The sequence below is a fragment of the Trachypithecus francoisi genome, unplaced genomic scaffold (genome assembly GCF_009764315.1).
Source record: "Trachypithecus francoisi isolate TF-2019V2 unplaced genomic scaffold, Tfra_2.0 Lachesis_group10, whole genome shotgun sequence".
Classification (NCBI taxonomy): domain Eukaryota; kingdom Metazoa; phylum Chordata; class Mammalia; order Primates; family Cercopithecidae; genus Trachypithecus; species Trachypithecus francoisi.
In genome coordinates this window covers 44061310-44132943 of record NW_022681455.1, presented here as the reverse complement: position 1 = coordinate 44132943, position 71634 = coordinate 44061310, and the positions used below count along the sequence as shown (strand labels likewise).

Sequence of the window (71634 nt, the reverse complement as noted above, 5' to 3'; positions counted from 1 at the left end):
TATGTAAGACTTGAAGCCCACTGTCTGCTAGAAGCCTGGTGCCCCCTGACACGCCTACGGAGCATAAAGAGTTATCCTGACAAGAAAGAACCTGAATGTACCCACTACTCCAGGGACTATCCCAATTTTATGTGCCTTCCCTGTGGCCCAATTCTGTTCCCCTCCTGGACGTAGTGTATACACCTGCCCATAGCATACATGGATGTCCCATGTATGGCCTTGGACCAGTTATTTCAGTTCACAGATCTCATCTCCTGACTCAGTTGGAAGCCCCTGTCTCCTCCCCAGCTCACGACCCATATAGGACGGCAAAAAGTTAATCTCAGGTGAGAAATCACAATTCCTGGAACCTAGAGAGAAGCTGAGCCTATGGGACTGGATTGGCAAACAAGCCACTTCCCCCTGGGCCCAGCATTCTGGTTCTTCTGGGACATGTATGTGAATGTGTATGTCTGGAGCCCACGTGTGCCACAGAAGAGTCCCACGACTCCTCTGTGTCCTCCGTGTGGGGGCCCAAACCCTCGGAGGTCTGTGATGACAGTAAGGACAGCCCCCTGAGCTCTTTACCATATTTCAAATATTTACCTGGAAACCCTACCTTTTCTCTCGTTCAGTCGCAGCCTCTAACTCAAATGTCAAACCTCTGGCTTTAGCTGGCATTTTCTCAGTGCAATAACACTGGAAACACTGATTATCTCAGGAACAGTCATCCCTCATTAATAAAATGGAGAAATAGATCAGTGCATAATAAACGTGGCGTATTTGATAGACAAAACACAGAACTCAGGCAGGGACACTAATCCTGGAAGTCCTGGGGCTGAGTTGGGTGGAAGCTCCAGATCAAGGACTCTGGAGGATTCTGACTCAGAACTCAGAGTCCTGGAAGCTGAGTTGCCTGAACAGAGGTCTGCACCTTGCTGTCAGTCTTGAGACCACATGAGACACTTTGTTGTCTAAAAGAAAGGTGAAGCTGGGCCTGGGTGGCCTATGGGGAGCTCCCATGGAACCAGCCTGCTGTCCTTGCCTTTTGCTGCTCCCCATTCCTGGAAGCCAAAGGCAGAGCCATGCACTCAGCCTGGTATGAAAATCAGGGAGTGAAATAGATAGCAGTGTCCTCATCCAGCCCCTCTCTCTGCCTCACGTCACTTGTGAGCAGGACCAGTGGCCTGTCCCCTGGGCAGGGCCATGAGGGTACATCTGGAATTCCTATAGCATGAGCTCTAACCCAGCAAATTGACCGGAAGCCCCCACACCCATCCCAGCATAGCCCTTCTGAACCTTCTCTGAGAGCAAGCCGTCCCCCAGATATGCGTCTACCATGTGGAGGCTGGGAGGGTAGTCCAGTCACTGTGGTTTGGAAGAAAGAGTCTAGAACCTTAGGCTTTAATCTGGACCTTGTCTCTAATAACCTCTGTTGCCATTATGCTCTGTCTCGATTTCACCATCTGTAAAATGAAAATGACAGACTCCTGGGCTTCTTACCAGTCTCACTTGCTAACTGACCTTGGACAAGTTACTTGACTGCTTTGAAACTCAAGTTCCTTTGACTATAAAATGGGGATGTGAATCTATGCCCTGCCTTCCTCACCGGGCAGGGCGAGGAACAAATGCTATGGTGTCTGCTAAAATGGTTTGAAATCAGAGGCTCCTCATGACTACAGGAGGGTACTATTATGTTCAAGGACATCTAGTTCACCCTACCTGGGCCAGGCCCTGGGGCCAGAAAACAAAGATGTGGCCCTTTCCTTAGCCACCTTCTGGTCTGCTAGGGACGTGGAAATGACCAGCACCCCATTCCGACAAGGCGGGAGAGCTGAACCCATAGGAGCCGAAAAGATTCAGTAGTGGGAGAGAACCCTGACTCCTCTAGGAGGAAGCTTCCTGGAGGGGTGGATCACCACAAGGAAATGAGGCTTTTTTTTTCTTTTCTTTCTTTCTTTTTTTTTTTTTTTTTTGAGACGGAGTTTCACAATTGTTGCCCAGGCTGGAATGCAATGGCACTATCTCAGCTCACTGCAACCTCCGCCTCCCAGGTTCAAGTGATTCTCCTGCCTCAGCCTCCCAAGTAGCTAGAATTACAGGCGCCTGCCACCACGCCCAGCTAATTTTTTTTGTATTTTTAGTAGAGACAGGGTTTCACTATGTTGGCCAGGCTGGTCTCGAACTCTGAACCTCGTGATCTGCCCACCTCAGCCTCCCAAAGTGTTGGGATTACAGCCGTGAGCCACTGTGCCTAGCCCAGGAGGCTTTTTAAAGTAAGCCCCATGGGATCACTTAGAGAGGGCACGAGCTGCTCCTGACCCACACCAAACCCTCCAAGTCTCTCTACAGGGCTTTCTCATTAGAACACATCCTCTCATTTGATACTGAAGATAGCCCAGTTAGTCAGTTAGTCGGCAGAGGGGTCCCCCAGCCAAGAAGGCACAGCGGTGAGTTCCAGACATGGGCTTTTCCCTGACATGCAGGCTCAAGAGGCCAGGCGCAGCCCCTCTCAGCACCCCCTCCGCCATGCCTGCTACCCTCCCCGTTTCTCTCCTCACCCCTCCCCTGCTCCTCTACCTGAAGGAAACACAAATGCAGATGGCTCTTTTGATGTCTCTGGGGATCAAAGGTTTGGCTTTGGAAGAAAGATGTGCTGCTTGAAAGCCACCCAGAGCCTGGCCTGCACAAAAGCCCTTTCCTGTGAGCCCCTCCCGCCCGGCCCTGGGCACCCGCACCTGACCGACCTCCTACTACCGCCCCGCAACTCTCCCCACGATGTGCACACGGCACACAGCAGGGCCGGTGCTCACGCTCACCTGAAGCACATTCCTCCTCGCTTTTGTTGGATAATTTGTCTGTGAAACATGTCTCCGCTGGGTGAGGCACTGCTATGTCTCAGAATAATGAGAGAGAGAGAAAGACGAAGAAAGAGAGAAAATGACAGAGGCAGCACATGAGACGGAGAAACGCTCCAAGAAAGAGAAACAGGTGGACAGAGGGAGAGAGGATGAACAGACAGGGGACACTCACAGGCGCACAGAGGAGACGCAGGAGAAAAACCCAGCCATGAGAGGAGCAGAGAGAAGCAGAGAAGGGAACAGGCAAAGACAAGACGGTGAAGAGGAGATGGATGAGGCATCAAAGGGAAGGAGTTCTTAAAAGACAGGCCAGAAATGAAGAGGGAAGAATGAGATAGAAAAAGAGGGAAACAGATGTAGAGACTAGAAAGGAAGGCTTTCTGAGCTGGGTGCACACAGGGAAGCCGGGTCTCTTGTCGGGGGCGGGCAGGGGGCAGTTCCTGCCATGGCTCTGGGTACCCCTACCCTGCCACTGACAGAGTCCCGGGGGTGGGACCCAGACTCCCCACAGCCCACTCTCTCATTGCTAGCTCCCCCCACCACCTTGAGGTTCTTTCCTCCCGCTCTGAGGCCCCACGCCTCCCAACCCAGATAAGACTGCCAGGCGACCTCCAGACAAGGTGGCTGGACAGGGAGCGCCTGGAGTTAGCAGACCTGGAGGAGGGAAGGATCCATGGCAGCTTAGTCAGGAACCCCTGTGTCCCTCTCCACCGAGGAGTGAAGTCTGTGCCCTTCCCCTCGCTTAGCCCTGAAAACCTTCTGGGCTGGAAACCAGGGGGTTGGGGGCAGGGCAGGAAGACCGGTTCCTTCCATGCAAGCTCTCTAAGGCACCTTACTGCTACTGTGTCCTGAGACATCACAACCAATTTCTTCCACCGAGCCCCACGTACCTCTTGCCTGGCCCTTCACTGTCTCTAGGGTGGAAAGACCTAGACTTCCTGAAGCCAGGGTCCCTGTGTCCTCTGTTCCCACCCTCTCGCCGACTGGCTAGGTGGCCTTTAGCCCATCACTTCTTCCCTCTGAGCCTCGTTTTCCTTATCTGTGAAATGGGAAATAAGCACAGTGCCTGCCCCAGAGGCTGGTGTGAGGATTCGATAAGGTTAAGGTGACCATGTGCCTAACACAGCACCTAGTATGGGCAAAGGAGCAGCTGAGGAGGTCCCCATCCCAGCCATGGCCATAGCCATAGCAGTGGTAATGCCAGTGGCTGGCATGGGATGAGAATTCTGGCCCTGCCCAATTCACGGGGACAGTATGAGGCTTATAAAAGCTAAAGGATGGTAATCTCAGCACTTTGGGAGGCTGAGGCGGGTGGATCACCTGAGGTCAGGAGTTCGAGACCAGCCTGGCCAACATGATGAAACCCCGTCTCTAGTAAAAACACAAAAATTAGCTGGGCATGGTGGTGAGCACCTGTAATCCCAGCTACTCGGGAGGCTGAGGCAGAAGAATCGCTTGAACCCAGGGGGCAGAGGTTACAGCGACCCTCCCAAGATCATGCCACTGCACTCCAGCCTGGGCGACAGAGCTAGATTCCATCTCAAAAAACAAAACAAAACAAAACAAACAAACAAAAACAACAACAAAGCTAAAGGATGGGGAAGGCATCCCCGCCAGCAATGCTAAGGCTCAATGCAGACTCCTCCAGTCAGGCCCAGCCTGGGCCCCAGCCATCAGGGCGGCTTCTCCACCAGGCTCAGCCCCAGCCCATGATACTCCCAGGAGCCCACAAAATATTCTGAGTCATTTTAAAATCAGAGGGAAGAAACGATCTTCTAAGTCAAAAGAAATGTTTTCATATGTAATGTGAATATATTTACCTTTATCCCAACACAACTGTAAAATGTAATTTTTTACTTTTTTAATGGAAAAAAGGGTCCATGATGACAAAAAATGCTTATGGCCCACCAAGTCCTAATGTGGTCCTGTCAGCCACTTCTGCTTGCCAGGGAGGAGCAGGACAAAATGCACTCTTGGTGGCTTTAATAGACATAGCCCTGACCAGGGTGTAAAGTCATCCTGGGATGTGGCGCCAGGGGATGGCAGGAAGGAGAGACGGGGGTGATGGCAGCAGAGACACAAAAAATAAGAGATTTTGAGGCCCTGCCCTTAGTTAGGCCTGAGGCCAAAGGGCACATAGTGCCATACCTTAGAGATCCCTAATTTGAGAGAGAAGCATATTCTCTCCTTTGGGGAGCCCCTAATCTGAGGTGAGAGATGCAGCCTGTCCTGAGGGAACCCCAGTTCTGAGAGGGGAACACAGCCCTGCTTTCAGGGACTCCCAGTCTGAAAGACAGAGAGATATAGCCCTGCTTCTGTGAGCCCACATCTCAAAGAAAAGACAAAATATAAAACTAAAACAAAGCAAGCAACTGGTGGTGGGAGGGTGGAATACATCAATGCTGTAGTGTAAGTAGCTGTATGGCCAACAAAGAAACCTAGAGAGTTTCTTCATCGCTGGCGGTGAGAAGGAGACATCTCAGCAGAGACGGAGCCCTCTGACCATGGGCAAAAAGAGACATGGGGACAAGCAGCAGGCAGGGACATGCGGCAGAAGGGGATGCTTGCTCTGCCATCAGGGCAAGGATTTGAATGAAGAAGGGGGGATGGTGAATCTGGGCATGGCGGGATCTTGATGCCCATCCCTGCCCCTGGATGCCATGCCCACACCTGTGAACTCCAAAGACCATCGCTGTCCCTGGGGCTTCTCTGTCAGAGCAGCACAGGCACACAAGAGTCACTCCTGGTGCGGTCAGGTAACCGCACGCCTCAGGTGCCCCCCAGCCAGGCACCCTGCAGAATGAAATTACCGTATTGGAAATAGCAAAGTAAACACCAATAGGTAAAGTGCAAATTAAAGCCGTTCCTCCCAGATACCTTATTTTTAGACCTAAGCTCAGCAGCCGCGCCCTCCTGGGCAAAAGCCACAGGAGAAGAGCAGGGCACCTGCCCTGTGCCCGCCTGTGCCAAGAACACTGGGCTTCTTTCTGGCAGGAGTAGGGGCAAGGACCCACCTGCAGCCTGGCCACCCCCAACACCTGGCCTCTCAGTAGGGCAAGGTGGGGACCATCCATGTGATCCAGGCTTCAACTGCACAAGAGCCTTGGGGCCAGTGAAGGTTTGACTTAGTATGAGGGAAGATATCTATAAGGAGTGGGAACAGTGGGAGGGGACCATGTAGAGCTAGAAATCGGTACAAGGGATACAGGGTGCATGCAACTGGTGTTAGGATTGAGATACTGCAATGGGGCCGGGCGCAGTGGCTCATGCCTGTAATCCCAGCACTGTGGGAGGCGGAAGCGGGCAGATCTCTTGAGGTCAGGAGTTGGAGAAACTACAGTGATAACAAGAGCTTACCATTGTCTAGCAACTCCTCTTCCACGTGCTCCCAGGCTTAGCTTACTTCAACTTCACAAGAGGCCCTTGAATCATCTCCATTTTACAGATAGGGACACTGGTACAGAGTAGTTTTGAAACTACACTGCTACTGAGTATCCTGTCAGGGATTTGAACCCCACAGTCTGTCCTCTTCACCATCACACTCTGTTGCCCCTCCAGAGGCTTCTCCTGGCGGTGTAGAAGTCTGACTGAGTGGCCCTGTGCCTGCCCGTCTGGCACTTTCTTGTCTCCAGTGGTTTCCTACCCACACACGTGGGGGAAGCCAGCCTTCACGTAGGGAAGGACCAAGCATCAGGCCGGTGGACCAGGGAGAGAACCCCCTCAGGGGAGGGGGTCCACACTCCACAGGCTCACAGCCTTCCCCAGGCCTGACCACCACCATCCCCAGCCCAGGCTGCACAGCCCACATCTGCAGGCTGAGGCCATGGGACAGAGCGCACCTCTGAGTAAAGCCGGCCCAGCTAGGGCGGATCCTGACCTTGGCCTCATTGGCATGGTGCTCTAACCACGGAACACAAGGCCACGGATGGTTAGCCACAGGTTTATTAGCAGAGGGAAGATGCCGGGCCAGGGCCAGGAAACCACACTTTGCCCAATTTGCTCATCCCACCAGACCTGGGAAGGCTGTCACCATCTTGGTGGCGAGGAGCCAGGAACAGAAGCTGTGGGCTTGGCAAGAGGGCAGATGGGAAGGAGAAATGGCCACATCTTGTAAGGAAGAAAAAAGCCTCTCCAAAGCCTCATGCTCTCAGCCAATCTGTGGCATGTCCGAGAGAAGTTTCCAGTTGGAAGCCAAGGGACACCAATGTCCTTACCCTTCACAAATATCCCCTGCCACAGGGCAAACACCACACACTAAAAATAGCCTCTGTCCCGAATGGGTTGACTGGAAGTGCTGGCCAGAGGGCAGGCAGGCCTAGGGTCTGGGTTCAGCCTGACTCTGGCTGGACAAACACCTGTGAGGGTCCTCGCCTCCATTGCTGGGATGGCCAGGGGTGTCCCTTACCTATTTGGTGAGGGGGGTGGGAGAGGACTCAAGCAGTTAATGATCAGAGGGCCTGGGTTCTACCATTACCAGCTGTGCAACCTCAGAGAGGCCACTTACTCCCATTAGGGCTCAGTTTCTCCATCTGCACAGTGGGGACAGCAGTCCTGCCCGGTCAGAGAACAGGAACCGTGTAAAGAATGCCACAGTTACCACCTTGCATCAGAGCCTGCAGGGAGAAGACTGCCCTGCAGAGTCCGTGTGTTTTCTATGGCTCAGTTTGGGGCTAAGCGCTCACCTGTATCTATTCTTTTAACCTCATGATGACCCTATGAGGGAGGTACTAGTACTAGCTCTGTTTTAAGTTGAGGAAACTGAGGCACAAAGAGGTTTGGGTACCTGCTCAAGGTCACACCTAATGAGCAGCTGGAGTGGAACTCGAACCCAGGCAGTCTGGCTCCACGGTTTTAACCACACAAGACACCACATGACAAATGTGTCATCGTAAGAGTGAAAATGGAAAGGGGTGGCCTGTGTCATCCCTGCTGCTCCCAGGAACCCAACCATCCATGAAGACACTCTGTTAGAAGCCAGAGTGCAAGAAGAAGAGGCAGGCAACCCCTCCTGTCCCCCCATCTCTGCTCCTCCCTGGGGAGGCCAGGCAGAGCTGGGAAAGCCACTGCTGAACCGGCGGGATAACCAACGTGTGAAACGTGCCCGGGTCACAGCACCTACGTGGGGTGGGGGTAGCGGGCTGCCAGCCATGTGGTCCCCAGCCCACACACTGTCTGGCCGCCCAGGGGGTGGGATGGGGGGCCCATAAATAGCAGGTCTCTCACCGGTGTTGGGAATAGAAACCCAATCCAAACAGTGTGGTGAGTCGGGGCTTTCCAGACTGGCCACAACCCCCAGGGGCCTGGAGGCAACTCGAGGGCCCCCTTCTCCTCCCATGTCTCCTAAAGGATCAGGCCACCTTCAGGAGAAAGCCCAGCTGGCCCCAAGCCCCAATCCCAATCCCCAATCCCAGAATCCTTCCTAGCTCAGGAAGGAATGCTGAGAGGTGATAGGAATACAACAGGTGATGTTTATTGAGCACGTATTAGGTGCCTGGCACCGTTATAAGTGCTTTACATGAACCCTCCCAGTTAAATTCACCACAGTTCTATGAAATGGGCCTATAATTCTGCCCATTTTACAGAGAAGGAAATCGGGGCACAGAGGGACAACGTCACATGACTGAGGTCACACAGTTAGACAGTGGTGGAGGTAGGATTTGAACCCAGACCCCGGCTGCTGAGTGTGCCTCCCTCTCCTGGGCCTGGGGGACACAGGTCAGTCTCACTAGGTCCTGCCCTTGAGACCATCTTGGTGTGGGGGAGCCCCAACATCCAAGGAAAATACAATAGCAGCTCAAAGTGCATATGCTGAAGGCCCACCAGATGGGGCTGGGGCTCTGAAAATTCTTGGGCAAGTCTGCCATGTGGAACTTGTATCTTATCCCCTCACAGCAGAGTCTACAGGAGCAAGGGGTCCCAGGAGTCCCCCTCAAGGCTCACCTGCTGCATGGCCAGCTCAGACCCTCCAAAGTGAGACCTCTTTTCTGAGTCCCTTCGGTTCTGCAATAAGGAGTGAAGGGAGTGGGGGCAGGAGTCCCAAGGGCTGTCAAGGAGGATACACAGAATCCAAGGGAAATGAGACCTGTGTGTCCCACCTGCTGCCACCCACTAGAAGGGGCCCTTCTAGGATTTGGGCCAGAGAGGAAGTTCATGGTCAACTATTGATGCCTTTTTGAGATATGACCAGGCTCAGATGACACCTCTTGCTGTACAGACCCCACCAGACTTGTGACTTTGTGTGTTTACCTGTTCCTGGTAGCTGCCCCTCCCTCAGAGTCCTCCTCAGGACACTCGTGAGCGCTGATTTGCTGGCCTGGTAAAAGCCTTCATTTCTCTTCTCCTTCCAGGATGCGTTGCCAGTGGCCAAAAAAGACATGGAGAAACCTGGACAACTGTCTAATGTCTCTGGGTTCTTGGAATGAGGAAGCCTGTATATACATGAGATGGGGGCAGGTGACAGCGTGTGGTTCTGACAGCACAAGTACAGGTGGTCCATCGCAACCCTGGGGAGAAGTGGGTTGGATGGGGAAAACCGGACCCCTGCCACAGCCCCCAGGCATTTCCAGAGGAGGGGCCCTGGGCAGGCACCAGGCATGGCAGGGAAGAAGGGAGGTCAGCATCTGGGGCAGGCAGGGGAGGGAGGCTTTCTCAGAACTGGGTTTGAGGAAGGAGATGTGGCCTGGCAGGTCTCCCTCAAACCAAATGCCCAACTCACGCTCCCACCACCCCGAGGCTGGCTCTCGACTCTGTTGGCCCCAGAAATTGTCTCTCTTCCGCAAGAGGCAATTTAGGGAAGAGAGGAAATTTCTCCCTTTCCCAATCCCACATTGTCAGAAGGAGGATGAGCGAGGGGAAGGGAGGCAGAGGCCCTGCCTCAGACTCCAAGTGCCTCTGGCTTTAGTTTTCTGTTGTAAGGCCTCCCGGGCCAGGTTGGACTGGTGGTGACAGGGAGAGCTGGAAATTGCATCCCTCTTCCTGTTCTCTGTGTGCCTGGCACACAGTAGATGCTCAATAAGTATGATCTGAGTGCACAAGTGTTCAGAGGATCCAGTAGGCTGTTTGGGGAAATGGCCAGAGTCTGCCAAGTTCCTTTGGACTTGAAACTCAGGCCAAGAGAAAAAGGAAGTTGCTTCCCCCAGGCTTCAAAGTCAAGAAGAGGGAAATGAGAGTGAGACAGCCAAGGATGAAGCCCCCCAAAGAAAGAGGCTGCACAGAGAGCCCGAGGCGGCCTTTTCATGGCCTGGCTGAGCTGAACTGGGGCACATGAGGCAGGTGCCTGGAGCCAAACTCCTGAAGGTGGCTGTGCTTCTCAGTTCCCTCAGGCTGTGAGAAAAAGCAAGTGTGCACAGAGCTGCAGATCCCAGGGCTCTGCAGGGCCTTGCCAGTCACCCTCCCCCAGCCCCCGGATGCCTGCTGATTAGCGCTTTGGAGCTCAAGTCTTGGCACTGCTCAATCATTCAGTGCATATTTATTGAGCAACCTGTCACACTGATCTGGGACCTGATCTAGCAATGCACAAGAGGCAAAGTAGCTGCCCTAGTGGGGCTTACATTTTAATGAAGTAATACAGGCATGCATGAGCGTGCACGTGCATACACACACACACACACACACACACACACAAATGCTACACAGAGTGAAGAGAACAGAGAGTGAAGAACCAGCTGAGTGGCTCAGGAGGTGACACCGGGCCAGAGACCTGAAGCAAGTAAGGCCAGAGTCACACAGGCATCTGGGGAAGAGCCTTCCAGGCAGACAACAGCCAACGCAAGGGCCTAGAGGCAGGAGCAAGTGTGGGATTTTTTTTTTTTATACTTTAAGTTCTAGGGTACATGTGCACAACGTGCAGGTTTGTTACATATGTATACATGTGCCATGTTGGTGTGCTGCACCCATTAACTTGTCATTTTTATTAGGTATTTCTCCTAATGCTATCCCTCCCCCCTCCCCACAGCCCACGACAGGCCCCTGTGTGTGATGTTCCCCTTCCTGTGTCCAAGTGATCTCATTGTTCAATTCCCACCTATGAGTGAGAACATGCGGCATTTGGTTTTCTGTCCTTGCAATAGTTTGCTCAGAATGATGGTTTCCAGCTTCATCCATGTCCCTACAAAGGACGTGAACTCATCCTTTTTTTTTTTTGAGACGGAGTCTCGCTCTGTTGCCCAGGCTGGAGTGCAGTGGTGCGATCTCGGCTCACTGCAAGCTCTGCCTCCCAGGTTCATGCCATTCTCCTGCCTCAGCCTCCTGAGTAGCTGGGACTACAGGTGATCACCATTACGCCCGGCTAATTTTTTTGTCTTTTTAGTAGAGACGGAGTTTCACTGTGTTAGCCAGGATGGTCTCGATCTCCTGACCTCGTGATCTGCTCATCTAGGCCTCTTTACAGGCATGAGCCACCGCGCCGGCCAACTCATCCTTTTTTATGGCTGTATGGTATTTCATGGTGTATATGTGCCACATTTTCTTAATCCAGTCTATCATGGATGGACATTTGAATTGGATCCACTTCTTTGCTATTGTGAATAGTGCCACAATAAACATATGTGTGCATGTGTCTATAGTAGCATGATTTATAATTCTTTAGGTATATACCCAGTGATGGGATTGCTGGGTCAAATGGTATTTCTAGTTCTAGATTCTTGAGGAATTGCCACACTGTCTTCCACAATGGTTGAACTAGTTTACACTCCCACCAACACTAAAAGTGTTCCTATTTCTCCACACCACAATGAGATACCATCTCACGCCAGTTAGAGTGGCGATCATTAAAAAGTCAGGAAACAATAGGTGCTGGAGAGGATGTGGAGAAAGAGTGTAGGATGTTTTACAGACAGCAGAGAGGCAGCCTCGGAGCCGGAGTGGGGCTAAGTGAGGAGAGGGTGGCAGAAGACAAGATCAGGGCTTGGGAAACCAGATTGGGCAAAGGTGTGGGGGCCTGTGAGAGGCCTTGGGCTTTTTTTTTTTTTTTTAATTATACTTTAAGTTCTAGGGTACATGTGCATAACGTGCAGGTTTGTTACATATGTATACTTATACCATGTTGGTGTGCTGCACCCATCAACTCGTCAGCACCCATCAATTCATCATTTATATCATGTATAACTCCCCAATGCAATCCCTCCCTCCTCCCCCCTCCCCATGATAGGCCCCAGTGTGTGATGTTCCCCTTCCCGAGTCCAAGTGATCTCATTGTTCAGTTCCCACCTATGAGTGAGAACATGCAGTGTTTGGTTTTCTGTTCTTGTGATAGTTTGCTAAGAATGATGGTTTCCAGCTGCATCCATGTCCCCACAAAGGACGCAAACTCATCCTTTTTTACGGCTGCATAGTATTCCATGGTGTATATGTGCCACATTTTCTTAATCCAGTCTGTCACAGATGGACATTTGGGTTGATTCCAAGTCTTTGCTATTGTGAATAGTGCCGCAATAAACATACGTGTGCATGTGTCTTTGTAGTAGAATAATTTATAATCCTTTGGGTATATACCCAGTAGTGGGATGGCTGGGTCATCATTTAGTTCTAGATCCTTGAGGAATTGCCATACTGTTTTCCATAATGGTTGAACTAGTTTACAATCCCACCAACAGTGTAAAAGTGTTCCTATTTCTCCACATCCTCTCCAACACCTGTTGTTTCCTGACTTCTTATGATTGCCAATCTAACTGGTGTGAGATGGTATCTCATTGTGGTTTTGATTTGCATTTCTCTGATGGCGAGTGATGATGAGCATTTTTTCATGTGTCTGTTGGCTGTATGAATATCTTCTTTTGAGAAATGTCTGTTCATATCCTTTCCCCACTTTTTGATGGGGTGTTTGTTTTTTTCTTGTATATTTGTTTGAGTTCTTTGTAGATTCTGGATATTAGCCCTTTGTCAGATGAGTAGGTTGCAAAAATTTTCTCCCATTCTGTAGGTTGCCTGTTCACTCTGATGGTAGTTTCTTTTGCTGTGCAGAAGCTCTTTAGTTTAATTAGATCCCATTTGTCAATTTTGGCTTTTGCTGCCGTTGCTTTTGCTGCCACGAGGTCAGGAGATCGAGGCCTTGGGCTTTTACCCGGAGTGAGCAGCAGCCACTACAGAGCCTGGAAGGAGGGCAGACCATGTCCCACCAGGCTCATTCTACTGTGCGAGCAGTAGACTGAGGAGGCAGGAAAACCAGACGGGAACTGTGGGACTTAGGGGCTGAAACTTGGGCTCTCTGAGCTTGAGTCCTCACATGTGAAAAGAAGACCTCTAAGCAGCAGCCTCACAGACTTGTTGAGAGTTTTCAGTAAGATGGTTCCTATTAAGAGGCCACCTGAAATATGGCGATGACTCAACGTATGGTAGGGATAACGTGTTATTTTTGTTATCCTTAGCATAGGGTCCCCTCCAGAATCACCTCCAATGGGTGGCCTTTCTGCCCCTGCTTGAATTCCCTGGGTCATGGGAAGATCTCCAGGGAAGTCTATGCTTTTTGCAGAAGCCAATTGTGTGGGGCCTGCAATTTTCTCCAATATTTTCTCTTATGCCCAGGCAGGAAGTCCCCAAGGGGAACACTAAGGGGCCATAACTAGGGTTTGCTACTTGCTCAGGCAGCTGCTGCCAGGCCATGGGTCTCTACTTATGGCCCTGGTCAGAGGCTGACACTGGATGATGGTGACCCAGGGCTCACCTAGAGCAGTACTTCCTCTGCACAGCAGGGTGGATGGCAGAGCCACTCAGGGGGGCAGGGAAGAGATGGCAGGTGCGGGGTATCTAGAAGGGGTGGGCTGGGGGATATGTGGGTGTCACATTGTCATAGCTTCTCTTTCCTGATGCTAGCATCCTTGGGAAGATCCAGGGAAGTCTGTGCTGGCTGGAACTGCCACTTATTTACCTCTGTGCTTCAGGCAGCCTGAGAAAGCTGGCTCTTCTCACCGGTCCTTTAAATCATAGATGGAGTCACTGTCTGTCTTAATCAGTTTGTGCTGCTATAACAGATTCCTGAGACTGGGTAATTTATAAAGAAGAATAATTTATTAGCTCATGGTTCTGGAGGCTGGCAAGTCCAATAGTATGGCACTGGCGTCTGGTGAGGGCCTTCTTACCGCATCATCCCATGGCCAAAGGAAGAAAGGCAAGAGAGGGCAAAAGCAAGAGAAAGCAAGAGGGAGCTGAACTTGCTTTTATAACAAGCCCACTCCCACAATAAGGGACTCACTCCCACAGTAACAACAGTAACCCTTTCATGAGGTGGAGCCCTCATGACCTAAGCACCTCCCATTAGCCCCCACCTCCCAGCACTGTTGCATTAGGGATTAAGTTTCCCACACATGAACCTTGGGGGGACACGTTCAAGCCATAGTACTGTCCTGTGCAAATATACAAGGCTTTGTGCCTGACTGGGCCTTCCAGACCCCCAGAGTGATCCTGGCCGTGGATCAGGAGAAGCCTGTGGCTAGAGGAGGAAAACCTATGACTACCAAGCACCTGCCATGTACCAGGCACGGGGCAGGGGCTTTGCTCATTCATTCCTCTCAGTAGCTTTCTATGGGGGATACTGTTGGTGCTGCCCCCAGATCTCTCTATCATCCTGGGTACCCTCTCTCACCTTCTGTGGCTTCCCCTTCTGTTCATTCTTCCTTGAGTAATTGCCCCCAGGCTATAGGAGCTGCTTTGCCTGCAGATCTGGAAGTACTTGGAAGTTATAGCCTCCAAAGTGACCCTTAGCCAATGACTGGAGTGCAGGAGAGCGAGGTCTCAGCTCCCTTGCTTGGGATGGAGACATCCCTGAGGTGTAACTAATACTCTGGAGTCCTCCCACAGAACCAGGCTGGAGCTATCAACTTCACTTGAAATCAGATCCTTTTTGTCCTTTTCCTTTCCCATCTTGCTTCCCCCAATCCCTCTCCAGTTTCCCTGGGAAACTCATAAATCACTTAGCTATGAGTCCTCATCTCCGGGTCTGCCTCTGGAGAACTCAACATAAGGCACCTTCTGAGGTGATAGTACTAGGAGCAGTGGTAGCAGTAGTAACAATAATAATAATAGTGAGTATTTATTGGGTACCTACTATGTGCAAAATAATATCAAGTGTTTTACAGTGTTAACTTACTTAATCCTCACAACAACCCAATGAAGTAGTTACTCCCTTTATCCCCACTTCATGGATGAAGAAACTGAGGTACAGGGAGGATAAGTCAGTTGCCATAGAGATACTATTGTTATCCTCATGCAGATAAGAGGCAGAGTCAGGATTCTCACCTGGTATCCCCTCTGAAAAGGCAAGAGTAACACACATACACACACACGTATACACGCATACATGTATACATACATGTGTATACACACGTGTGTACACACACATACACATTCTGATGATGTGGCTTGCAGGGCTCGTGGGCTAAGCCACAGAAGACACTGTGCCTGGCATCAGGTAGGCATTTGGAGAGTGTCCCATGAGATGGCCTGGCTGCAGACTCAAGGCAGGCCACCCCACCAACCCATGCTTTGTTTGTCCTTACGGGTTCATCAAGTTAAGGTCAGTCTCAGGGATGTTTCTTGTCCAGTCTCAACGATCTCACTCTCTCAAATTCAAGGGTACTGGGCACAGGGTGGCCCAGTAGGGCGGCCCTTGGGTTTCTAGGTCCTTGGCCATTACTTGGCACATCCTGCACTCATAAAAAGTCTGCTGAATAAATACATGAATTAGTTCAGGCCTAAAGGTGGGGCTACAAACTAATCCGGCTCCTCCAAACCAGATTTTTTGGTGAGGAAAGCCAAATATGCACATCCATATGCATATCACATTGAATCAACAAAAAGTACTGTTCCCGGTAACTTCTGAACAAACAAAACCATAATCAAACCCAGAACCATGATTGAGCACTAGGGCTCCCACCCCAGGCCACTCACTTTGCCAGATGCCACAGGGACCTCCACACATACAGGCTAGAAACCCTGACCTCTAGCAATGTAGTCTACCTGCGCCAGGGTCTGGAGAAGGACAGAGGAGCATCCTGGCCATCGGGACCCCAGGAGAAGGAGTGTCCAATGAAGGCAGGCTACATTTTAAGTTCTCAACTGAACAGCCAAGTGCCCTGTGTGAGCCAGCTCTGCTCTACTCCTGACGCCCTTCTGCCTCTCCCTGGCCCCTGCCCCAGCTCAGCTGGTCACTCTGGGCCACAGAGGCTCCCAAGGAGATCTTCTGTCACTTCAGACACCCTCGTCCTGAGGCCTTTCAATGCCAGAATCAGGAAGGAGGCAGACCCAGCCAAGCCCACCCGGCAGAGCCAGTGGCAGCGCGTCAGGATCCCCGCAGCTGCCTCCCGTCGTCTCCCAAAGGGCCTTCCCCTGTGCATGCTGGCCGCCCTCCTTGTCTGGTGGAGGATGTCAATGTCCCCTTTGTCACAAGCCCCTTTCAGAAGGGAAGCTATTCAGCCAGAGCAGCAAACTTTGGGACGATTCATTACCAGACCAGGCAGCAGCCGGCTGGCTGACTCCCTCCCCTCCCTTGCCCCATCCTTCCCTGGGGCTGGGGTGTGTGTAGGGGTGGCAAGTGAGGAGCCAGCCTGGGTGGGAGCCAGGAGCTGCATCCCAAAAGGAGCCAAGGAGTTCCACTCCTCCTCTCAGAGCTTCCTACAGGGATGAGAAACAAGCAGGGCAGGACTGACGGGGCTTCACAGCTTCTAGTGGTGTTCCTGCCACGCAATGTCCCCTGGGAAGTGTGCCAGCCAAGGCTATGGGCAGAGATGCTGGGTGAGGCCTGCTGTGCAGAGATGGGCAGATCATTTCCTCAGAGCTGCAGATGCCTGGAAGGGTCTTGCTCACCATCACTCTGATCCCGGCTGCCAGAGCAGCTGATGGAGACCAGCAGCCCTGTGCCCAGCACAGTGCCAGGCACACAATGGACCATCTACAGATGCCACTGAATAACAGGCCAGATGGCCTCCCCCCACTTAGGACACTGGCCCCAAGGAGAGTAACTGGGGCCAGGGCCTCCAGGACTGGAGGAATCTGTGCTCCCACTCCCAGCCTGAAGCAGCCTCTTGCACCCTTCCTAGCATGGCCCTCACTGAGCCCCTGCACCCCACTGGCCCCAGCCTGTACTTCTCTCTCTCTTTCTCCTTCTCCTCACTCTTTGCTCCTCATTTCTCCCTCTTATTCCCTATTTCTTCTGCCTCTTCTCCCTTCTATTCAGTCAACACACATTTTCTGTACTGTGCTGGGCCCTGGGAGCACAGAAGCAATAAGATACAGCCTCTGCCCCCAGGCAGGTGAGTGGCAGGCAGTCACTGTAGGCTGAAGAGTCCCAGTGGAGGTATGTGCCAGGAGTCCAGAGTCCCCATCCTGTCCGGAGGGAAGAAGGCTCCCTGGAGGAGGGGCTGTTGAGATGAAGTTTGGAAAATGTGTGGGGGTTACCAAATGAGAAGCGGAGGGTGGTCCGTGACATTGTCACTAGAGGGAGCAGCATGGGCAAAGGCCCAAGACAAGTCATAGCAGGACACAAGGCGGGGTCGGGGTGAGGGAGGCTCCAGCCTGGGGTCCAGTATAGCTGAAGTGGGGTTACACTGGGGTCCTTTTCACCTCCACTCACTCTCTACCCTGCACCATGACCCACTTTTCTCTCCCTTTCCCCTGAATTGCAGCAGAATAGCCACTGGTCAGGCACTGACAAGACGGGATAGGGGAGGCTGGAGAAGGTGCCTGGCTCCACCCTCTGCAGGGGGTGCTGCAAGTTCCTCTGCCCAGCATCTCCCCCTCTCCAGCAGCATCTGGTGGGAACAGCCCAGTCCCCTGCATCTGTGGTTCTGGCAGGACTGCCAACTGCTGTGTCCCAGCTCCTGGCCATGGGGGTAGGCCTGGGATCGGAGATGGCCAATCACAGCCTCCAGTCCCCTTGGCCAGAAAGATGGCCCCAGGATGGGCTTATGATCCCAGGCCTGCTGATCACAGCCCTTCTCTGGGTTTTATATATGACCACCAGGGAAGAGAGTGGCTCTGTGAACATCAGTAAAGGACAGTAACAGGGTTATAGTGAAAATAAGTGGGAAACGACACTTGTCATGTAAAGTGTTTCGTTCAACACCTCCTCCCAATAGTAAGTGCTCAATTAATGTTACCTTTTGTTTCTATTTTCTTTCCTTTCCTGACCACAAAGAAAAGTGCTGCAGAAGTGGTTACATACACTCAGGCACACCCCGCACACCCCAGAGAGCCCAGGCTGGTCCAGGCCCCTTCTGGTACATGGGGGACACAGAGCCTGAAAAGGGGCGGTGACTTGTTCCCTAAGTCTCCTGACTCCTGGACTGGTACTCACAGTGATAGGTGCTGCACAGTGGTAGGTGGTATTCCACACCCTGGGGCTTTTTCCGGTGCCAACTTCAATGCGGAGGACCCTTTAGCCCTCAGCCAGCTGAGGCTTTGTCATGGCCAAGCTAGGACAGCTTGGCCTGAAACCACAGTAAAGCCTCAGCTCCCAGCCACTCCACCTGCATGGACAGCGGCTGAGCAAGGACCCCCTGGGCGCCTCCACCACTCAGCCCTCCTCCGCAGGCCTCTCCCTACCCATTTCCCCTCCCCCGGCTTCTCAGATTTCTCCTGTGTTCCTGTTCTGCCACAGCTGGGCACAGGAGCCACCACGGGCTGCCACGGACCACACCGGGCCTCTGGGGTCACTCTGCCCAAACCACCGCATGTTTCAGAGTAACCTCTGCTGTTCCCGTGGGAGTGGGACAACCAGGAAAAGGCCTCAAAAACCAACCTGGAAGGTTTTTCAAACAAAAGAGTGTGATTTCCTTCAGGGGAGGGAAGGAAAAAGGGGAAAAAAAAAATATCCCCCACAGCCCTCCTTGGCTCCAACGGCCTCAGTCGCTGTCTTGGGTGCATTTAGTGGTTTGGCAACTGTGGGCGTATTTTAAAATCTGCTGTCCAGGCAGAGAGACAAAGGAGGCTGGGTTGGGGCCAGGGGAGACCTCAGAGGACAGGGGTATTCATCTTGTTAAAAATAATCCACCCCGGTGCTATTTCTATTGAGCTTGGCAAACAGAGCTGTGTGATTTTCCCTTTTTTCGGCCATGCTTCGCTTGAACCATCTGATAAAAATAGTCGATAACAAGCTCAAAAAAAAAACCTGGGCTATTTTTACATGTAAGCCCCACTTGGAGTGAGCCCGGAGTGGGGTGGCCAGGGAACAGGGAGGTGGCCAAGAAGTGGGGGAAGCCTGGGGTAGTTGGGTGGGGCAGGCCTGGGACAACAGAGGACCAGGGAAGGGAAGAGACCAGGAAATGGAGGTGATGCTTTTGCCTGTGTCCACAGCTCAGGGTCAACAAACAGGAGCCGGTCTCTCCTGACCCACCATGGACCTCGCAGTTTCCCAGGCCCTGCTGGCCCCTGCCCCGACCTTCGGTGCTGTTCCCACCACCCTCCCCAGCGCCTGCTCACCCGGAGGCTCCGCGGGAGGCTGGGCCTCGTAGGAAGCAAGCACTGGGCATACTTCGGGACTGGGTTAGCAGTGCCAGACGCTACAGACAGGGAGAAGAGTCTTCAGGGGAATACCTGGGACCCCAGGCATGCAGGGGGGCAGGTACTGGAAAGATGGGGGTATCGGCTGCCCCAGCCAGACAATGGGCCATCCAGGTGGCATCAGCCAGTACATGGTTTCCTGCAGCTAGATCATAACTCTGAGTGTGGTGGCCACACACTCAGCCCGTGAAGGAGCCCCGCTTCGCTGTGTGGGTGAGCAGTGGCTGTGCACACACCTGTCCAGTAGTGTACTCCCTGAGGCCAGCAGCCTTGGGCAACTCCTGGCTGGTTCCCACCATGCCTGTTACTGATCCATGACAGAATCACTGCTTAGGGCAGGGAGACCCTACTGAATGAATACATAGCTGCGTGGGGGGCAGAGGTGGGAGCCACAGGCAGGGGCTGCTCATACCAGGAGAGGTGCCTGGGCAGAGGGGGCAGCTGGCCCTCAGGAGTGGGGCTGGGAGACCAAAGTCAGGGGCAGCCTCCATGGCCAGAAGGCACAGGCCTCCTTCCCTTTGAGCTAGAGATCAGACCGGCACCCAGCTCACACACCAACCTCTGCTGGAGCTCTGTGAGGTCTGGCCGGGGCCTGCAGGACTATTGGATGAAATTTTCACAACTTAGGCCCTTGGGCTCATGAGTCTGGGGATTTCTTATAGGCAGAAATGGAGCTTTCCCCATCAGACTCCCTAAGGGCAGGGTGGGTCTCCCTACAGTCATCCCCTTCCCCATGCCCACAGGTACAGCCTGCCTGGAAGTGGAAGCCCAGCACAGACACCCTGGGGACATCTGGGACTCACCTCACACCCCCATCTCTGCTTGTGCCACCACGTGACCTCACCCTGCTCAAGACAGATTCCACAGTAGGGAACTTAGAAAGGCATGTTCTCATTCCCCACAGAAACCTTGACAGGTTAGTAGAGCAATCCATTAACAGGAAAAAGATGGTGAAACTGATCCAGGGATGGAAGCCACAGAGCATGCCAGAGGCTCCTCCCCCAGGTTGGCCGCGGGCTCCCTGCAGCCCAGGCAGCCTAGAGACATGCCCAGCTCCTCTCTAACTCCTGTGGCCCTAAGCTGGTCACAGCCCTCAGGCCTCTCCTAGGCAACCAAGCAGACATAAATGCACTAAGGAGCAAGCTCCCCAAGGCCACCAAGTGGTGTCCGAAGCATTTGGAACGCTTGCTTGTCGGAGCGCTTGCTTTTCAGAGCACTGGACAGGGAGTCAAGAGTCCTAGGCAGGCTTTGCAGCAAATCGAAAGTCATTTCCTCTCTCTCTCTCTGGCCTCACTTTCCCTAATAAATGTTCTTTGTGGGAGAAACATTTTTAACCCCAGGCCCTGGCTCACAACAGGCCTCAGTATTTCAGCTAAATAGATGGAAGAGTGAGACAATGCAGGGATGCAGCCGGGCTGGACCAAGCCCCTTCTGGGCCTATCACTTAAAGCTTCTAGGTTGATGTCCCCCAGGGAAGGCACATGTTCCCAGTTGCCCCAGAGCCATCCCTTGCCTCTAGAATAGCCATGGCCTGTCCACAGCCAGGAGGGCCAGTTCTGCAGGCACTGCAGCCACCAGCACCTGCCTGAGACTAGTGTTTCTTTCTCAGCGCTCCACCCTCTCTGAGGTTTGTTTCCTATCATTACCTCTGCCAGTCACTCCTGAGGGTCACATGCTTGCCAGGGAGCACAGTGGGCTATGGGCCTCCCTGCTGTCCCTTCCTTCTTCATTGTTCCTGGGCACTGTTGACTTTACAGGAGCAGCTGGAAACCCATGATGAGGGGGGCTGGTGCTGGGCCCAGGACTGGTGGGGCCGGTTTCTCAGATGAAACTTCAATGCAGGTAAAAGGCAAACAAATAAACAGGAGGCCAAAGGGCACCTCTCCCCAGGGGCATGGGCATGGAATGTGGGCAGTGGGGACAGCGCCCAACTGAGCCCCAAGACATCGGGGGCTTAAACACATTTTAAACCTCTAGTCCCCCTGAACCAGCTTAGATCTCCTCAGTTTTTGTGGGTTCAGTTTATTCCACTTGGAATATGTGGTCCCAGTATAATAGGTTCCTGTGCGTCAGAAATTACTGAGAGCTGTCATTGAGTGAGCATCAAGTGTGCTAGGCACTGTGCTTATGTCTCAGGTAAGCATGGTAAAAATACCACCAGGTAAGGATTATTACCAACCTTGTTTTCCAGATGAAAAAACGGAGGCTCAGAGAGGTTAAGTAACTCACCCAAGGCACACAGCTAGAGAGTGGCAGGGTGGGAGCTGAAGACTTTCCATCCAGTCCTTCTCTCATGACCCCTGCTACAACCCTATCCAAACTTCCACCATCTCTCGCCTGGGCTGCTACAGGGTGTCCTTGCTGGCCTCCTGTGTTCACCCTCGCCTTGTTCCCTACAGTGAATTCACACAGCAACCAGAGAGAGCCTGTTAAAGTGTAGGTCAGGCCGGCGCGGTGGCTCACGCTTGTAATCCCAGCACTTTGGGAGGCCGAGACTGGCGGATTACGAGGTCAGGAGATCAAGACCATCCTGGCTAACACAGTGAAACCCCGTCTCTACTAAAAATACAAAAAAACTAGCCAGGTGTAGTGGCGGGCGCCTGTAGTCCCAGCTGCTAGGGAGGCTGAGGCAGGAGAATGGCGTGAATCCGGGAGGCAGAGCTTGCAGTGAGCCGAGATTGCGCCACTGCACTCCAGCCTGGGCGACTGAGCAAGACTCCGTCTCTAAAAAGAAGAAAAAAAAAGTGTAGGTCAGATCAGGACCTTTCCTCTGCTCACTTCATTCGTGGATGTACTATGACCACACGATACGCTCCCCTGTTACCTCCCTGCCCTCAGCTCCTCCACTCACCCCTTCATTCTGCTCCAAGCATACTGGCCTCGCTCCTTGTTCCTTCAACACAAGCATAGACCTACCTGCCTCAGAGCCTTTGCGCTTACTGCTCCTGCCGCCTGAAAACTCTTCCCCATACATCCACTCTGTCGGCTCTATCAGGGCTCTGCTCAAATGTCACCTTTTCAGAAAGGCTTTCCCTGCCCTTCCTGAGTAAAGCAGCCTGCTATCTCCTGTCTACACTCCACCCCCTTCCCCTGCTTTATATTTCTTCAGAGCAAATACGGCCGCCAACTAGTGTATTTGAATGTTACCTGATCTACCAGAATGCAGTCTCCATGAAGGTAAGGTTTTACATCTGTTTTATTCATTGCTATAACCCCAGACCCTAAAGTGGTGCCTGGTACATAGTAGGCACTCAGTAAATAGTTGTTGATCAAATGAGTTAAAGAATGAACGACACTAGAGTTGCAGCTCTTACGCACTCTGCTCTTTCCAGCCTCTGTGCTCTCTGTCCCCAAATTTTCCTCGTGGGTGCAGACAAATCTGCCTCCTTCTGCAGATTAGGGACCCCTCAGGGTGAGGGCTGACTTTAGCTCCTGTTTTTTCCACTACCCACCCTGTCTCTAGCCAGAATCCCTTTCCCTAGCAGCTCCAAGCATTGCCCTAAGCACATAGAGGGCGATCTAGAAAAGTCTATGGAAGCATAAGGCTTTCCATTCCTGACTTATTTCCCCGCTGTGAGTCTGCCAGCCACTAAGGAGGGGAATTGATCCTAGAACTGCTGGGTGATCATCCAGTGATGACTGGATAAGCCCCAACTCTGTGCCAGGCACTGCACTGGGCACTGACAGACCCTGGTAGGCAATGGGTGTTTGACAAAGTTGTGCTGCCTTATCCAAGTGAATGAGGTCCACTGACCCAAGACGGACTGTTAGATACCTAGACCCCTGGTTGGCCCTCCACTGGGCAGTCCACCCTGCCAGCTCTCCCACATAGCAGCACAGGCCTCTGCTTCCATTCTCTGCTTTGGCCTGCCATGGCACGTTGAGTCCGCTCCCTCCCCAGCTCCTCTCAGCGGGTGGGGCCTGTTTTCTGCTAAGATTCTATCCCAACCTGGGTCCTGAGAGAAGTACATGGACCCTCTGAACCTTCGTTTCCTGCTCTGTAAAATGGGAGCCCAGGATAAGTCTCGTTTCCCTTTAAACAAACTTAGATTTCTACAAAGACGCCCTCAGGGAACTCTCCCCACTTTACAAAGGGATTTGCCACAGATCTTTTTAAATAGCCAGTAATCTGACCTCATGACTTAGAATATAGGATGCAATTTACAAAATAGATTTCTGATAGAGAGCCGATTCCCAGATCTGGGCATTTGCTGCACCGCTCCTGCTCTCCTGGGCAAGTCTCTGGGAAACTGTGGGGAGAGGGCTGGTATTTTAACAGAAGAGCATTGGCAGGTTCTTTATGAGAAACTAAAGTAACCTGGTCCCTCTCAGGTCACCTGCCTGTGCCCTGGAGGCAGATATGAGACCCTGGTACAGGAGTGACCCTTAGTAATGCCACGAGAGGCACATAGGGCAGCGGGCTCAAGGGCTTTTATAGACCTCACTCCAATGCCAGGACCATGGAACTGACATGCTCATTTACAAATGGACAAAACTGAAACCTGAAGAGGCTGGTTTACAAATGGCAGAACCGAAACCCAAACCTACCTCTCCTGGCTCCTGGCTGATGCTCCCACCACTCCTTAAAGTTGGTCCTCTGGAGACGCCCTTCGGTCTTGCCTCTGTGCTTCAAGTTGGACTCGTATTTTCAGGAGAGGCTGTAGATTTTCTCTAGGACTTCCATTTTTTTCTCCTAGATCCTTTGTTCCAACAGAAGCAATCTACAAGAAGATGAGTAGGAGTCAGAAGTTCAGATTTTAGTGAGAAAAACAGAGCCACTCTGGAAAGGCAATATAGTAGGGTAATGGTTCAGACCAAGGACTCTGGGAGCCAGGACACACGTGTTTAGATCCCAGCTCTCCTACCTGTCAGCTCTGTGACAGTTTTAGCTCTCTGTGCCTCCATTTTCTCTTCTGTAAAATGGAGTAATGCTAGCACCAGTCTCCTAGGATTATGAGATAACCTTTGAGTTGACAAATGCAAGATGTCTAGATCAGTACAGGGCAGAGAGAGAGTGCTAGACAAGCACTGACATTATTGATAAGTAGAACTGCCAGCACCATGTCTGGACCCTGGTGATATGGACACAGAACTTTTATAATTTAAAAAAGAGAGAAATGATTGCAAATTCCTACTCATCCTTCAGAACCCATTCAAATCTAACCCTCTCCTTGCTGGTAGTGTTTATTCTCTCTCTTTAGGACTCTCATAGGAGTTTGCATCCCTCAAGTATGCAATGCAGGCAAGGAAAAGTGAATTCACATTTATAAACACCTATATATACCAGGCACTGCTAGATAAACTTTCTAGAGTTTATCTCATTCATTCTCCACAATGACACTGGGAGGTGATATAATTATCACCTTTTTAAAGGTAAAGAAACTGGAGTTCAGAAAGGTAAGAGACTTAGTAAGAGACTAAGCCAGAAACTAAACCCACTTAGCATTTCTTATCCCATGTTTAGTTCCTGGTTTCATGTTTGCCTCCCCCGCTAGGCTGACAGCAGCCCAGAATTTTTACCGGGGTTGGTAACAGGCAAGTTTCTGGGAGAGGGGGTGTATATTGTTCATTACTCATCAAGATTTTTGCTCCAAAAAGATGAAGAACTCCCATCTCCCACTTCTTTAGATTCCTAGATTCCAGCAGAAGGTCAAGTATCTATCAGGTACTTAGATGAGTGGAAGGAAGGAAGGAAGGAAGGAAGGAAGGAGGAAGGAAGGAAGGAAAGAAAGAAGGAAAAGGTGAGGGGAAGGGAAGGGAAGGGAAAGGAAGGGGAGGGGAGGGAAGGGGAGAAGGAAGGAAAAAAGGAAGGAAGGAAGGAAGGAAGGAAGGAAGGAAGGAAGGAAGGAGTGGGGAGGCGGGCAGGCAGGCAGGCACAAGGTGAGCACCAAGGGAAGGAGGGATGGAAGGATTGAATCAACATGTGAATCTGAAGGAAATGGGAACCTCATCTTGATTCTTTCTATTATTCTCAGAGAAAACCAACAGCTGGGGAAGTCGACCCTGCAGCGGGGCTTCATGGAGGGTGAGAGTGAGCCCTGAGTTGGATTTGCCCTCCTCCACTGGGAAGCAAGCCCTGTTCACGCTGCTCACCCACTAATACAGCCTCATCCCCTGGGGCCCACTCCTCTATGCCTGGCTCCTCTCAGAGGAGGCCCCTCTCTGCATCACTGGAGCAGGGCTAAGCACCCCCTCTTCCATGGCTGCCTTGCCCTTCAGGCCTGGGAGGGCTGGGGGAGGGGCTGGAGAGGAGGTCAAGAGGATCTGTTGGAGCCTTTCTGGCCTCGGACATCCTCTGAGGGCCAGTGGGCGCCAGACACACAGTAGGAGCTTTGTAGATGACTGAAGAATGACAGGAGCTCAGCCCAGTGTTTAGCCCCAGCGGAGCCTGAGAGACCCCAAGCAAGCGACCACAGGAGGAGCTCCTTCCCTGTACCCCACCACAGGGAGCCAGCTGGGGAACACAAACCTGGTTTTCCGGTTTTCCCCAGAGCCAGCTGCTCTGTACCTGAGAAGTCAGTGCGTCCCAGATCCCAGTCAGCATGGGCTTTTCTCCTAGGCCCTGAGCCTACATCCAGAAACATTCCCCTGGGGTTTATCTGCCCCCACAACCCACCCAGTACTGGAAGCTCTGACTTCCTCATCAAGGATCCCAAGGGGAAAATGACCAGTGGGGTAGGGGGCAGAGGCCAGAGCCTTGATCACTCTGCCTGCTGCTGGCATCCTGTGGGGGCCTAGCTGGCTAGGGTCACCTCCCTCTTCCCCACACAGAGCTGGCAGGACAGCCGGTTTATCCTTCTTCAGCCACAGCCTGCAGAAAGCACGTTCCCCTCAGAGCCCCGGGCCACTAGCCAGTCCACTGGGGACATCCCTCAGAGAAGGGAGGGGAGGGAGAGACAGGGCGGACACCCAGGCTGGCACACTGTGGCCAGCCACCCGGCTCCACTGACTGGCGGTTTTTGTGTCTGGCTCCCTGAGGCCCAGATGGTCTCAACACGTCCCTGGGGGGTAGGCAGACTCCTGCCCAAACTTGAACTCACAGCTCCAACCCCCAGAGGCTCTGAGCCAAGGCCCCGAAGGAGGGAGGTAAGAGAGAAGAGGCTTCTGGAGCCTACGCAGAGCTCCTGGGTGTGGCTCACAGGCTCTGTGGTGTGAAGCTGGAGTAGCCAGGAATGCAGAGCAGCGTAGATGGATGTGTAGAACTCCTGGAGGAGGTGGGACAGAAATGGGTCTGGACAGAAGGAGAAGAAAGGCTGGAGGAAGAGAGCAGGAAAGACTCCACATAGAGGAATGACTTTTCCTAGCCTGGAGGCTGACAAGATGACTTCCACCTCTCCTCCATGTATTTCCTGACCCTGTCCTACCTCCATCTGCTTGCTTGCCTCTGGGCCTTTGTTCATGCCATTTCCCCCACCAGAAGTGTTCTTCCCCACCCATCTATCCCTCAAGGTGGCCTCCCGAGTTAGCCCCTCTGTAACATCTTCCCTGGCTCTTCCTAGCTAGAAGCAACATCTCCTGAACTCTCAGAGGACATGGTTTATATGCTCCACTTTTTTCGGTCGGCTTTGCCTCCCTCATACTCACTTACTCACAATCAACAGGCATGATTTAAATGGCCCCTGTATCAGGTGCTAGGGGAATCCTCAGCAGAGTTAGACATGGTTTCTGCTTCCAAGTTGATAGCAAAGAACCCTTCTACAGTGGCATGGTACTAGAATTCAATGCAAGAAACATTTAAATGAACACCTACTGTGTGCTGGACACTCTCCTAGACCCTCAGAATAAGAAACCAGAACATGAGGAGCGCTAAGTGCTGGCTGGAGATGGGCCTAGGAGGCTTTGAAAGCTCAGACTCAGGGCCTGGGGACAGGGGCAATACCTCAGCTAAGAGTCCCAAGCGAGAGCAGGCCTCAGCTAAGACAGGAGGTTAGGAGAAGGCTTTCCAGGCCCAGGAAACAGCATTGTAAAGGTGCAGACTTGGCAGATTGGAGTAGTGCAGGCTCAGGGGCATGTTTAGCTGGAGACATAGAGGGTACATGGGGCATGGTTGCTGGGGAGAAGGGCTGAGGCCAGAGCGCCAAGGCAGTCACTCTCAGAGCTGGGGCTTCTGCTGGCATTCTCCCTAGCTTCATTTTCTACCCTTCTATGTTCTGGGGGGCTGACCCCCATGGACTGCCTCACCCTGGCTCTCCTGCCCTCTGGCTTCTGGTTGAATTCAGTCAATGGGAGGCACCAGCAGATAATCTGAAGCTGGGAGGAGAGAGAGGCACCTCCAGCAACCTTGCTAGACCACAGTGTGGTGGGTACATCCCTCTATCTGTGGCTGCACAGCTCCTAGCAGGTGACCCCTCTCCTGCAGCAACAGCCTTCACCAGGCTCCAGTAGCAGTTGCTCCTGGGCCCTTCAGGCCCAGAGGTGTCTCTGGCCTTTGCTCTTGCCCGGACTTCTCCATCCCATGCTGATTCCCTTGATCCCGCTCACACTCCTGTAAATAACCCTGCATTCAACTCTGTGGTGGCTGTCGGCTAACAGGGCTCTGGAATCATGGCTGGGCTCACTTCATGGAGGAGCAGGTCTCATTGGGAGAAAAGGAGGGAGGGGTCTTGGAGACAGGTGAGGGCTTCAGACAGGGGATGCAGGGTGTGCTTGAGGCAAAGGTGGTGGCAGAAGCCAGAGCGGTGGATGAGATCCTGGTGTCTCTTTTCCCCAGAGCAGATAAAAGAGAAGGTCAAAAAAAACAGAGGAAAACAAGAAAGCACCAGGTGTCCTGGGAGCCCAGGATCTAGCTAGTATGTGAAGAAGTCAGGCCAATATGCAGGGCAAACACCCAATCATGCCCCAGGGTGAATATATCCCATCATGCCCTGGGACCAACATCGCACTATGGCATCCCATTATGTGACATGCCCTGGGGCAAACACTCTGCTATCCCCTGGAGTGGAACACCCCCGGGCAAACATGCTCTAGGGTGAATGCCCCACTATGCCCTGAGGCAAACTATGCTCCAGCCCTGAGGCAAACATCCCACCATGCCCTGGGGCAGGCCAGTCCACTGGGAAAGGCTTGTTTCTTTGGAGTAGAGAATTAAAGAGATATTTTTGGGCCAGGTGCTCACACCTGCTGTAACCCCAGCACTTTGGGAGGCTGAGGTGGCCAGATCGTTTGAGCTCAAGAGTTTGAGACCAGCCTGGCCAACATGGTGAAACCCTACCTCTACTAAAAATACTAACAACAACAACAACAAAAATTAGCTGGACCTGGTGGCAGGCGCCTGTAAGTCCAGGCTACTTGGGAGGCTGGGGCAGGAGAATCACTTGAACCAGGGAGACAGAGGTTGCAGTGAGCTGAGACTGTGCCACTACACTCCAGTCTGGGCAACAGAGTGAGACTCTGTCTCAAAAAAATAAAAAATTAAATTAAGAGACTTTTGGGGGAAATGGGAAAACAGTTATTGAATTACTGCTTTATTTAATCCTCATATCAAATGCCTCAGAGAGACAAAGTAACCTGGCCTATGTAGCTGGTAACTGACGAGGCTGGGATTTGAACCAGGGTGGTCTGCCTATGTAGCTGTGCAGGTTCTTAAATGCTGTGTTGGCTGCCCTTTGGGCAGTCCTGGGTCTTCTCTGTAGCAGCTGGAAGGTGCTCTTTCCTCACTTGCTCTCTTTCCATACTAGGGGAGCTCACTTCCTTACTTTCCAGGGCAACCCTCTTATTGCTGCAAAGCTTGGGGTTCAAGGTAGCCTGTCTTAGTTGTTCTCCCCCATCATATTCATGCTGCCCATTGGGGTGGCCCCCACACAGCCCCATTCTGTGCTCCGCAGGACAGCCTTTCCTGGGCTGGAAGACTGCCCCTGCCGCTCCCACCTCCTCTCATCCTCAAACTTGGGCTGGGGTTTCAGGGTTCCTCTCCGTCCTTATTCCGCAACCCTCAGGTTCTGAAAAACTGACACATACATCCTCGTGGGAATTTAGCAACAGGCCCTGCTTCAAATAAATTCAACATGTGAAAACTGAGACCAACATGACGGCTTCCCCTCTTCTCCCCCTTTCCAAAGTTTCCTACTGTGGCCCAGGGCCTGGCTGTATCATGGGGCCTAAGGTCCCTTCCAGCCCTGAGACTCTGTGGTTCCAGCAATTCCTCTGCAAGGCCCTAAACACACCCCAAGGGCATGAGGTCTCCTCTTGAAAGAGGTGCCAGGTCCCCTTCTTTCCTAGCTTCATGGACTCAACCCCAGCTCCTCCCCTGTTCCTGCATGGCAGGCAGCGTACTCAGCCCCACTGGGCCAGAGGCACTCTTTGCACACATGCAGACATCCCCGGCATCCCACAGCTGCAGCCCTAATCCTAGACTTGTTTAAAACTGAATTACGAGCCTGTCGTGTGGTAGCTGAGAAGCGGAGGTGGAAAAGGATTTACTGGCCACATTAAATCATGTGCTTATTGTTAAGTGAGCTGGGCAAAGGAGGTGCTTAGAAGTTCTACATCCCTCCCCCTCCTCCTGACGTCCCACCAGAGTGCCTCCCACCCACCCACAAAGACCACCACTGGGGTCCTATCAGTTTATTTCAGAGGCTCACACTGGTTCCCCTGGCCCCACATCCCTTGCAGTGGTGGATAGAGGTTATTTTGTCCCCATTGTGCAGATAAGTAGACCCAAAGTCTCAGAGAGGTGAGACAATTTGCCTTCAATCGTACAGCGAGGATGAAATGGAAAGAAGAGGCTTCTTGGCCTAGTGCCCCTGCACCCCTGATTTTCCAAGCACAATTGCACATGTAAGCACTCCAGGCACTTTTTTAGAAAGAACTCTTGAGCTTTAGGTATAAAGTTCATGTGACCCACAGCAGGCAGAGTTCAGCTCTCCCTGTGAAGGTCTCGGGCTATTCTGGTGAGACTCTTGAGAAAGCACAGAGGCCTGGCTTGGGGGTTAGGGAGAAACTCCAGGGCCCTGTGCCCCCTCCCAAACCCACTCCACACCAGTGCTGGTCAAATGCTGGAGGACAGGTTCACAGCCCAGTGTGAAATTCTTTTATAGGAAGCAATCAGGCAGCCCCTGTCCTTATCTCCATTCACTCTCAGCCAGTGTCCACCCCCTTCCCATCTCCACACCCATACTCTGGCTCCCCATGGCAGGCCACTGTTTGCTCCCACACTCTGCTCTCCCTCCTCACATTCCTGGCTGGTCCCCTCCCAGCCCACTGTCTCTAGGCACCCCCCACTCATTCACCCCCGCAAGGTGCCCCTGGCCGGACCCTGCCCTGAAGCTGGGACACGGTGAGATCCCCACCAGACCACCTTCCCGAGGGAACAGCTAAGTCCAGGGGGCTTGACCAGGGTACCCAGGGAGCCAGCAGGCAGCTCTTCGTATTGGCAGCATTGGTAGGACTCACTACCCCTGAAAAGAATTCTGAGGCATCTTTGACTCTGTTTAGTGGGCATTTTTACGGCTTTTACAGCTGGAAAAGGGGCACAGCCAGTAAAGTATGGCCCCTCGGCATGAGCAGCCCTTATGCCCACCAGGAACACACTGTGATCTAGACTGAACCCCACAGCCCCATCCAAGTCCCCACAGGGACCCAGTTCCATCTGAATTACCATTACCATACTGCAGGCACTTAAAGGTGTTTCACATTCATAGTCTCAGAATGCCCGTAACATTCCAGTTTGATCAGGCTAGGGGGCAGTTATTACTCACCCATTTTACAGGGCAAGAGACTGAGGCCCACAGAGCAGACGTGAGGTCAGCTGGAGGCAGTGACCCAGCAAGGGCAGGGACCCAGAAGTCCTCATCCCCATCTGGGTGCTCTCTGCCTAGGCAGAAAGGAGAAGTCTGCTCAGGTCCTGCAGAGCCTGACAGATCGTGAACCCACCGACCTCATCAGGGGTCATTTTCTGTTCAGCCAGAAAAAGATTCCTTTTCACAGTTCCCCTTCCCCATCCTCACCTAGCAGGACTCAGCTGCAGAGTTGAGAGGAGAGCAAATATCCCCTGAAGGGTGGGCTTTCAAGCTACCCCCTTACAGGTGGGGCTGTGGACCTGTAGATTTAGGTCTGCCGGCTTTCTCCGGAGTCGGTTCCTCAAGGACATTAAGGAAGGGCTTCAATTCCCCACCAGCTGTTAAGAGCTCCTAGCCAGGGGAAGTGAGTCTCTCCCTGGAAAAGCAATGCCTTTGACTGAGGAAGCCAGATTCACAGGGAGGGAGGGAGGGGCGTGTTCTGGGTCTCCTGGCTTCTGGGGGTGGGGAGGGGTGAAAGGTGAGGCTGCGGGGGAGGGCTGTTGACCCCGGGCCCCAAAGTGCAGCTCAGCACCCCTCCTAAGAGGATTCTCACTGCCGCTCAAGCTAGGATAGGGCTGGGGAAGGTGGGGCAGTTGACAGAGTTGGGCCAAAAATTCAGGTGTTTCCAAAAGAGGTGGTCAATAATGAGGAAATGGCCAGAAGGGAGGGAGGGAGGGAGAAGGGGGGTAGTAAACAGTCTGGCAGGAAACCAGGAGGAAAGGGACAGGTAAATTGAACATGATGTCTGACAGGGGTATTGGGCCAGGCGTTTTACATGTCTAATTGTAACAACAGCCTTGAAGGAAGGTAGGAGCATCCCATTCTGTGGATTAGACTACTAAGACTTAGCAAGATTAATGTGACTTTCCCTCAAGATCATACAAAATGAATGACCCTTAAATCGCAAAACTCAGGCTTAGGCTCTGTAACACCAAGCCTGGGACTCTTTCTTCCCCACCAGACTCCCAGTTCTTGAGAGCTGTATCCATTGATTCCCCCACCATATCTAGTATCAAGCTCAGGATTTCATAATATAGTAGTAGGTGTTCAATAAATATTGTCACCCTGATGACTTTCAGGGCTACAGTTTCCCTTGTTTTGAAAACAGCTAACAAATCCTAAGGCAGACCTGCCTGGAGACAGCGTCTATACCTGGGCTCTGTGGAGGCCGCATTCCAGCCCTTTTATCCTTAATCTGCCTCCCAACCCCACAGTCATCCTGTACCATCTGGGCTCAAAAACGTTTCAATGTCTCCACCCATGAAATAACCCGGGGACAGGGTGGCCACCTAGGTTTCTCCCAGAGCTCCTGATCTGTGGCTGAGGACCACAGCCTCCACCTTCCACCCTATCACTCAGATCAATGAGTCCCTGGCATCTGAGATGCAGGCATCTCAGATCAGAATATTCCCCAGAAGCACAGAAAGTCTAATTCATTTCATGTTTCGGGAGGAAGTTCCATGAAGAAATGAAAACATGTGATTCACAGAGAAGTGGCTGAAAAGATTCAAGCCTCAACCTTGGTCCTCGCTAATCACATGACCACAGGCAAACTTCTCCTCTCTCAGCCTCAGTTTTTGCATCAGTGCGATAGGAATGGTATCTGCCCTGCTAACTGCACAGGACTGCTGTGTGTTCCGATGAATCAGGTATGTGAAAGACACTTCTGCAAGTGGGGAAGAGGTGTGCAAAGGCAATTTGCTTTTACGGAGCTTATATTACTGTCATTTCCCATTGTTATTTTAATGCCCAAAAGGTTTGGGAGGCATTTCTCTAACTGAGGTGTTCGTGGTAAGCCCACACTCACTCACTTCTGCTTGGAAAAGGTTTTACATAGACTGAGGAGACCTGAGGTAGTTGCTGAGCTGCTTAGAACAGTGTCTCCAGGTCACAGCCATCCTATTACTGGGCTTATACCCAAAGGATTATAAATCATGCTGTTGTAAAGACACACGCACACATATGTTTATTGTAGCACTATTCGCAATAGCAGAGACTCGGAACCAACCCAAATGTCCATCAATGATAGACTGGATTAAGAAAATTGGCACATATACACCATGGAATACTATGCAGCCATAAAAAAGGATGAATTCATGTCTTTTGTAGGGACATAGACGAAGCTGGAAACCATCATTCTGAGCAAACTATCGCAAGGACAGAAAACCAAACACCGCATGTTCTCACTCATAGGTGGGAATTGAACAATGAGAACACTTGGACACAGGGTGGGGAGCATCACATACTCCTGTCGTGGGGTGGAGGGAGGGGGAGGGATAGCATTAGGAGATATACCTAATGTAAATGACGAGTTAATGGGTTCAGCACACCAACATGGCACATGTATACATATGTAACAAACCTGCACATTGTGCACATGTACCCTGGAACTTAAAGTATAATAATAAAAATAAAAAATAAAATAAAATAAAAAAAGAACAGTGTCTCCAGGTCAATAAATGTTGACTAAGAGAATGAATGAAGAAAAGAAGGGATGACCTTTGTGTACTGTGCTAGATATTGAGGTGGTAGCGTGGGATCAGGACTCCTTTTATGGCCCCTGGGCCAGCAAATAAAAGCTCCTGAAACATAGATGTCAAATTTGACTCTGATAGAAGGTTCTTGCCAAGGATTGTGGGGAGAAAAGGGCCACAGAGACACAACCCTTTAGGAATTTTGAACCATTTCAGGAAACAATTCAGATAGCTCCAGGCAAAAAGGATGAGGGAGGAGATGACACAGAAATTTGGGTCATTCACCACCTGCCCCCATCATTTTCTCCTGTCCCCCTTTTCCCCTCCCCTGTCCTATCCCTGCTCCCTGCCCCCAACACCCTCTGGTACAGCCAGAACCTGGCCTTGGGTTGGGGACACTGGGGAAAGGCGTGGGAAAAACAATCAAACCTTGGTCAGCCGGATAATTAGCTGTTCCTCTGTGACCATGGCCTCCCTGTCCTCTCCGTTTCACCGCCACCCTCTACCCCCGCCCCTGCAGGACAAGTGTTTCCAAATACCCAGGCAACATCACCTCATTAATGTTAATGGGAAGTCCGGACATGAGCTTGAACGGTCATAAATTGCCCTATGTGAGGAAGGGTGAGAGTGTTTGTGTGTACTGCCTACGTGTGCACATGCTTCTGCTAGTGTGCACCACCTGTGTGTTGCATATACGAACATGTGTGTACTACACAAATGAGAAAGTGTACATAATGCATGTGAGCTGTGTGTACATGTTACTGTGTGTGTACACATGGACTTGAGTGTGCTGCATGTGTGTGTGCTAGTGTGCAAGTATGTCTACTGTATGCATTCTGCATCTGTGTGGAGTGTGCATGCATATGTGTGCATGAGTGCATACTGTCTTGTGTGCATATGTTATTGCATATGTGCTTGCATATGCATACATATGTACATGTGTGAACTGAATATGTATACTGCATGTAGATGAATGTACATATGTGTGCACCCATAATAGCTCTGCAGTCATTTTTGCCTTGATCATAAGTGTATGTGTATTATGTACAGTATGCACTGTATGATATTTAGGCACCCATGTGTACATGCCTGGGAGTACACACGTGATATACTCATATACCTACTATCAGCACACCCTGTTGATATTGGTGCATTTCTGTGGGATTGTGTACCAGGCAGCAGCTGAGCATCAGTGGTAAATACACTAAATGGTGTAGTAACAAGGAGCTTAGACTCTGTAGCAAGACTGCATGAGTTCAAATCCCACTTCTGCCCCTTACTTGCTGTGCACATGACCTTGGGCAAGATATGTGACTTCTTTGGGCCTTGGCGTCTTCATCTCTAAACAGAGATTATAATTTTTATGTTCCACATGGTTGTTGTGAGGCTAAACAGCAATTCATATGAAGGGTTTAAAATAATACCTGGCACATATCAAGCACCCAATAAATGTTGGTTATTATTATGTCATCATTAATAGCTCTGTGTACACATGGAAATATGTGTTTGTCTGGGGCATGTGCTATGTAAATCTGGATGTCCAGTATGTGCACATGGCCCATGTTTATATCTAAGCCAGTGTGTGAATAGAGCTGTGAGTCTGGGGTCATGGGTAATATCCATGCCACGTGGATTTCTGTATCCTCCCACACATACCTACAGCTGTCCTGGCACTCTGACAGTGGCGGACAGCATGGCAGCTGCAGCCTTGCCTCACTCCCATCCCCTGGAGCTCAGTTAAGAGGGCTGCTCTGAGGCGGAAGACTGGCTGTAGCCACACCTGCCCATGCCACGGCTCACATGGTCCACAGTACATAATACACACACATTGGTCTGACCAGCACCACCCACTGCCCCTTGTGAGGAGCGAGCTGGTAACTGGAGAGCCCCACTTCCTTCTCCCTCTCCCTACAAATCCGGTCAGTCTTCAAGTTCTGTCAGCTCCGACCCTGAATCTCTCAATTTGTCCATCCCCTCTCTGTCTCCTCTCATGACCGCAATAGCCTCTTGTCCCTCCTAATCCACTCTCCACGCTGCAGCGAAAGTGATCTCTTAGAAATGCAAATCTCATCACCCCGCTCACTCACCGCCTAAACCCCTTTAATAGCTAGCTTTGCATTGCTCTTGGAATAAGGTCTAAAATCTCTTCTACAGCATATGAGGGCTGGCCTGCCCACCCCAGCCATAGCTCCCACCCTCTCAGCCACTCCCAGCTTTTGCTCCCCCTCTCCCCACTCCCGCTTTGGTCTTTGGTTCTCTCTGCCTGGAATGCTCTTCACCACCTTCATGTCAAATCTCTTTGGGACATCTTTACTTACAGACTGCCCCCCAGTTTATATTTTCATGTTGCCCTGTAATAATTCTCACCTCTGCCATCAACACACAGGCAGTTCAATAACTGCTGCCATGTCATCCTCATCTCCCCTAGGCATGATGAGCGCTGAAGGTGTCGGGCCACCCCTGTGTTTCTGGGCCCAGGTCCCATGTTGGCCGGGCACCTGCGATGCAACAGCAGTTGTGCTGAGGCTGGTGATTCGAGGCCCCGGCTGTCAAGAAGTTTGCAGTCTCTCAGAAGAGAAAGACAGACACAAAGCATACTGTTACATTGGTCAATGCACCGACAGAGTGAGGCGGGGCCTGAGGGAGGATTCCAGGGGCTTTGCCAGAGGGGACCTTGAGAAGTGAAGCGTAAGCCCAGAAAGGGAATTCCAGACATGGGAAGAGCAGGAGCAAAGGTTCAAAGGGAGGAGATCGCAGTGCGCGTGCAACATGCTGTTGCTGCGGCAAAAACTATAACATGGGAAGCACTAAGAGACGGAACCGGGAAGGTCCGTGGGGACTAGACTGTGGGAACTTGAAGAATTTCTCCTTTGTTTGGACTGATCACACATCCATCAACTTAACATTTCAAAGTCCCAGCTGTGATAGGGTCACTCCTGTCCATCAGGCTTCACGTGACTGAGAGGAGGCTTCCCTGATGCCTGATGGAACCAGTTCAAGGACTCCTTGGGATGGCCATTGAGTCCATGGCCCCAGATCCCCACCTTATTAGCAGGAAGGAGAGGCCCAGAGAGGAGCAGTGGTTTCTCTCAAACTCACAGCTCAGCCAGCTGTGGAGTCGAGAGGCTGGCCTCGGCTCTGAGTCCAAATTGGGCCACCCAGCCTGCTCGGAGCCTGTGCCCAGAGGTCAGGGGTCAGAGGTCAGGCAGCTCCTTCCCCAGGAAGGCTCCAGTTGCCTCTGGGTGGAAGGGATGGCCCCTCACACAGGCCCCAGGCAGGAACTCAGGCAGGGCAGCAGATTAGCTCTCTGAGGAGGCCCAGGCAGAGACTAAAGGGGGTGGGGGGCCTCTGCTCCACGGCCAGGAGCTTTAATTCCCTGCTTTCAGTTGCTATTGCTAATTCAGGTCCCAAGGGGCTTGCTGAGTTTGTCCTGGACTCAGCCACTTAATCTTCTAATACCTCCCAGCAAAGCCCCTTTGTTCTCCCTCTTGCGTAAGGTGGTAGGAACTGTGCAGCCTCCTCCCCTCTGCACCTCCCTCATCACTCAGCCTGGAGCCCTTGCTGGTGGCGGTGGCTGCACCTCCAATCCCTCCCAGGCTCCCAAGAACTTTCCAGCAGGGGATGTTTAAGGCAGTTAGCCGCTCTAAAGACACACTTCTGAGTCTGTCTTGCCCCTATCTTTTGGAGGCCTGGCATCGTACCACAGTGACTGGGCCAGAGGGATCCCTAAACTATGGTTTTACCCATCTTGGCAATAGGAAGGGCTTGGCTGGCTCAGGGAACCTTCCAGTGGTGAGGCACGTGCCCTCTGACCGCCCAGGAGGGATCTGGCAGGGGTTCTCCCTCTCGTCCCTTCCCCAGCCCTAGGGTAATAAGGGCCAGCTTCACGGACCGCGGCTTGGGCTCAGGTTGAGAAGAGCCCCACACTTGGCTTAATGTTCTACTGTCACCGTCTTGAAATTATTTGTTTTTGAACAAACGGTCTGGCGTTTTCATTTTGCAGTAGGCACCACGAGTTTTCCAGCTGGTCCTGCCTAGAGTTTTGTGGGAAGCCAGCCTGGGGACCTGAGGAAAGCTGGGTTCCGGTCCCATCTCAGCCCTGGCTGGATGAATGAACTTTGGCAAGCCCTTGTCTTCCCTCTGGAACTCAGTTTCCCCAAGTTACATCAGTTTAGCTAACATTGACAGAACACTAAATATGCTGTCTAAAACTGCCCCAAAAGCCAAGCTCAGCAGGGGCCTAAGTAAGATGGGGATTATTGAAAGATAAGTGATGGGGAGGGGACAAAAAAAGAGAAGGGGGCCTTCAGTGTTTGCCCCTCTAGAATTTTGCAGGAGTCTGGTGGAAGGAGTTTGGGGAAAGCAGAGGCAAGATGCCTGTCCTGGGCCTCATCATCCTTTCCCTGGGAGCTTGGAAGGCCAGGCAGCGAGAGCAGATGGCTGAATTGGCCATGAGCATAGAGGGAGGGCAGCTTGATCCAGATCCCCATTACCCTTATTCAAGGCACCCCCTCATGGGCCAAGCCCCCCGGGGCAGGACAGCCCTCTGCTAACATCCTTGCCTCTGCTAGGTGTTGGGGTAGGGCTCTGCTTGTGGGAACATCAAGGGGTCAATGGCTCATGTGGGCCAGGGCAGACCTGCTCCACCTTCCAGGTTCTGGAAAGACCCAGAGCCTTCCCAGGGCATGATCACTCCCACCGACAGTTCCCCCAGACCCAAAGGGGTATGGTTCCATGTCCATCTGCCATTCTCCCAACCCCTGATCTGTACCCGCTTCTCACTGAATATTGAATTAGCCCAAAAGCCAGGAAAGAGGCCCTGGAGGAAATGGCTCCTCCTTGGGAACTGCAGGCTGCCCTCACCAGAGCCCTTTGAGTTAGGGCCTGGCTTATGCTTGCTGAAACATGGCTTCTACTGGTCCCCAAGGCATCAGCTGGCTTTCCTCCCTGCTGTAAAGGAGGAAGCTGCACAGCATGGGAGCTTCCTGGGGGCCAGGATGCATTTGCTCTCACCTCCACTTCCCCTTCAGTAGTTAGGACAGGGCCCTCTACACCATTGGGATGGACAGAGGTCCCAATGGTTCTTGGGCTTATTATCACCACCACCCATGGGCCAGCTGTATCCCAGCTTCCCAGGAAAAAGAGGGCTGCCTGTATGCTCTGCTAAGGACTAGGTCCCTACTTACCTGGTTCACCATCAAATCCCATGTCCTAGCACACTGCCTGGCTTACAGTAGGTGCCCCATAAGATTTGTTAAACAAATGAATGAACTGAATTTATTCTTCAATTTCATTGAATGAATAAATGAAGTAGCAACTGGAAGCTTCCAAGTCAGAGCCAAAAAGATCTTCCTCACTTTTACACAGGTCATGTTTAACCAAACATAGTTGTTCTCTTGCCTGTAGTTTGCTCTCTGATGTTGGAGCTGATACTGAATGAATGAAGAGGAGTTGGCATGCCCCTTGTCCCAAGGCTAGGGAAAGGATGCACAACCTCTCCAGAGCCTCCAGGTGACAGCAACTCAGACTCCCAGAACACTAAGATAGAAGGCACCCTGGACAACTGTAACCAAACTCCTCAGGCTCAGCTGAGGTGACTAAGGCCTAAAGAAGGGAAGGGACCTGCCCTAAGTTCCACAGTGAGTTGGTAGGGGAAGTAGTTGGTACCAATTCAGAAGTTGGTAAGGGAACTAGAACTCAGGATTCATGACTCTCTGCCTAGAGCTCTTTCCATCCTGTCAAGCACAGACATGAGTCTAGGTTCCCTCCTGGTCAGGCAGGCCTTTTCTAGGACCTGGGCCCTGGCTGTCCCAAGCAGTGACAGCCTGGCCACCTGCTGGCCAGAATGCTTGCAACTGCCAGGAAGAGGTAAGTTTGCCGTTTGTTTGGACTCAGGTGGCCTTGCACAACTGTGAGGTCTGTAGGAAGCTGGGCAGGCCCTTCTCATCTCCATCCCTGCTCCGGGGGCAGAGGGCTGGCTGGCTGTAGGGCACACAGGGCCAAGGTACCAGGTTGGCAGGAGAAACTCAGGGCCTGACAGTTTATAGTAGGGATAGCTCCCCAGGCTCTGTCATCAGACCTCAAACAAGGTAGGATGTCATAGACAGCTGCCCAGGCAGCAATGGGAATGGTGCTAAGGCCCTGGGCAGGGATACCAGGCTCTGACCCCCGAGTTACGTCCTGGGAATGAGCTCCGGCTTCCACCCTCTCCTGGACCACACAATCTGACAGTTTCTAATATAGGCTCTCTCATTCGTGCCACAACTCGGTCATAAATATTAGATTGCTCCCATTCTACAGATAGGACAACTGAGGCCTAAGTAGGTTCAGTGCCTTGCCAGAACTCCAACAGCAAGAAATCCAAGTCCAGGTCTGTCTTGGAAGCCTTCTCCCTTCCCAAAATTTTACAACTTTACATTCAAGTGACTTGTGACACTATTGAGTTCTTCTGGCAACCCGCCTTCCCAGAGTTCCCTGTTAAGAAAAAGTGCATGGAACCCACTGCCATGGGAAAGATGCATCAGACACTGATGTTACTAGACAGTGTCAGGCTGACAGATCTGACCAGGTCATTCCCTTCCAGCAGAAATCTGCTATGGCTCCCCATTACCCACAGGATAAGGCCCCAGCTCCCCACCACACTGCTGCGATGTCACCCCTGCAGGCCTCTCCAGCCTGAGCCCACACTTTCCCTGCTTTGAACCTCAGGATCTAGCCCCTAGCAGGTGGTTTCTAAAGCAGCCCTCGCCATGCGGTTTCTAGCCTCCAGGCTTAAGTGCAGGCTGTATTCTCTTCCCGGACATCCCCAGCCCACTCCCCACTTCTCTAATTTAAAACTCAGATAAAGTATGACTACTCTCATGAAGACTTGCCTGCCTTCTATAGACCAGCTAAGACTGAAGCAGATCCCCCTCCTATCTCCTATAATCCCTTGGCCTACTTGTACCATACTAGAGAAAAATGATCTGCTTCTGTGCCGCCCACTTGTCTACACCGTGAGCCATCCTTCCACCTGTGGGTCCCAGTGCCTAGCGCTGTACTGGGTGCCCAATGGGTGTTCAGTGAACGTTTGTTGAATTAATGAATGAATGAAATGAAGAGATGCCCTGGGGAGGGAGCCTCTGTAGGCATGGGAGTGTCCAGAGGAGCTGTGGATGTCCCCTACCAGCTGGAGAAGCCCAGGGAATCCCTACCTCCCTGTAAACTCTGGGCTGAAACCAACAAGGTAGAATTGAACTGGGATAAACATAAAAACTTCCTGGCTGTATCCACTTCCTGTGGGGCCTGTGACCAGGTGCCTCACAGCCCAGCTTAAAGAAATGGAGAGTCACCTCCAGCCCTCTGTGCATGAGGATCTGGAATCTCAGGATCAGCCAGAAAGGGTATTGCCTCCAGGAGCTCCTGGGACATAGTCTGGTTCTGTCTCCACCTCTGAGCAGCACAATACCTCAAGCTCCTGCCCCATAAGGAGCAGAGAGACCCAGAAATCTGTTCACTTTGAGAGGGAAGAATGGAAACATTCAATAAGGAAAGATTTCTGGGACCTTCCAGAAGCATGACACATGGTGGTCAACCCCAGAGGGGAGAGTCATCCTTTACGACCTCCCTGCCTTCAGTGAGGTCCTCAAAATGACTGAGCGCTTCAGCACCAGGATTCTTAACCAAGGAGCAGGTCGGAGAGAGAAATGTGCTGTCTGCAAAAGTGTAATCAATATGATAATATCTGGGAAATGAAAACAATCACACGCCCTGCATAGACACCAACTGCAGGCAAAGTTCTAAGCGGGTGAAACTATGCAGGGAGAGTGGGACAAAGCACAAGGCCGTGGTTTAAACGAAGCTGACTGCATTGCTTGAACAGTGCTTTACAGGATGACTGTTTATAGACAATTGGTGAGTTATTAATACTAATGGCTGTCGTGCATTGTTCCTTCCTTACCACTAGATGAAGACAGCATTTTTAGATGCATTCTTTTCCTTTGCCCCATTTAATGTATTAATTATGCTTTGCGGCCAGGTGCAGTGGCTCATGCCTGTAATCCCAACATTTTGGGAGGCTGAGGTGGGTGGATCACGAGGTCAAAAGATCGAGACCAACCTGGCTAACATGATGAGAACCCGTTCTAATAAAAAAAAAAATTAGCCAGGCATGGCAGCGCCTGCCTATAATCCCAGCTCCTCGGGAGGCTGAGGCAGGAGAATCGCTTGAACCCAGGAAGTGGAGGTTGCAGTGAGCCGAGATCGTGCCACTGCACACGAGCCTGGCGACAGAGCAAGATTCCATCTCAAAAAAAAGTATGTTTTGCTTTACACCTCTACTCTCAGAGCTAATCTTTTGTGTGCTTGCCGGAATTCTAGCTTGCCAATCATGTGAAAAGGCTTTGCGGTGGCTAGACAGGTACGTTCCAGACAATTTTTGCAACAAGACAACAAAGTTTTCTTCAAAAATGAGGCAGGAATTCACTGTTGCTTCCTCACAAGGTCTTCTTGGGTCTTCTCTGAAAACACCCATGCATATCCTCTGTTCCAAATGCCCTGGAAGATGCCCACCGGCTTGCTGAACTCACCAGACAGCATGATGGGTGTTTCCTGCAATCCTTTTTAACTTGATGGGCCTTTTGAGGACAGGTCCCAAGAGCACGGACCTAAACTACCACAGCAGAATCACCAGGAAACTTTATTAAAAGTACAGATTCCTGGGCAGCTCCTACCGCCTTTCTGCTCCAGAATACCCAAGAGGGGGGCCCAGGAGGCAGCCTTTTTCACAAGCTTCCCAGTTGATTCTTCCGTGCACTCAACTTTGAGAACCTCTGGCCTAAAGCATGGCAGGTATTCGGGAAATATTTGCAGAATGAACTGTTGGTGAATGAGTTTCGAGAGGTGCAGTGTAAACAGAAGCGCCATCTGTGGTGGAGTTGCTCAAGATTCTTCCTGGCCATAGAACTGGGCAATGCTACCTCTGAGCCACTCACTGGACCTTGCCTAGGCACCGTGGTTTGTGGGGCTCAGGCTGCTGTTTCTTGTGCCTCATCAAGTCGAAGCTAAGGCTGGGAGTGATGAAGTGCCCCACTTTGCCCCAGGTAACTCCTGCAGGTGGGTACGCAGAGTAGGGTGGCCAAGGGATCATCAAACTCTTTCCCCTTCAAACTGCAAACTGTATTCTCTGCCTTGTACGCCCAGTTGGGCCAGGGTAACTTCTGTGGCCTAGTCATAGCTTCAGTTTCAGTACAAAACACATGCCTACCCCTCAATGCTCATTGATCCCTAATTCTGGGTATAGACTATTCCATTTCTGGGTACAGTCTGATCCTCAATCCTGGCTCTTAATCCTAGGTGTAGACTGATCCCCAATCCTAGGAACAGTCCTGAATTAGGAATTCATATTCCTGGTCCCAGGTACAGATTGGTCCCTAAGCTTGGATACAGACTGACCTCCTACTTCTGGTTATAAACTTAACCCTAGTCTTGGGTACAGACTGACTGTTAGTCCTACCTAGTCAAAGTCTTATCCCTTTAACCCAGAAAACAGGCTGACACAAAATCCTGGTCAGAGCCTGACCCTAAACCCAGATCTCAGACCCTTAATTCTAGCCACAGACTGGCCCAACCCTATAAGCTTGTCCATGACCCTGACCACAGACTGACCCAAATGAGGCTGGTCTAGGAGTGTATGTGGGAATTAGAAATAGACGTCCTGCCAATGGAGGCCAGAGAGCTATGTCCGTAAAAGGACAGGGTGTGACCTGCCAGAGTTGCCAGAGTTTTGGCAACTTGTGTCTTCCATAACAAAGCTGGGGCATTGATGGAAATTGAGGGTGCTAGAACCTTGTGACTGTGGCCAGGCACCAGTCCTCTGCCTCCTTCTGTGCCTGCATGGCTGCCCCTACCCTGGGGCTCCTGCCTAGCCTCCACCTCACCTGCTGGCTCACTGAGACAGAGCCAAACATGAAAGGGAAGGTGATGGCCTGACCATAGGGCCCAGGAAAACGCAGGTATCATTAACAGCCTGTGGCCTGTCCACTCTCAACCCCCTACTGCCCACCCTTCCTGGAATAGACCTCAGGCCACATGCAGAGGGGGCAAGCCCAAGGTATGGTACCAGCAGGGCCAAGTGGACTGTCCAGATGGGTAACGGGGGCCTGGCTTCCTCTGGCCTCCACATAGGGGCCCCAGGTGTTCACATGGATGGAAATGGGAGGGCCAAGTCTCTTCATAGGCTGCTGTCTGGTCCACAAGACTCAACTGGCCCTCTGAAGGCTATCCTGCTTTCCAACCAGGATTGAAGGAGATCCCATCTTGGATCTAAAGGAATGGGGGTGGAGACTGCATCTTGTCGTTCCACTTCCACCCCATTCTGGACATGGGAAGCATTTGTAGGCTTCCACTCTATGGGAGATTCATAGCCTCAATCCTTAAGGAATTCTCAATCTGAAAGGAAAACACAAACCCTGACCTCAGGGAGCTCCCAGTTTGACAGTGGAGACAGAGAGGCCCTGCATCACGTGGAAAAACAACCCTCACTCTGAGGGACACAGGAATGAAGATATGTATCCTTGGTGCTACAGGCAAGTAAGTAGGAAAGACTGAATGGAGTAGACAGAGAAGTCTAATCCAGGTGTCCTCCTTGGAGGAGATGATACTCATGTCTGGAGAAAGACTTAGGCCACATACATACCCGTTCACTGGCCCTGCGACCACCCCAGCCCCAGGAATGCTCAGGGCCCAGACCATTTCCCTTTCTCTGCCCAGTGCCCAGTAGTCCTGAGGCCTGTACTCCTTCCCCCTGGGGAGTTGAGGATGGGTGGGGGACGGAACGGGCCTCCCAGGCATTCCTCCCGCATTCCTGGGGCCATGCCCTCCTTCCTCCTGGCCTCAGCCTGGCCATAAACTATTTCAGGCTTGCAAAATCTGGTCTGCTGCTCTCTTGCTCACAGCCCCCAGCAAGGCGTAGGCCTGGGTCCCGGCCAGAAAACCCGTAGCACCCACAGAATCCAGAGGGTTCTGGTCAACTAGGACAGAGGAAACTGGATAACCTCTTGGGCAAATGAACATACAGTGGCTAGGGAGCAGAGAAGATGGTGACTGGCCCCTCCACAGGGCAGCAGCCACAGGGCCCCACTTCCCAGAGAATGTACCCTGGGAAAAGGGAGAAAGGGCTGGGAAGACAGGCTGGCTTGTGTTTGGGGGTCCAGCAGTGGGCTGAGGGCGTTCAGACAGATTACTTCATATGAGACTCACCTCCCTCCTGACACCAGGCCCCCATGCCCAGGTTCATGTTATCCCCACTTTACAGATGAGAAAATTAAGCCTTCGATCAAAGCTCTTCTTGAGGCTTATGTAATGCCTTGCCACTCTGCCCATATGAAGTGCAGGGACTGGAGTCTGGCCTTTTGCCCTTCTTCGCCAGTCCCCACTCTACAGCCTACCCCACACGTCAATAAATGCCAGCGTTCTTTCTCTCACGCCCCCCCCGCCCCACACAGCCTGCCCTAGACACCCAGTGCCCAGAGCCTCCACAGTACCCACTCACCCTCTCCTCCCAGGATTCCCCTCCAAGTCCCCACACCCTGCCTCCCAAATGAGCTTCTACCTTCCTCCCCGCTGCCACCTCCCTGGTCACAAGCTACTGTGTTCACACCCCGCGTCTCCTCAGCGCCGTGGGGGCTTCCCTGATTCTGCTCTGGGAGGTCCTTGGGGAGGACTCTTAATTCTCATCCCTAGCTTCTCCTCCCCTGGGGTGAGCTTCCAGAGTCAGCGCCAGTGGGACCTGGCTGAGGGGGATCCGTCCCACCCGCAGGCAACTGGGTCCCAGAAGAAAGGGCCTGAAGCCACCTGAGCCAGGAGCCAGGGGCCAAGTCTGACACTTTTCCGTGTCACCAGGGTCTGGAATGGAGAGGGCACATCAGAGAGGTGACCAGCAAATGAATGAATGAATCCCACCATTCTGTATTTTAGATGCTGACAATATGACAGTGAATACAATGTGAAAAAACAAGCATACTTCCCACCCCCATGGAGTTTTATTCTAGTCAGGCAGAAGGAGAAGGAAATGTAAACATACAAGGTCAGGTACTGCTGTGAAGCAAAATAAAGCTGCGGGTACTATGCGAAGGATAGGCTCTGTGTGTGTGTGTGTGTGTGTGTGTGTGTGTGTGTGTGTATGTGTTGTGCATATTAAGTAAAAGAATGAATCTGGACGATCCTGGGCCAGGTCAGACTCTAGCATTGCCGTTGACTGTATAATCTCAAGCAAGTCATGCGTCCCCTCTGGGCCTCACTTTCCTCATCTGTAAAGTGAGACCATGGACTGAAAAGCCATTGTGATCTGGCCTCAGCCTTGACCTTCCAGGATCCAAGACATTTTGCCTCTGTGAATTTAATGGGGGGAATTATAGGCAGCTTAGAAGCGGTTCTGAAGAAGGAGAACCTCTCTGCTCCAGCAGTTCCCTGAGGTTCCAATTTTTCTGTTGATGGAACATAATGTGCATAGATTTGCATACTAGGCCCCCAAACTCCCAGGGAAGGCACGTCTCAAAAATGTCAACAATTAGCACAAATGACTTGACTTATATTCAGGCCTCTTCCCAGAGCAAGGGGAGGTAGGTGAGGTAACCTCCAGCTACAAAGAAAGCAGAATTCTTTGCCCTGAAGAGGCAGAGAGAGAAGCCCTGCTTCCTCGCCTCTCCCCGGTGCCTTCACCAGCCCATTCCCTCATCTCTGCTCAGACACCCCTGGCTAGGCTGCCCAAGAAATGCCCAGGGGGACCTCCTAAAGACCTACTCCTGAGTCACTTGATGACTTTGCCTAAGCCCCTAACAGGAGCTGCCTAACCCTGCCCTGCACTATTGGTGTCCAGAGCAGCAGCTTTCAGGGTTTGCAGCAGCCTAGGGGATCCAGAGCACCTCCAACTCCAGTCCCGCCACCTCAGCCCATGCAAGGCCAATCCTAGAGGCTCCAACGTCTAATATCACCCAAGATCAGTAAACATTGCAGCTTCCCCTCACAATGGCTGCCCGGTTAGGATTTGCAAATCACACACTCACATATACACTAACACATACACACACGGAGGGGCTTGTGCATGCTTTCACACACACAGCACACTCACTCATGCACACACAAACACACACTGAGGTGCACTGAAGACTCCCACCCAGGACAAATGATCTGTGGGGAAAAGAAAATTAATGTTCATAGGGTGCTTTACCTATGCCCATCTCATCTAATCCTCTCCACACCCTAGGAGCAACTTTTTGGCACTCCCATTTTGCAGAAGAGGAAACAGGCTGCCTGGGTCTGCTGATTCCTGTCCTTGTGAGCTCACTGTCCAATACTTCCACGCTTGTACACAAATGGAGGTGCTGTTACAGAAGAAGTTCTGAGCCTGATTCTGCTGCTGCCTCTCCAGCTAACCTTAAGTACAACTCTCCTCCTCCCAAGCCCTCAGTTTCCTCATCCAGGTAATGGGAATCCTAATGCCTTTCTTTTCTCTGCATAGGCTTAAACCAGATGGCCCACGACAAGCCCCTCCAATTCCCATGTCCCAGAGCTGCCAAATTTGAGCCCCAGTCACCCACTATGAACCTGCCACCTATTCCAGGAACCTGGCCAGGATGTCTTCCTATTGGGATGGGTCTCAGAGGAGGCCAAACTGGGCAGAACTCTCTCTCCCATTGGCCCTCAGGTGCCACCCCCATTAGTGCTGACTTACAGCTTTGCACTGCTGCTGACATCAGCACCCATCTGTCTGTTGTGGTAAGAGAGGCCTCCTAGGGAAACAGGTTTGCTAAATCTCAGCCAGGAAGGACCTCCCAGCTGGGCTGTTGGGGCAAGTTTGGTAAATACCCTCGACAGGCACCTTTGGAAGAAGGAGCGGGTGATCAGAAATCTATGCCTCCCCCAAGCAACCCTCTCACCTCCCTAGCCACCCCCAACCATGATCAAATTCCCATCCCTGGCTTTGGACTTTTCAGCTGGTTCCCTGAGCTACTCAGCCCGTCATCCCAATAACCAGCTTCCTACAACGTCCATCTCCTGTACCACCATCCCCCCAACCACTGCTGTCACCATCCTCTGTCACCTCCAATCATCAAAACCCCATCTGCCACCACCTTCCTTCTCCTTCTTCATTCTCATCCCTACCACCAGCAGCACTCATCCATTCCAACTCAAAACTTCACTATCTAATCCATGATCTATCTCACTTCCTGCCTAAATTCTTTATGGAGCAATAAACTTTTGCTGGAATGATACCCAGACCACAAATCTGGGACCCAATGACAGTTCCAGGAGGCCATGGTGCACCATCTGTGGCTCAGTTGGTTTCCAATGGGGTCTATTCATATGGCATCTGCAAACACTCAAATGATGCAGATGCTTCCCTTACTTAATACCCATCTGGCCCAGGGTGGGCTGAGGGTGGCCCAGTTGGATGCAGCACTATCCTTAATCTCTCTGAGCAAGCAGCAAGCAGCATACCTGGCTTGTTTAAACACACACTTTGCCAGATGCTGAAGAACAATTAAAAGTGATCATAGTGGATCCACTACCCTGATCAATCTTGCCTGTCTTAAGCTCAGATAAGTCTGTATAGGAATCTGTTTCCAAATCTGTCATTTCTGATGGTACATATGCTGGACTTTTCCTTACAGGGCCAGCTAAAGTCAATGGAGTTCACACCCCAAACAAGAGAAGAGCTTGCCCTAGCCTTCATCCAGCCTCATGTGTTGCGATTTGGCTAGAAATTGTTCAGGAGAATCTTAATTAGCATTCACCTGTGGTGTTGTGAAAAAAGAAAAAAAAGAAAAAAAACCACCTCACTTCAGGTTCCAAAGTCTGAGTTGGAGTAAAAAGACTGTTGGAATCCAGGATCCACCATACAACTGCTAAGCCTGTTTCTTCATCTGTAAAATGAGAATGACAATGTCTACCTCATAGGATTGGTTTGAGGGTAGAGCGTGTTAAAGAACTCTTAAGGATCTTTTGTCAGACCCAGCTTGACCACAAGATTGAGCTGAATCTGAATAAACATTCTAGAACACTGCCAGAAAAGCTACATTTACTATCTTGTCTGACCTATGTAATTTGCAGAGTTCTTTTTACATGGGTTACTTCCAAAATCAAAATTAATGTTATCACTGATGCTCAGTTAAAACAGCATAGTAACTTCTGATTATTTCTCTCATGAAACTACCTATTTAGTTTTATACAGTCATGTACCACATAACGATGTATGAACTGCACATACAACGGTGGTTCCGTAAGATGATAATAGAGTTGAAAATTTCCTAGTGCCTAGTGACATTATAGTGCAATGCATTACTCACATGTTTGCAGTGATGCTGGTATAAAGAAACGTACTATGTTACCAGTCACATAAAAGTATAGCATATACAATGATGTACAGTACATAATACTTGATAATGATCGTAAACCACTATGATATTGGTTTATGTATTTACTATACTTTTTATTGTTATTTTAGAGTATACTCCTTATAATTTTATGTTAACTGTAAAACAGCCTCAGACAGGCCCGTCAGAAGGTATCCGGAAGAAGGCCTTGTCATCATAGCAGATGACAGCTCCATGCCTGTTGCTGCCCCTGAAGACCTTCCAGTGCAGAAGATGTGGAGGTGGAAGGCAGTGGATGTTAATGATCCTGACCTCAAATAGACCTAGGCTACTGTATGTGTTTGTGTCTTCATTTTTCACAACAAAATTTAAAAATTTAAAAACAGAAAACAGCTTAAAGAATAAGGATGTGTAAAAAAAAATTTTGTACAGCTATACAGTGCGTTTGTGCTTTAAGCTGTGTTTACAAAAGAGTCAAAAAGTTTTTAAAATTGTTTAAGTTTACAGGGTAAAAAAAGCTATATTAAGCTATGGTTAATTTATTACCGAAAAAAGAAATGTTTAAAATCAATGTAGTGTAGCCTAACGGCACAGTGTTTATAGGGTCTACAGTAGTGCACAGCAAAGTCCCAGACCTACACACACACTCACTCACTCACTCACTGACTCACCCAAAGCAGCTTCCAGTCTTGCAAGCTCCATTCATGGTAAGTGTCCTCTATAGGTATACCACATTTTTTTCTTTTTTTTTTTTTCTCAGCCTCCTGCGTAGCTGGGACTACAGGCACCCGCCACATCACCCGGCTAATTTTTTGTGTATTTAGTAGAGACGGGGTTTCACCATGTTAGCCAGGATGGTCTCGATCTCCTGACCTCGTGATCCACCTGCCTCAGCCTCCCAAAGTGCTGGGATTACAGGCATGAGCCACCGCGCCCGGCCAGGTGTATCATTTTTTTACTCATTTATACCATATTTTTACTGTACCTTTTCTATATTTACATATGTTTTGTATGTTAGACATACAAATACTTACCACTGTGTTACAATTGCCTCCAGTATTCACTAGACTAACACGCTGTCCAGGTTCACAGCCTAGGTGTATAGCAGGCTAGGCCATCTGGGTTTGTGTAAGTGTACTCTATGATGTTTCGCATGACGAAATTGCCCAACAATGCATTTCTCAGGATTTGTCCCCGTCGTTAGGTGATGGATGACTGTACTCTGACATCCTCTCCAGCTTTCATCTGTTTTTATTTTTATGATGGGCTGGAGACAGGACATTGTATCTGCTTTTCCCTACTTAAGTCTTGCCATGCCCTTTGGCCAAAGGCAATTCAAATATGGACTTCCTACTGTCACCATCATGGTCACTACGATCTAAGTGTTTTTTGGGGCTTGTGCAGAGAAGGAAGAAGATGAGCCCCCGCCTTCTCTGTTCCCCATGATGTAGGAGAGAAGACACAGGCTGAGCCCCAGGAGGACAGATCAAAGCTTTAGATCTGAAAGGGTGGTTCCAGCCCAGCAGCATGAACATGGCCTGGGAACATGTTAGACAGGTAGGTTCTCAGGTCTCACCCCACACCTGCTGGATCGAATACTCTAATTTCTGCACTTGAGCGTACATCACTCAAGTTTGAGAACCACTGCATTAGAGAATAGAACCCCTCAACCATAGCTTGCAGGAACAGTGAAGCCGTGAATACACATCCAGGTCTCAGGAAGTCATTTTAGCCTGGAAAGGAAAAGAAGGAGGCATCATTGGCGTGGGCCTGGGAGCCCCTATGCTCAGCACTCCTGGAAGCGCGCAGACAGGGAGGTCTGGGGTCTGGAAAAACAGCAGGAATCTTGGGAATTATAAGGCTGAGAAGGAGGTGAGGAGGGGGCAATGTGCCTGGCTGCTGCTCAGGCCTCCCCACTGGCAGGGGTTCCCAGCAGCCTTGTTCCCTAGGCCCATGCTGAGCTTGCTAGTGATGCTGGCATTCCTAGCTGTGGTTCGGCACCAAGGTCCAGTGACCCCCCAGACCCAGCCCTGGGCTATTTCCCTAATAGAGACCTAACCAGAGGGCCTGAGTTTGGGGTGCTGAGGCATTGACTGTGTAAGGGCCCCAACCCACTGCCCCATCCACTGTTCTCCCTGCCCCCACCACATGTGTCTGGGACTTTCCCAGGAGTTGGAGCCACACTGAAGGGACATAGAAGCCACAATTCTTGCCCTCAGAGAGCCCCGCAAGCTGCTGAGAAGATGAGTACTGAAGACCACCAGTTCCCAAGTCCTAAACCATGTGCCAGACATCGTGCTGAGCTCTTTGTGAACATTATAGAATTAAATGAGACAGTCACCCTTGAAACAGATACAAACCCAGGGCAGAGAACGGTCAGCACAGGAGGAATCTAATTGGCAGGTGTGCCATGGGCACCTGAGAGCTGGGTAGTCAAGAAGTTTCCCAAAGGGAAGGAGGCCCATTGCTGACTTGGAGACAGAGAATGTGGAGGCAACAAGTTCATATCTGTCTCTATCTCTCTGTCTCTTCCTCTCTCTGTCTCTACCTCTCTGTCTCTTTCTTTCTATCCTTCTTTCTTCCCTTATAATAGACCACTCCATAAATGAGCAACCTCTCCTATGCCAGACTATGATCCTGTCATTAAACCCCTATTGAGACCAGGCACTATGGCTCATGGCTGTAATCCGAGCACTTTGGGAGGCTGAGGCAGAAGGATCACCAGGGGTCAGGAGTTCGAGATCAGCCTGGCCAACATGATGAAACTCCGTCTCTATTAAAAATACCACGGCGGGGCGCGGTGGCTCAAGCCTGTAATCCACACTTTGGGAGGCCGAGACGGCGATCACGAGGTCAGGAGATCGAGACATCCTGGCTAACATGTGAAACCCCGTCTCTACTAAAAAATACAAAAAACTAGCCGGGCGACATGGCGGGCGCCTGTAGTCCCAGCTGCTTGGGAGGCTGAGGCAGGAGAATGGCGTAAACCCAGGAGGCGGAGCTTGCAGTGAGCTGAGACCCGGCCACTGCACTCCAGCCTGGGCGGCAGAGCGAGACTCCGTCTCAAAAAAATAAATAAATAAAATAAAATAAAATAAAAATACCAAAAAAAAAATTAGCTGGGCATGGTGGCAGATGTCTGTAATCCCAGCTACTCAAGAAGCTGAAGCACAAGAATTGCTTGAACCTGGGAGACAGAGGTTGCAGTGAGCTGAGATCGCGCCACTGCCCCCCAGACTGGACGACAAGAGTGAAACATCACCTAAAAACAAACAAACAAACCAGGAGAATGGGCAAACAAACTACTCTATATCCATACATTGGAACACTGGCCATCAGTAAAGAGAAACAACCTACTGATACATGCTACAACATAGATAAATCTCAAAAGCACCATTCTAATGAAAGAAGCCAAACAGAAGAGACTGTACATTGTATACTTCCATTTATAAAGACTTTCTGGAAAAGGTAAAATTACATAGAAAAAAAGCAGATAGACTAGTAGCTGCCTGAGACTGGGAGCCGTGGTAGGGACTGACTACAAATGGTATGAGGAGAACGTGCCTAGGGTGACAGAAGTGTTCTAAAACTAGATTATGCTGATGGTTGCACAACTGTATAAATCTACTTAAATCACGAAATGTATGCCTAAAATGAGGATATGTTCTGGTATGTCAATTTTACCTTCAGAAAGAGGCACTGACAACGAAAAAAAGAAGATGGCTGATGGAAGGATAGATAGCTAGACTTGTGAAAAAGTGATTATAACAAGATGTGGATGATGTGATTATATTATAGGATTGGGGTTGATATGGGTGATCACTGTACAATTTTTTCAACTTTTCTATAAAAGTTTTCATGCTAAAATGTTGAGGGAATTTTAGGAAGCTCGAAGCAGGAAATGGATCAAAGGATCTATGGTGTAGAAAGGTAATTTTGGCCACCAGGATATTAAAGTGAAATCACTGACAATGGTGTTGGTGAGGATGTGAAGAAGCTGGGACTGTCATATGCTGCTGCTACAACCACTTTGGAAAACTGGCAGTGTCTACCCTATGACACAGTAATTTCACTCCTAGGGATTTAGTAGAAATGTGTACACTTGCACACCACAAAGCAAAGATAAGAATGTTACAGCAGCATTATCCATAATAGCCCTAAGCGAGGAACAACCCAAAGATTATTAGTAGAATGGATTAAAAATTGCATAGTCATACAACGGGACACTATACCACAATGAGAATAAATGAACCACACACATGACATGGGTGAATTTCAAAATGGTGAGCCAGAGAAACCAGAAACAATCAAGTTCATCCAGTGTGATTCCATTTATATAATGTTCCAAAGTCAGGCCACACTAACTGTCAGGAATAGAAGGTAGAAGAATGCCTGCCTTTGATGGGAGTGACAACTGGGCGGGGACACCAGGCAAGGGTTACGGGAAGCTGACAATGCTCTATTTCTTGATCTAGATGATGTGTTGCAGGTAAAAGATCACTGCACTATGTATTTATGATTTGTGCACTTTTCTGAGTGTGTTTTTTTATTAGAGGAAAAAAAATGTTTACTAAACAATTGGGGAAAAAAGAAACCTGGCCGGGCACAGTGACTCATGCCTATAATCCCAGTATTTTGGGAGGCCAAGGCAGGAGGATCACTTGAGCTCAGGTGTTTAAGACCAGTCTAAGCAACATAGGGAGACCCCGTCTCTACAAAAAAAAAAAAAAAATTTAATTAGCTGGGTGTGGCCGCACATCCCTGTAGTCCCCGTTTTTGGGGGGCTGAGGTAGGGGGATTGTTTGAGCCCGGGAGGTTGAGGCTGCAGTGAGCCATGATCATGCCACTGCACACCCGCCTGGGCAACAGAGTGAGACCCTGTCTCAAAAAAGAGAAAAGAAAAGAAACCTATTTGACCTTCACTCAAGGACACCCTCACCTTAAACCTGACCTCTGAGGGGCTTCTGGAGATGCAGCAAGTTTGCTTCCGCCCCTCTGAGCAGCCTGGGACAGTCTTTGGCTACACATCCAGCATAGTCAAAGTCCTTGGCATTTGTCAGATCTGCAAGGTCAGAGGAGCGGAAAGAGGCATTGGAGGCTTTGATGCAGGATAGCCCAGGGAGCCCGCAAAAGTCCTAGAAAGTTTGGCAGCCACCCTAAATCAGAATGAATCACAAAGGATCATTCCAGCCCGGTCCTGCATGAGATCTGCGGGGGGAGCAAGCTGCGGGTGAACAGAAGTTAAGAATTGGTGAGACATCAGGCCTGCTCTTCTGCTCAAAGCTTTCACCTTCAAACAGTCCTCTCTCTGCCTTGTTATAGTTGTCTAAAAAGGCTTTAATAAAAATCCACTAAAATTAACTCAGTAGGAACTCTTTTTGTAAAAAGAATACTCATCCTTTTGATATATTTTGTGTTGGTGAGGTTTCCATTTTCAGATGACAGGGCCTCTCAATACAGAGACTACCTTTTTTTTTTTTTTTTTTTTTTAATAATCAACTCCAATTTTCCACGAAGGGAAGGCAGGGAGGTTGGTTTATAGGTTATCCATAGCAGGAAGTCTAATTCCAGGTAGAGCAGTCAGGCTTTCCATGATTACAGCTAATTGAGTACTGGCATTGTCTGTGTGCCTTTGTAGGAGTGAGAAAATGTTAAAAATGTGATTAGAAATTGCAAACCCCTGGCTCAGGAATGAAATGGTGAAAAACAAGCACAACCTAAAGCATTATCAGATTTAACCAACAGTTTTAATATGCTAACAGGCCCCAGAAGAGACTGCCACCAACAACGTATAAATTTGTGAGCACTGTAATATTGAATCAACATATTGTATCTTTTGTTTCTTTTTCTTTTCTTTTTTCTTTTTTTTTCTTTTTTTTTTTTTTTTGGCGGGGAGGGTGGTGGGGGTGGGGACAGAGCTTCGCTCTTGTTGCCCAGGCTGGAGTACAATGGCACGATCTCAGCTCACCGCAACCTCCACCTCCCAGGTTCAAGTGATTCTCCTGCCTCCACCTCCCGAGTAGCTGGAATTACAGGCACCTGCCACCACTCCTGGCTAATTTTTGTATTTTTAGTAGAGATGGGGTTTGTCCATGTTGGCCAGGGTGGTCTCGAACTCCTGACCTCAGGTGATCCACCTGCCTCGGCCTCCCAAAGTGCTGGGATTACAAGCATGAGCCACCGAGCCCTGCCTGAATCAACATATTGAATGAATATGCAGCTGACCTTAGCAGAGACTTTCAGGAGACTTTTGCTGGCTATAGACCAGTCTAGACCACATGGTGGGCTGGCTTCTCCCAACAAACACCTTGACAAACTCAGGTGGGTATGGGGGAGAGGGGCTTGAAGGCCAAATGATCCCCCAAGAAACTCCATAACAGACTTCTCTGCCCAAATAAATTTGAGAAATGTTATGTTCAAATGAAACACACACTGTGTTGGTGAGGCTGAGGAAACAGGCTCAAGCTCAGCCAGTGGCCAAGCGACCAGGACCACCCCTAAGAGGGGACAACCTGATGATATCTTTCAAAATTAAAAACGCGCATGGCCTTTGACCCAGCAATTCTACTCCCTGGAATTTTTCCTGTTGATACACTCCCACAAGGAGCAAATGACGTGTGGGGAAGGTTATTTGTTTGCAGCATTGTTTATAATAATAAAAGCCTGGAAACAGCCCAGCTCTCTCAAAAAGGGTCTGGCAAAATAACCTCAGGAGGAGCAGCGAACATTTATTGAGTGCTTACTACACACCAGGCACTGTCCTAAGCCATTTACAAGCTTTATCTTATTGAATCTCCACAAAAATGCTTCGAGGTAGATGATGCTGTTATCTTTGGATCACCAATGAGGAAACTGAGTCACTCAGACATTGAGTAACTGGCTCAACATTAAACAACTGGCTTGAACGAGAGCATTCTGCCTCCAAAGACTATGCTCTTAACCACCTTATTATACAATCTCTTCCAAATAAACATTTGAAGCATCTGTTTGGTGGAATAAACTGGAGTCATGAAAAAGAATGAGGCAGCTGTCTGTGTGCTCACACCAAATGGTCTCCAGATTATTGTTAAATGAGAGACAAAAGTTGCAGAACGGTGTGGAGAAAAGTCATCATTCATGTGGGAGGAAAACGGTTTATAAATATATATATTTTAGACTATCTTTAGAAGGATACACAGGAAACTGGTAACTCAGGGGCCTCCAAGAAAGGGACTGAATAATTGGCTAGAAGAAAGGATAGAAGAGAGGCTCACACTTGTCTGAATGTGTTTTTAACTTATTTATTTTGCTTTTTTATTTTTTTAAACATGCAGACGAGTTACAAAAGTAAGAACTGCTGATGTCCTTCACCTACATTCACTAATTCTTATTGTGCTTGCATTTTTCACTGTGTCCATATAATGTCTCTTATTTAATTCATTTATTTATTTTTTGGAAATAGGGTCTCACTCTGTCACCCAGCCTGGAGTGCAATGGTGCGATCTCGGCTCATAGCAACCTCCGCCTCTCAGGTTCAAGCTATTCTCATGCCTCAGCCTCCCCAGTAGCTGGGATTACAGGCCCATGCCACCACTCCCAGATAATTTTTGTATTTTTAGTAGAGATAGGGTTTCACCATGTGGGCCAGGCTGGTCTCAAACTCCTGACCTCAAGCAATCTGCCTGCTTCAGCCTCCCAAAGTGCTGGGATTACAGGTGTGAGCCTCTGCACTTGAACTAAAATTAATTATTTAAAAATAAGACAACATTAAACAAGTATTTTCTACTTCAGAAATTCTGGGAGATTGTAAGATGCTAGCTGTTCAAATCTCTCGGAAGTAAGCCAGTTGCATAGCATTTTCATGAAGTCTATCTTCAAATTTACCCACTTCTGGAACAGATGCTTCCCAACTCAGAAGGACGTGCCTGAGCCTAGGGTCTTAGAAAAGGGGCCCCAGGAAGCTTCCAGAACCGTAAGTAAGGCCAGAGGCAGCTGTGCCTCGCTCAGGGGTGGGGTAGGGCAGAGAGAGGGCTGAGGTGGCCCACAGGGCTCCTGCCTCCCAAGTGGGTTCTCTCTCCACCCAGCTGCGGGTGAGGACCACAGCAGAGAGGAAAGAAAGAGAGGCATGCCAAGTGTCCGAACAATGCCAGCGAGCCCTCCCAGTCCTGTTGAGTCTCTTATTACCTACTCAGGCCCTGGTGCCATGGGGCTTAGTGTCTGAGATGGACTGAGGTCTCTCACCCTGTGAACCAGGCGCTGGGGAAAAACCCAGGTACACACATGGAGGACAGGGACAGGTCCCCTGCCATCATTAAAGGCATTGCCTCTCCTGAGCATGAGCAGCTACTCAATCCCAGTGCCGGTGGCTTGCCCCCTTCCCAGTACAGCCCCTGGGACCCTGCTGTCCTAAAATCATCTGCTCTGGCTTTTCTGGTGCTTTGCAGGAGTCGTCAGGTCTGTTCCACTCTTGTGTTATTCCTTCCTGCTCCCGCCCTCATCAGGGATCTCTGTGAGGGCTGGGGAGCTTCGGACTGGGGTTTCCTGAGGGCAGGGCTATGTCTCCCCCTCAGACTTGGGCTCCTCAAGTCAGGAACCTTAGAGAACAAGAGATTGGGCCCTGTCCCCTCCTCCCACCCTCCCTTTTGGTTCCAAGGCCAAGTGTTTGTGCAGGCTGTCATTTCACACACCCCAAGTCTGGGCACATGTACCGCCGGAAGCCCCTTGCCTCCCTGAAGGGAAGTCTGAAGGCCAGCCGCGGACACCAGCGGACCCATGGCAGGATCATTGCATAACAGCAGCCTGGCCACAGGATGATTCAGCACTGAGGCCTGCGCAGCACTCTGGCTTCTGTGGAGGACTCAGGACAGGGCTCCTCAGAATCAAGGACAGGAGACCCAAGGATCCCACCTCACCTGGGGACGCTATGTTGCAGCCCTGGCGTATTTGGGCCTCTTTTGGCTGCCCTGGACCTGGCCTTTCTGTCTGGACCTGAGTGCAGGTACCTGGCCTGGGTTCCAGCCTGGACAGGGCCAAGAGAGTCACCTTGCCGTGAAGAGCCCACTGTCAGGACTTAGACTACCCTCAAGCAGGGTTGTGGCCCAGCAGGAAAGGGACCTGGGGCCAGGGAAGGGACCCCAGGGGCAGCCTGGGGCTGGGGGGGGTCAACTTGGCAGTTCTTTTTCAGACCACTAGATGTCACTTCCATTTCAAAGGAACCCACTGGTTGGAATTTTCCCCAGTCAGGTCCCCATAGCCTTCAAGTCTTAAAGACACACAGACCACAAAAGAAAACTTCATTTTCTCCGGAGGACCAAGACACTGGAAACCTGGCCAGAGCTGCCTCCAACCCTCAGCTGAAGCTGCCAGGGGCTCCATAACATCCCATCCCAACCCTGGAAAGAGCCAGAGGTGGTAGAACTCCATCTCCCCATCCCCCGCCTGTCCTACAGGTTAGTATGGGGATGGTATTTTCTGACACGAACAAAAAAATGAAAGACGTCATGAAATGAATGTGAGTGCATTGGAGGGGGACAATGTTCGAAACAGGGGACATATATGCCAAAGATCCTCTTCAGGGCCAAGAGATTCCAGGTTCATCAAGGTCATGTTTTCCATTCCCAGGCTTCAGACTATCCTCAGAAAGTTCAGGTAAGGTGGCGCTGAAGGGAAGTTCCAGGGACCCTGCTCTCTCCACTCCAGTCCCCAATATTCAGTCAACATCTCTTGGCTGGCTGGGGCTGGTTATTATAAATTACAACCTCTGTGAGGTAAGTATAAAGATAACCCCATTTGACAAATGAAGACACAGAGGTATGGAGAGGGTTAAGTGAGAAAGTTCTCCCCAGGCCTCTTGCTGCTGTCTCATCTCAGCTTCCGACAGAAATGGAGCATGGATTCAGCTGGTTGGTTTATCTACAGCTCAGGTTGCTGCTTAAAGACTCATTCTCTTTAGTTCATTTGTACTGGCTTTTACCCAATGGTTTTCAAACTTGGCTGCCCATTAGAATCACCTGGGGAACTTTCAAAAATTCTGATGCATGACTGGGCACAGTGGCTCACACCTGTAATCCCAGCACTTTGGGAGGCCCAGGCGGGAAGATGGCTTGACCTCAGGAGTTTAAAACCAGCCTAGGCAATAGAGTGAGGCCTTGTCTCTATTAAAAATTTAAAAATTAGCCGGGTATAGTGGTGCACGCCCATAGTCCCAGCTACTTGGGAGGCTGAGGAAAGAGGACTGAGCCCAAGAGATCGAGGCTGTAGTGAGCCATGATCGTGCCACTGCACTCCAGCCTGGTGGACAGACTGAGATCTTGTCTAAAAAAACATCTGATGCCCTGGTCACCCCATACCAATTAATTCAGAATGCAGGAGGGTTGGAGTAAGAGTCAGGCATCAGTATGCTCCTGTAAATGTCCAAGTAATTTCAATGAGTGGCCGAATCTGTGGACCATGATTTAACCACTCCCCCACCCTACCCTCAGCCAACACTGAGGGTTTACCCACAGGCCTGGCAGGGTGAGATTGGAAAGGCTGTGTTGCTATTAATGATTATTTAATCACATTTTGTAATAGGATACTCAGAAACAAATACCTCACACACTGTAAGGCAGGAGGGCATGCATCGTTACTTTCCTGCAGAGGGAAGACTGACGTTCAGAGAAGTGAAGCAACTCACCCAGCGTCATCCAGCCAATAAGTGAGTAGAACAAGGTCTAACACTCAAGTCTTTTTAGTTCTCAAACAAATGCTCCTGCCTCTCCATTATGCCTCCAAGATAAGGTGAGCTGCTTCCAGAGCAGTTAGCATCATAGATAGAAAGCTGTTCCTGGTCAGTATCTGACCTCTAGCCCCGACCACTTACCGACGGCCAGTCATAACCACAGCTGACCCTTTAACTTGACCACAAGCTTGCTTTACCGTGGCTACCACTTGACCCCTAACCCTGGCCACTGCTGATCCCTAATTGAGACCACAATCTGTCCCTAATGCCACCCATGTTCAGCACTGACCAGAACATGGAGGGCTCAGGCTACCCAGTCACCAAACCAGGGAATACCTCTGTGTCATGTCATAATTACTAGTGATAATAAGCACATGGGGCCTGTGTGCCAGACAGGGTTTTGTTTGTTTGTTTGTTTTGAGACAGAGTCTCGCTCTGTCTCCCAGGCTAGAATGCAGTGGCGCGATCTCACAGCAAGCTCCGCCTCCCGGGTTCACGCTATTCTTCTGCCTCAGCCTCATCGAATAGCTGGGACTACAGGCGCCCGCCACCACGCCTGGCTAATTTTTGTTTGTATTTTCAGTAGAGACGGGGTTTCACCGTGGTCTCCATCTCCTGACCTTGTGATCCGCCCACCTCGGCCTTCCAAAGTGGTGGGATTACAAGCGTGAGCCACCGCACCCGGCCCAGACAGGGTTTCAATGTGTCTCTATGAACTATCAGGTCAGGTCTAAAGGCTTCCCCAAAGTTTCCCTTTCTTGTACGTGAGGCTTGCCCTTTCCTGCTCCAATCTCTGTCTCTTTCTCTCTCACACACACACACACACACACACACACACACACACTTCCTTGCTCCTGCAGTTCCCCAGGCATGGAATGTCCTTCCTCCTCCCCACACCGACTCTCCAGCATCCCCCAAGGAAGCCTACAGGGCCCCCAGGGTCCCACATAGCCCAGGCTTATGGACCCCTTCAGTAGGTGTCACCAGGCCTAAGAGAGCAAAGAGTCACTCAGCCCAGCATCTTCTCTCCTTTCTCACAAGGTTAGGAAGGTCAGGGTCGCCCAGCGGGGGTGACATGTCAGGGGACACTCACCCACACAGGCACTCACATACGCACACATGCTCGCCGAGTGTGTTTATAGAGTTCTGGGCAACTGTAAACTTGGCTCGCTCCGGCTGCCCCCAGGAGAGGGAAAACCATAAACACCTCCTGCTCCCACCAGTTTCCCTCGACAAGGCGAGTCACCTCCCAGGACCTGGACACCCACCATTATAGGGAACTGGCTGCACTCATCGACTTTCTACTCAGTGAGCAATGCCCAGCCTCACATCCCCAACACAGGGGAAGCGCTCCAGGCCCCTGCCATGGCCCTCCTGAGTCTTTGCATCCCTGGGAATGCCTCGCCCTCCTCTCCCCTTGCCACCCTCAAAGGCCCACTCTCAGTCTCACCTCTAAGACACTCCCACTGATCTCCTTACTACATACTGTGTACTTTCTGGAAGGGGCTTTAAGACAAAAAAGCCTTTGGGATGAGACCTAATATTCACTCTTAGAAATCCATTCCTCTGGGTCAAGCAATGCTCTTTCCTCTGGAAGGGTTGTCTCACTGGGTCTCTCGGTCTCTATGTGACTGCGCCGCAGCAGAGGCAGCTGGTACACAGGTGGGCGCCACCTGGAGCATGAATTCTGGCTCTAAGTGTGGCACCACCTGCTTGGGAGGTGCACTCTCTGAATGCACAGTGAGGAATGGACTGCAAATCTCTAGGGTCCCTCCAGATCTAGTAACCAGTGGTTTCTCCTTCCAAGCAAGGATTTTTATTGGGAAGTCACACAATTGATCTTGCTACTTCGAAATGTTGCCATAACTTTAAAGGAGAAGTCCTACTGAGGCAGGCCTAAAGCGTAATAAAATTAGGTTAGCTGTAGGGAGGAACTTCCAAGACTGTGCATTACAAGGCATAGAGGATTGTAAAGCAAAACCAAAGAATCTCTCTTCTGGAAATCTTTTAAAATGCAAGAAAGATATTCCTCAAAGGCCAAGTCTGACTTTGCTGGATATTTGGGGCCTTTTATTATTATTGAAAGGGGAGACAGTGTGACCTTTCCTCAAGCCAGGAAAGGGTTGGGGGGGCCTTGATGGAGTCCCCAGTGCCAAATGATAGAGAGCTGAATGGACCCAGGGCCTCACCCCTACCTCCTCCATTGTCCCCTGTTCCCCTTAAAGAAGGCTCAGACCAGAACAACCAATGAGGCTTGGAAAATCCGCCTCTTGTGTGAGGGGATTTTCCATAAATCTCCCTCATTCAGGCAGCGACAGCCCCGTGCCCTGTGGAGGGAGGGCTGCCTGGCTCCTGGGGACCCTCGTTAAGAACAGGTGCTTTCTGGCCAGATCCCTCTTCCTCTGGGCCCCTCAGCCACCTGGGGGCTTTTGTGGGGATGTAGTGAGGAAGCTCACCCAACCTTCTGGGAGCCATCTCCAAGGAAAATGACCTTGGACCCCTTCAAGCGTGCAAGGGTGAGAAAATGGGCTCTGACCCACCAATGGGATTGTAGTTTAGAGGGTTGCTTTGCATAAATCTGTTCACCACCCGTTTAAGGCCTCCCTGGTGAAACATTATAGACCTTGCCACAGAGTATGGGAGCCACTAGTCACAGGTGGCCATTTAAATCTAAATTATCAGCCTTAACAATGCTGTGAAACTCTGCCTCTACAAAAAATTTTCTTAAATTAGCCAGGCGTGGTGGCATGTGCCTGTAGTTCCACCTACTCTGGAGGCTGAGGTGGGGGCATGGCTTGAGCCTGGAAGGTCGAGGCTGCAGTGAGCTGAGACTGCACCACTGCACTCCAGCCTGGGCCACAGAGTGGGACCCTGTCTCATTCATAAATAATCTAAATTAGCTAAAATTAGATTTTAAAACTACAGTAAATCAGATGCATAGTTTAAGTGCTCGATACCCACATGTGGCTAGTGGCTACTGTTTTCCACAGTGCAGCTCGAGAACATTTCCACCATCACAGAATGTTCTAGTGGACAGCACTGCTTAGAGCTGACACTAAACAGAGCAGCCTTCCATAAGAGCAGAAATGCAAGCACTGACAACAGGAATAGAAGAAATCTTGTGCTGACAATGGAGAAGGCTCCAAGGACTCAGGGAGCCCCAGTCTGAGGGGAAGGCGCAACCCTGTCCTCAGGGAGCGCCCAGCCCAAAAAGGGTTAAATAATTCCTTGGTCGGATCTTGTTTTCCTGAGCAGGTGAGGGGAAAGGGCCCAGCTGTCACTTAGCAGGCTCATTAGTGATGTCTGCTGGGGCCTTGCCCTCCCCAGGGGTAATTATTAACAGGCCTCAGGTGTGAGAGAGCGTGCAGCCCAGGCCCCACCCTCCCATTCAGCTGACTTGGCCAGCTGGGCATCCTCGGTCAGGATGGGAGGACCCCAGAACCAAGAATCCCAAATACAGAGACAGCCCTGGGGCTGCCTGAATAATGATACCACCAAGACCTGGCTCTGTGGCCCGTTCCCCAGTGCTCCCACCCTGAGTTAAGCCCTGTTCTGTAATAAGATGGACTGCCAACCAGGGGCACAGCACTGACCAGGAAGGCTGCCCGCCACTTTCCAATTAAACTGTTCAGAACTGGGGGGCCACCCCTGCAGCCTCACTGGGGAAGGTCTAATCTCGCCAAACCTGGGCCAGGGCCCCTTGCCTTGTCAGCAGGAATTTTCCACATATGCTGAGATTTCTGTTTGCCTTCTCCATTAGCTCAACAAGCATGGATGGAAAGATGACTAAGATAATTAGTGACTGACAGTAGCTCTGACCGTGGGGCCAGGCCAGGAGTGAGTGGCAGGGGCTGGAGTGTGGCTGGAGAAGCTGTGAGTCAGCCAGAAAGTGTGAGCGCAGGGCCTACACCAGGCCTGGAGACCTCAGACCAGACAGGAGGGAGCCCAGAGCAGACCCATCCGAGTCAGAGGCAAGGGACAGAGAGCAAGTGATGGCTCCTGCCTCATAACCATGGAAATGGCTCCAAACAGAAGCCGCCTCTACCAAAGAAGACTCAATGGGTGGGTCAGTGGGCCTGAGAAGGGAGAAAGAAGCCTATTCCACAACTGCAGCCCAAACCTGGCCCTCAAATGGCCTGTGTTCACGTGACACAACAAGCAAGCAGGGATGCCACTAGAGAGAGAGTCCAACCTAAACCTCTTGCCAGTAGGGATGGGGTAGGGGAGCTGGGTTTAGAAGCTTCTTCCTGAAGCATATCCCAAGCTTACCTCAGCCATCACCCACTTCAGTAGGCTCCCAATTCTTTTCATTGTATACCTCTATCTACAGAAAGTCTGTGACATACGCCTCTACATGTATATAAGATATATAATATGTGCTACCATACTAACAAATTATGTACATTATAAAGGATAAAAGAAAGAATAAAAGTGAGGTTCCAATGCCTTCCCAAATGTGGATACAGTTTGGAGACTGTTGATTTACTTAGAGTACGGGTGACACATATCTAACTAAGCTCAGTAAATGAGCAAATCTTCCTGTGTTTGCAAATTCAACATCAGCCAGTCCTCCCTGGTTAACAGTTAAGATTAGTTGCTATCTCAAAATTATTTTGAACTTGAGCTGACCCTTATGCTGGGATGGAGATGATAGCAGAGCTGGTCATGTCAGCTGACAGCAGGCTCAGAGCACCCCTCCCACCCCACATGGTGACTTTGCCCATGCTGTTCCCTCTAAGTAGAATGTCCTGCTGCCATTTTTTGCAGTGGCAATGATTTGCTTTCAAAACTCCGCTCTTCTCCAGGGTTTCTTCCCTGAATTCCAGGCTGCTCAAGCGTCCCACCCCTAAACTCCCACAGCCCACTATGAAGACAGGACTGACTTTAAACAAAATGAGAGACAGTGGATCCTCAAATAATGTCATTTCACTCAACATTGTTTTTAAGTGAGAAAAAAATTCCTTTTATTATATGTAATTTCACTTAAAGTTGCAATTTCCAAGGACCTATGATGATGTTAAGTGAGTATGTACTATACCTCTATTCTGGAATATACTGTGCTGCCCTGGAACAATGTGTGTAACCCTCTACCTCCCTGACTTGATTGTAGAACTCTTGAAAGGCACGGGATTGCTTTATTCACTTTTGTATCCTCAGCTATCAGCATGTGCAGACACGGATATATCACCCATATCTGCTCAGCACCCACCATTCTGACACTATGAGCCCATTTGGGTTCCAATACGGGGCAGGTCAGAAGTGCCAGAGAGTTGACACCCACTTCCCTAGGATCTCTCAACCAATGGCTACATGATTTCGTGGCTAATACCACAGCTCCCTTGCCCCCTGGGTGGGTAACTTTGAGATGAGTTACCCAAAGGTCCCCAGTTGCCTACAGCAGTCACCTACTCAGTAGCATGCATTTATTTTATTGGCTTCTTTCCCTTTCCTGCCTCACTTCTCTACTCTTTTACTGATGTTTTATGGAAACCTTCCAAATAAACTATTAATGCTCAAGTCCTTATTTCAGAGGAAACCAGCCCAAGACACTGACATGTAATAGGTGATCAATAAATTCTAATTAATGAGAATCTATTGAGCAACTTCTATCCTCACCATTGAGGGTTGCGGGAGGAGAAAGCTCACTAGGATGGAACAGCCACAGAAGCTTTTTGAGGAGCTGGATTGAGCTGGGGCATTCAGGATGGGCAGGGTTGGAGCAGGCAGACAAGAACGGAGATGGAGTTCCCAGCAGAATGAAGGGCATGAGCAAAGGTGGGGAGGCTGGAATGAAGTCTACCTATCTAGAGGGCAATGAGGAAGCACTGAGTGACACATCTTATCCCTGCCCCTAAGGGTTTTCCCTTTTCCATGCCTAGTTCCCCAGGTTCCTCTTTCCCTGAGCCCTGGCAGTTGGACTTGGGGCTTGGCATCTTGGGGGAAGGGCTTCTCAGAAATTCCGTGCCCTGCCAAAGAAGCAAGCCCCTGTCCCCGCCCTTCTGAGCAATCCTCATTATCTTTCTCAAGACAGGCAAAGAGATTAGGCTGACTTCTGGGAAGGCAAATGCCTCCACCTGCCCCTTCTCCCAATGTCTGGAAAAGGGAATCAGAAGAAGAGCCAGAGATTGACTTGGTTCCTCTGCTGATTAACACATGAAATTAAAAGCAGGCAGGAGACACATCTGGGCATGCTGAGAGGAGGTCCTCTGTATCCCCTCATCCACCCAGGCCTCTGGGGGTCCTGCCTGAGCCGGCAGCCATCCAGGCTGTGGGGACAGCAGCTGCAGCAACACCCATCCTGGGTATCCACACTTAGAGAGGCATGTGGGCTTGTTTTGGGGCTGCAGACCAAGCCCCCACCCCTTAGTGCTCAGCTGGAAGAGGCCTGCTGGCAGAGAACCCAGCAAGGGCAGGCCTAGGAGTCTGATACCACCTGCCCAGCCTGGCTCTGCCATCTGCTCATTGGGGGACCTCAAGTGAGTCCTTCACTTTACCTGCAACCCAGTTTCCCCAACTGTGCCATGAAAGAGCTGGATACTAAGACTTCTTCAGCTCTGATGTTTTCTGTTCTGAGTCTGAGAAGCTGCTTTTTTGCCCATATGTTCAACCCAGAGATTCTGGGATGCCGACCTTGAGCCTCAAACCAAGCTGCTCTGGGATCCCAAGCTGGGTCTGGGGTGCTGTTGACCTCAGATTGGAAGCTGACCCTAAATGTCAGATTCCTCAGTACACACACACACACACAGCTTGTATATTACCATGCCTGTAACAAATCGTAAAGACTGACAATTTGCAAGGAAGGAGACCCAGCATTTAAACACACAGGCAGATTCCCAGGGGAGAGGATCCCACACGAAGCCTCCCTGGCCTTAGCACTGCCAGGCTGAGGGCTTAGGGTCAGGTGGCCTCTGGCCTCTCCTTAGAGGAATGAGTGTCAGGAAAGAGACTGGGGGTTGCATGGAGCAAGAATGGGTTTACATAGAACAAATCATGTGAAATTAACCTTCTTTTCTCCTCCAGCAGGGTCTCTGGTCTCTGAGGGACACCATGGAAATTGTGATTCCAGTGAGACCAAAAGGGATGTAAGCACCTATTCACTGGCGTTTCCCATCTTGTGATTCTTCCAATCCATGGGGTACCAATCTGGAAGAATGGAATGATCTCTAGTGGAGGAAGTTAGGTCTCAGGGAAAACCTCCCCAGTGACTTGAGACCCCAGGGACCTGGCAACATCCTGACAGGTTGCCCTAAGCTGATGTGCAGACCCCATCCCACCCATCCACAAGCAAGAAGAAGCCGAGTGGCTTTTCCAGGTACCTTTAAATTTGGAGATGACTTGGGTGATTCCAATCTCTCTCTGGCCAGTTGTCCACTGGTTAAATGAGGTCAGGTGCGTAGGTCCTTCCTCAACAGCTTGGCCTTAGAAACTCCTTTGTTCCCCAATACAACACTGCATCCCCCACATCCCAACCAGAAGCCTTGTACATAAAAGTATGTCCAAATTAGAACTATATTAAGATACAATGTTTCACCTATCAGATTGGCAAAAATCCAAAAACAAATTGGTAGCACACTTTGTGGGCCAGGCTGTGGGGAAATAATCACCCTCATGCATTGTTGGTGGAAGTTGAATTGTTACAATCTCGGTGGAGAACAATTTGGCAAGAGGAACAATCCCAGGTCTGGGAATGGATGCTATAGATACACCTAGTTCATGCGAAATGACGCATGTACAAGATTATTGACTGCAGCATTGTTTGTAAAAGCTAAAGATGGAAATGACCTAACTCAAGGAAAGCCTGGTTTAATACCTGACAGATCAGCCATACGATGGAATACTATGCAGCTGTAAAAAAAAGAAAATCAGGATATTCTTTTTGTACCATTAGTGAACATCCTTCAAAGACGTGGAATTAAGAGAGTTACGGAGCCACGTGCAAAGTACACTACCTTCTATAGAGAAAAGAGAGACATAAAAATATATATTATTTTCTTCTTGTAAAAGTAGAAGTTTTAAAAATTACGCCTTCCCTCACAGAGGCAGAATAAAAGACTCAAGAACCCCGGAAGGAACTTGCCCTGCTCACTTCTCCGGGTTTGAATGGGGTGCAACTGAGTTAATGGATGCAAATCAAGAGCTCTAGACACTGTCAGGGCCAAGGGGAAGGCGTAGCCTGACCCTCTCTGGAATTAATGCTGTCCCGAGGCCTCCACCCTCATTGGCTAGGGTTTTCTCAGTTGCAAGCTAACCTCAGGAAATGAGTTTAAGCATACTCCCCCATGAGCTCATTAGGGCTAGTGGTCTTGGCCAATGAGAAAAGGGCAGGGATGGGACTTAATATGTAAATGAAGCATTGAGTCCGTGAAAGCAAATTCCTCTTGGGTCGCCCTTCAAAGAAAAACAAAAACGCCTGCACACTGTTCACACTGCAAGTGATGATTTGGTTTCAGCAAGAGACATCACACTAAAGTGTGTACCCTCCATTCTAAATCAGTTTGTTGTTTTCTTTATAATTAAACTGCAAATTGATCCTCCTTTTTGAGTTGTATATAAGCTGAACGCGAAAAGTGTTCTGTATCTTGGTTGCATGTTTGCACAGATCTAAGTGAATATCATATTAAGATGACACTGGGGTCCCCTTAGGATTCTTTTCCTTTAAGTGAGGTCCTGGACATTATTCGTGGCTGAAATAAATCTATTTGATTACAAGTTTCTAGAAAGCCTGGGAAGACTCTTTTCTCTTTTTGAATCCTCTTGGGAATACAGTAGGTGCCTAGGAAATGTTTGCTGAAATAATTATCTAATTTAACAAGGAGTCTAGGAGGGAAGCTGGTGAGGTCCTGCCCCTGCCCCATTGGCTGCAGCTGGCAAAGAGGCAGGGGCTTCATCATGGGGTGGCAGATGGGGCAGTGCTCAGCTCACAGGCTGGGCCTGCATCTCCCAGGCACCTGCCTGAGTACACACCCTCTTCCCACTAGGGGCCTCTGGTTTCCTGCCTGGGAATGGGGGTGGGAGCAGTGGCTGACCAAGGCAGACCACTGCCGATGTCGGGCGTGGTCTCCCGAGTTGATGGGAGCACGTTCCTGAGATAGGGGTGCGATGGCCGGAATGTAAGGGGCCAGAGGCAGTGATAGACTGTGCCATTCCAAGAACTGAGCAAATATTGACCCTCAGCAAGACAGCCTCTTGAACACTCTCCACAGGATGCCTCTCGCTGTTCCCCTATCTCTAGCCACCCTCATGGTAGGGTGCCTTCAGCTGGATGAAGGTGGGGTAGGGGCTGCTGATGCTCCCTGTTAGGCCCAAGACCAAAACCCAGCCAAGAGACCCTGGGCTGGGGACACCAGTGTGGCCTTGCTGCTCCTGCAGGAGGATTCTAGGTGCTTCCAGGCCTGGGTTTCACTGTTCTCTGGGCTCTCCAGCCTGGATGTGGGTGGCACCTGGAATAGGATGTGGACCTCCCTAGAGCCAGGCTGTCCTTAAAATGCCCCAAGGAGGCCCTTGTCTCAGTTCATTCATTAAAAAAGAAACCCGCTACGAGCCATTAACGACTGCATAGCAATCAACTGCCCTCTTAATTACCAAAAATAATAATGATAAGTAACATTTATTAAGGGCTTTCTGGGGTAGGCACAGTGGCTCACACCTGTAATCCCAGCACTTTGGGAAGCTGAGACCAGAAGATCACTTTAGGCCAGGAGTTCAAGACTAGGCTGGGCAACATAGCAAGACTTCATCTCTACTAAAACTTTTTAAAATTCGCTGGGTGTGGTGGTGTGTATCTGTAGTCCCAGTTACTCAGGAGTCTAAGGCAGGAAGATCGCTTGAGCCCAGGAGATCAAAGCTGCAGTGAGCTATGATCGCACCACTGTACTCCAGCCTGGGCAACAGAGCGAGACCCTGTCTCTAAAACAAAACAAAACAAAAAACTTTTTGTGGGCTGAGCACTGTACTAAATGCGTTTCATGTATTCGTTCATTTAATCCTCACAACCACCTTAAGAAATAGGTATCATTTTTATCCCCATTTTACAGATGTGGAAATTGAGGCACAGGGAGAGCAAGAAATGCCAAACAGAAAAGTATTTCAAATCTATTGTGTCATTCAGTCTGTAATGTAGAAATGTGGAGATGGGAGGTCCTTTGAGAAGGCTGGGTGCTGGCTTCCCTTTACAGATGGAGAGACTGAGACCTCTGTGGTGGAATGACTTTTGCAAGATCACTCTGGGCTATAGAGCAAGGGTGCCGAGTCAAAGGTGCTGCTGACTGGCCCACATTCCTAAGGAGCTGACCAGCTGACCGCTGACCCTCGGGGTTGCCTGAGGTCCTGTCTTGCAAGAATCCTAAATGCTTCATTTTCTTTTCCTGCAGGCCTGCTACTCTGGGCAAACACCCCAGCCCCTCCTCCACCCCACTGGATATCTGTCTCCTTTGCCACCTCACTTACTCTGACCTTGGCATTTTCCCACATCACCCCAGCAAATTGCTTTCTAGGTCCCATCATTGGGCCTTCTCCTGTGGTTTCTCCAGTATGTTTTGGAAAAACTTCTGTGGGTCTCGGTTACCCCACTTGCCCAATGAGGGCATTGGACTGGACGATCCAAGATCCCTCCCTCTCTAGCTCTGAGGTGCTGGGAATCACAGATTCTAGTCTGTACTCTGTATAGCATGGCTGCTCTCTCCATCTGGTCCTTGCTCAGACCTTGCAGGTAGCTGGGGTCTCCCTCTTGTCTTCACAGCCAGGTTGGAAGGAGGTCAAGAATGGAGACAAGAAGACTGATGGGTGGGTGAGCTCAGAGGGGGAGTATGCAAAAAGGGGTTCATTTCATTGCCACCTGTCTCCCAACCAGATTCCATCATTCCATCCCCACACATTACTCCAGCCTCTCAGGCCTGGTCTAGACCCCTAGAACCCCTCCTCTGCCAGTGGGGGAAGAAAGGGGAATGTAAGTTGGGGAAGTGGCAGGTACAGCCCTTCCCTGGGAGGGGGTGGTACCTGCAGGCCACTAGCTGCCCCTCAAGGGTGCTGAGGAGCTTGGCTGGAGCTAGGGCTCAGCCCTTCATCTCGGCTGGAGGCAGCACCCTCTGCTCAGAAGCAAACACAGCAAGTGTGCCCAGCCTGCCCTGCCCTGGCATGCCCTTGCCTTCCCAGGTCAATGACTTTGTGAACTCTAAGAAGGATTGAAGTTCTCACACTCATCCTCCTGCCTGTCTCCAGAGAGTCTCACTGGATGTGATCCCTGAGCGGGGAGAAGTCCCTGGGCTCTCCCTGCAGTCTCACTGCCCACACGCTGCATGGGTAAAGGGCAGGGCAGTCCCCCAGAGCTCCACACCACCTGGCACACTGGCCCCCCCTCAGCCCAGCCCAGCTCAGCCCTCAGAGTGGCAGATGTAGAGCATGTGTCCTGGGGGGCTATCAAGGAAGCCAGCATGGGCCTCCCCCAGCCCCTCAGAACATGCACTCCCTGGCTTTGGAAGAGGCTGAAGGCAAGAAAGGACACATAAACCCCTTCCAGGGACCAAGGACAAACACTCCAAACACTCCAGGGAAACAAGTGTTGACACACGGAATAGGCTGGGAACTTAGGAGGTTTCCTGCGACGAGAAGGGGAGCCAGACCCAGAGAGAAAGTGGATGCTTCAGAACACAGAGGAATTCCCTCCACTAATTTTACCTGACCCAGAGAAGTTGGGCTTGGGAACTCCCTCAGGGCAAAGCTATGCGTCTCCCCTCAGACTGAGGTTCCCTGAGGACAGGGCGAACAGGGCTGCATCTCGCCTCGGACTGGGACCCCCTGAGGAAGGGGCTGTGTCTCCCCTCAGACTGGGGCTCCCTGAGGACGGAGCTTCATCTCCCCACTCAAGTTGGGGGAAACTGGGAGCCAAAGATAGAAATTGAAGAAGACCAATTCCATGCCATGACCGGAACTCACTTTTTGGGCATTTAAGTGGATTATCTTTATTGAAAATAAAATAAAACCCATACGTACATTCTGGATATC

General features: G+C 50.6%; 1 long non-coding RNA gene across 1 annotated transcript; it reads left to right on the top strand.

The window, feature by feature from the left end:
- Positions 1-43417: 43417 nt before the first annotated feature.
- Positions 43418-51065, top strand: LOC117088692. Its single transcript, XR_004439281.1, has 4 exons — positions 43418-43574; positions 45538-45646; positions 46826-47000; positions 50121-51065. It is a non-coding gene; the product is annotated as an uncharacterized LOC117088692 (long non-coding RNA).
- The last annotated feature ends 20569 nt before the right edge of the window (positions 51066-71634 follow it).